At 41.1% G+C, this 72089-nt stretch overlaps 1 long non-coding RNA gene across 1 annotated transcript; it reads right to left on the bottom strand.

Annotated features, from left to right (window-relative positions):
• Positions 1-34726: 34726 nt before the first annotated feature.
• On the bottom strand, positions 34727-63142 carry LOC140702611 (uncharacterized). Its single transcript, XR_012081821.2, has 3 exons — positions 63063-63142; positions 60043-60260; positions 34727-52386 (listed from the first exon to the last, which is right to left on the bottom strand). It is a non-coding gene; the product is annotated as an uncharacterized LOC140702611 (long non-coding RNA).
• Positions 63143-72089: the final 8947 nt, after the last annotated feature.

Below are 72089 nucleotides of genomic sequence, written 5' to 3'. Positions count from 1 at the left end.
TTGTTTTAGGGCATGTTCAGCTACTGCAGATTTTTCTGGTTGCTTTAGTCTGCAGTGTCTCTCATGTTCTTTGATTCTAGTGTGGATGGGAAGAACAACCTTCAGAACCCGGCCAAAGAACCCGAAAAACCCACAACAACCATTAGATCCTGGCCGTGAAAGCCTTCGCAAATACATTGTTCTGGGTGGTTTTGCAGCGTGGTTTTGGGCTGGGGGTTATGTTTCTGTGCTGTGATGGGTCTTGGGGGGTTTGTTTTTTGGTATCCCCCCATTTCTGATAGGTCTTGGGGGTTTTGGTTGCTTTTTGGAGTGTTTTCCCCCCATTTCCGATGGGTCTTGAGGGTTTGTTTGTTGGTTGGTGCTTTGCTTTCCCCCCATTTCCGATCTGTCTTGCATGCTTCGCTTGCTTTTTGCATTGCTCTTTCCCCATTTCCAATCTGTCTTGCATGCTTCGTTTGCTTTTTGCATTGCTCTTTTCCCATTTCCAGTCTGTCTTGCAAGTTTTGTTTGCTTTTTTCATTGCTCTTACCCCATTTCTGATCTGTTTTGTATGCTTCACTTGCTTTTTGCATTGCTTTCCCCCCATTTCTATCTGTCTTGCATGCTCTGCTTGCTTTTCTTCCTCCCCCCCCTTCAGCTGGAAGGGATTAATCGCGTTTCCGATGGGTCTTCTTGTGGTTTTTAGAGGAATTTAGAGGATATTTTTGATATCTTTAATGCCAATGAAGTAAAATGGTACACTGGCCAGTGTCTTCCAGCTATCATTGTCATAAAAGCGTTTTGCAGTTATTACAGCTGGATTTTGCTTTATGTGCAATAAACTTATATATTTGTTGTTGTTTAGTCATTAAGTCATGCCCGACTCTTTGTGACCCCATGGACCACAGCACACCAGGCCTCCTGTCTTCCACTGCCTCCCAGATTTTGGCCAAATTCATGTTGGTAGCTTCGATGACACTGTCCAACCATCTCGTCCTCTGTTGTCCCCTTCTCTTGCCTTCACACTTTCCCAACATCAGGGACATTTCCACGGAGTCTTCTCTTCTCATGAGATGGCCAAAGTACTGGAGCCTCAGCTTCAGGATCTGTCCTTCCAGTGAGCACTCAGGGTTGATTTCCTCAGAATTGAAACATTTGATCTCCTTGCAGTTCAGGGGACTCTCAGGAGTCTCCTCCAGCCCCACAGTTCAAAAGCATAAATTCTTCAGTGATCAGCCTTCTTTATGGTGCAGCTCTCATTTCCATACATCGCGACTGGAAAAACCATAGCTTTGACTATGCGAACGTTTGTCGGCAAGGTTATGTCTCTGCTTTTTAAGATGCTGTCAAGGTTTGTCATAGCTTTCCTCCTAAGAAACAGGGGTCTTTTAATTTTGTGGCTGCTGTCCCCACCTGCAGTGATCATGGAGCCCAAGAAAGTAAAATCTGTCCCTGACTCCATATCTTCTCCTTTTATTGTCAAAAGGTGATGGGACTAGTGGCCGTGATCTTGGTTTTTTTGATGTTGAGCTTCAGACCATTTTTGGCACTCTCCTCTTTCACCCTCATTACAAGGTTCTTTAATTTCTCCTCACTTTCTGCCATCAGAGTGGTATCATCTGCATATTGGAGGTTGTTGATATTTCTTCCGGCAATCTTAATTCCGGCTTGGGATTCCTCCAGTCCAGCCTTCCGCATGATGTATTCTGCATATAAGTTAAATAAGCAGGGAGGCAATATACAGCCTTGTCGTACTCCTTTCCCAATTTTGAACCAATCAGTTGTTCCATATCCAGTTCTAACTGTTGCTTCCTTTCCCACATATAGGTTTCTCAGTAGATAGATAAGGTGGTCAGGCACTCCCATTTCTTTAAGAACTTGCCATAGTTTGCTGTTGTCAACACAGTGAAAGGCTTTTGCATAGTCAATGAAGCAGAAGTAGATGTTTTCTTGGAACTGTCTGGCTTTCTCCATAATCCAGTGCATGTTACCAATTTAGTCTCTAGTTCCTCTGCCCCTTCAAAATCCAGCTTGTACATATGGGAGTTCTCGGTCCACATACTGCTGAAGCCTACCTTGTAGGATTTGGAGCATAACCTTGCTAGTGTGTGAAATGAGTGCAACTGTACGGTAGTTGGAGCATTTTTTGGCGCTGCCCTTCTTTGGGTTTTGGGATGTAGACTGATCTTTTCCAATCCTCTGGCCACTGCTGAGTTTTCCAAACTTACTGGCATATTGAGTGTAGCACCTTAACAGCATCATATTTTAAGATTTTAATAGTTCAACTGGAATGCCATCACCTCCACTGGTCTTGTTGTTAGCCATGCTTTCTAAGGCCCACTTGACTTCACTCTCCAGGATGTCTGGCTCAAGGTCAGCAACCACACTATCTAGGTTGTCCGGAACATCCAGATCTTTCTGGTATAATTCCTGTGTATTCTTGCCACCTCTTCTTGATGTCTTCTGCTTCTGTTAAGTCCCTCCCATTTTTGTCCTTTATCATGTCCATCTTTGCAGAAAATGTTCCTTTAACATCTCCAATTTTCTTGAACTGATCTCTGGTTTTCCCTTTGTATTATTTTCCTCTATATCTTTGCACTGTTCATTTAAGAAGGCCCTATTGTTTCTCCTTGTTATTCTGTGGAAGACTACATTCAATTTTCTGTAACTTTCCCTATCTGCTTCCATTTTGTTTTCCTTCTTTTCTCTGCTATTTGTAAGGCTTCGTTGGACAGCCACTTTGCTTTCTTGCATTTCCTTTTCTTTCGGATGTTTTTTGTTGCTGCCTCCTGTACAACATTACGAGCCTCCATCCATAGTTCTTCAGGCACTCTGTCCACCAAATCTAGTTCCTTAAATCTGTTCTTCACTTCCACTTTGTATTCATAAGGGATTTGGTTTAGATTATACCTGTCTAGCCCCATGCTTTTTCCTACTTTCTTCAGTTTTAGCTTGATTTTTGCTATAAAAAGCTGATGATCAGAGCCATAATCAGCCCCATGTCTTATTTCTGCTGACTGTATAGAGCTTCTCCATCTTTGGTTGCAGAGAACATAATGAGTCTGATTTCGGTATTGCCCATCTGGTGATGTCCATGTGTAGAATCGCCTTTTGTGTTGCCGAAAAAGAGTGTTTGTGATGACCAGCTTGTTCTCTTGACAAAACTCTATTAGCCTTTGCCCTACTTCGTTTTGAACTCCAAGGCCACACTTACCTGTTGTTCTTTTTATCTCTTGACTCCCTACTTTAGCATTGCAGTCCCCTATAATGACAAGAACCTCTTTCTTTGGTGTCAGTTCTAGAAGGTGTTTTAAGTCTTCATAGAATTGGTCAATTTCAGCCTCTACAGCATCGGTGGTTGGTACATAAACCTGGATTACTGTGATGTTGATAGGTCTGCCTTGGATTCGTATTGACATCATTCTATCACTTTTGAGACTGCATTCCAGTACAGCTCTTCCCACTCTTCGTTGACTATTCTTCTACAGAATTCTTGCCCACAGTAGTAGATAATCATCTGAATTGAATTCACCCATTCCCGTCCATTGTAGTTCACTGACGCCCAGGATGTCAATGTTTATTCTTGCCATCTCCTGTTTGACCACCTCCAGCTTCCCAAGGTTCATAGATCTTACATTCCAGGTTCCTATGCAGTATTTTTCTTTGCAGCATGGGACTTTCCTTTCACTTCCAGGAGCATCCGCAGCTGAGCATCCTTTTGGCTTTGGCCCAACCACTTCATTAGCTCTGGAGCTACTTGTCCTTGTTCTCCTCTCTTCCTCAGTAGTATGTTGGACACCTTCCGACCTGAGGGGCTCATCTTCCACCATCATATCTTTTAGCCTTTTGTTTCTGTCCAGGGAGTTTTCTTGGCAAAGGTACTGAAGTGGCTTGCCAGTTCCTGCTCCAGGTGGATCGTGTTTAGTCATAACTCTCCACTATGACCTGTGTGTCTTGGGTGTCCCTGCACGGCATAGCCCATAGCTTCTCTGAATTACTCAAGCCCCTTTGCCACAACAAGGCAGCAATCCATGAACGGGAACTTTATATATAGACTGGGTCTATTCACAGAAGAAGACCATTTCCAGATGGGATACAGAACTCTGAAACTAGGTACTTCAGCTCAGTGAGCTATCCAGCCAGCTCCCACAGATATACAAGTAACTGATTTTTAATGCATTGTGCATGCTTCTTTTGTTTAATCTTATAATAACCTGGCAGTTTAAATTACACTCATTCAGACAATCTGAGTTTATGCTTTAAGCCCACCTGATTGCAGCAAATGCACAGATGAATCTACATGGACTAACCTACACGATCTTGTTTTGTCACAGCTTGTATACACACATGGAAAATGCTTCTTTACATTTCCCTGTAACTCAGCAGCATATCACGAACACAGAACATTGAGCAGTCTTCTTAAATATTATGACATGGATAAAATCACATTGTGGTTTAACCTATCAACAATGGAACAAAGCAATTACAGCGCTAAACACAGTCTGGGAAGACCCAATAAAGTGAAATCCAAGAAAATTTGGTGAAAATTCTTAAGGGGCCTTTCAATGTTTAATCATGCTTCGGGCCTAAATTAATATTCTGATTCCAATTCAAAAGACTGAACCACAAAGGTATATCTTTTGGGTGTTTTTAATAACCATAGTACAATACTCAAGGAATTGACAGCTGGTCTGACTGGTATTTTACTTCTTCTTTGCTTACTCAAGTAAAGCAGTTAATATCAAGATAATCATCAAACCAACATTAATCTGACAGAGGGCCAGGGTTGGTGGGGGGGGGTTTCCCCAGCATTATTGTGTAAAAAAATAGAGAAATAAACAGATTTCAAAAGACTTCTGTACATTTATGGAAATCCTTTTGTTCAGACAATTACAACACAAAGAGAAGCTTCTTTGCTGGATTAAATTATTTCATTAAACATACGATATATTTTATAAATTAAAACATATGATAAAGCATGTAAAAGAAACATACAACAGCCACAGTAGCAGCCTTAACTGTCCCTGTAAAAATTGTTAACAGTCTACCTAATTCAACATGGGACAGAAGAAAGACCTAACTCACATTCCCACCACATATAAAAATAAGTACCTATATATTTACGCTGGAATATATTTAAATTTTGGCATTGGTTTTTGAGGAAATAAAGGAAATAACTAAGTTAAATTTAGTGGTGGGCCCAAAAGCAGTGTTTTATTAAATTTGATAAGGAACAATGTAATTGGACCATGAAAGAATTTCAAATTTAGTAATAATGGCAGTCTTAATAGTAGCTAGGAACTGGGAAACAAAGTATGGTATTCAATTAAATCACTGGTATAAACAGGTTTTGAAATATAGCTATTAACAATAAGTTAACATCATATTTAAGTAGAGAAGAAATTATTAAATAAGAATAGTTTTTCAGATATTTGGGGATAATTTATTGATTTTATATTAATCAAAGAGAGGTGATATGTGCTTTTGGGAGTGACAATGCAATTTTGGGAGGGAAATGGGGCTCCACAGAGGGAGAAATAACAGTTGTGTCTCCAAATGGTCCCAGTGGGGTGGGGTGGGGAGCACATTTTGATTAATTGTTAAATATGGCTTTCGATTGAGTGTGTTCTCTTAAGTGCCTATGAAAACTTTCCTGGCTTTTAAAACAGATGTTTAAGAACATTCAACATACCCACATTTGCAGTGGAAGAAATCATCTGGAGCTACCACTGGATTCAGTAGGGCTTTCTTATGCATATAGGTTTGGCTGCTTAGCTCTGTGGTTTAGGTATCTGGCTGCAGAGCTAGAGTTTCGGAGTTCAATTCCCCACTATGCTTCCTCTCAGAAGAGCCAGCCTTGGGGAAGATGCACAGTCCTAGGGTGACCCTAGAAGAAGGAAATGGCAAAACAAAACACTCTACCTAGAAAACCTGAAAAGAGCTGCCGTAAGTCAGAATCAATGTGACAGCACATCATTACTGTATTATTCTTCAAAAATACCAGGCACAGTCAATCAAAATTATAAAAACATTAACTGGTATTATATAACGGACTCAAGTTTTAACCAAAAACCTAAGTAGCTGTTAAATATCAGTGCAGTATGTATGCTGTTCCTAATATTACCATTTTTGTAGCTGTGATTGTGCTATTTCTGACAACTGCAATTGCTTATAATACTGCATGAAATTTGTTGATACTGTTCCCAAAGCCCCAATGACTACGTGGACCACAGAAGTGTGTTTCATCCATAAGTGAGGTGTTTTGATTGCCAGGTCCCTATATTTTCAAAGGCTTTACTTTCAACTAGAAATGGAGACGAATAAAATAATGGATCACAATATTTGTCTGAAATCGCTGATTCATTAAATATTCATCCCTTCATATTCGTGGCTTCCAGAGACCCCAACGAATACGAAGGGATGAATACTGCCCCATTTTTATTCATCCCCCATACGTAGAGAGGGAAAGCTAGCCTTCCCTCTATTCCTATGGCTTTCCCAGTATGCCTACTGGCCTGCCAATCAACTGATCAGCAGGCTGACAGGCAGCCACCCACCCCCACAGGCTATCCTTTGCTCCCTTCCTCTCCCTACCTTAGTCGCGGTGGAATGGGGGCATGGGGTGGGGCAGTGGGGGGGTTGGCGGGGGTGGCATCGGCGTGGCAGGCACAGGGGTGGGGGGCAGCAGGGGGGTCAGGTTTTTTTTAGTAACCCTCCCACAAATCAACAAATACATTTGTGCTTTGTTGGTTCATGGGAGCAGCTTCGTGCTTTGTGAGTCATCAGCTTTTGAAAACAGCTTCTTTATTTTCAATTCTGGCATCCCCTGGAATTGCAATGTCAAAGATCCAGACATTTCTTCATTCTAATGCTACTGTGTCTGGTGTGTTATGTTCAAAGTGTCTATCGGCTTGGATCCAGAAATCCCACAAGATCTTGACTTCTTCATTTTCTGACACCTTCTCTACCTGATTTTCCCATGGGGTTTTGGAGGCCACCAAGTTATATTTTTTGCATAATGACTAGTGCACTAATTTTGCCACTCTATCATGTCTAATTTTGTAATCTGTTTGTGCAGTCTTTGGATATTCACAGATGAGGTGTGACACAGTTTCATCTTTTTCTTGGCAGAGTCGACATTTGGTGTTAACACTACTTCCTTGGATCTTAGTTTTCATCACGTTGATTTGGAGTGCTTATTCTTGTACAGCAAAGATCAACCTTTGGTTTCTTTCTTTTTGCATTTTGACTAATATGGGTTACTAATTTTTTCCTCCAGTGTTGTCTGCCATTTTGTTAACTCATAATTTCTAGGTTGTTCCATAAATTGTTCCTCTGTTGATACATTTTTTTTCACTATTGTGTCTACCTCTACTGTCTTTTTGTCTTCCATACAATTGTTATTGTTCTGTGTTGATTTTTCTTTTGCCACCTTTTCTAGTTCTTGAAATTGCAGTTCTGAAAACACTTTACTCCAGATGATAAACCTTCTCTGGTCCATTAATCATTGTTCAGTTATGTCATAAGAACCTAAGAAGAGCCCTGCTGGATCAGGCCAAGGGCCCATCTAGTACAGCTTCCTGTATCTCACAGTGGCCCCACCAGATGCCTCTGGGAGCACATGAGACAACTATTTGGGTGTCCAAGTTTCCATCATTCGTTTTTTAAAACCATGGTTTTGCCTCATAATAGAATTTCATAATTTCTCAGATTTCAATGGGAGTCCAAGTTTTGTGTTTTCATTGTTCTAGTAGCTTTGCAACAGCCTGTCCTCTCAAGAGTTCCTGAGCCCTGTAGCCCATTGGTCACCAGATATCCAGGGGCTATAGCATCTGACACAGTCCTTGCAGACCCGGGGACAACTGATCCGGTATGGATTTGTGTTTACAGTGGTGCCCTGCATAGCAACGTTAATCTGTTCCGGATTAATCGTCTCTATGCAGAAACATCACTAAACGGATCGAAAAACCCCATAGGAACGCATTAAACTTAGTTTAATGCGTTCCTATGGGGCCCTAAACTCACCATTCAGCGATGTTCCTCCATAGCGCCGCCATTTTCGCACCCTCGGTAAGCGAGGGCAGGGCGCGAAAACACTTGCGGTGGCCATTTTGGGTGTCCGGCGGCCATTTTGGAACCGCCGATCAGCTGTTCTGTAAACATCACAATGCAAAGATCGGTAAGCGAAACACTTACCGATCATCGCAATACGAGTTTTTCCCTATCTAAACATCGCAATGCGGTCGCTTTTGTGATAGCAATTGCGACATCGCTATGCAGATTCGTCGTTAAACTGTGCGCTCGTTAAGTGAGGCACCACTGTATTTCCTTTCACCATAATTAATGGTTGGTGGACGCAGTTGGTCTGGCTTCTCAGCCGAGACCTGTCTGGCTTGGGAGACCCTTCAGATAGAGACATTACCACCAGCACAGCTCTCAGCCTCATTGAAGCACACAAGCCACTCTGCCTCAACAAAGCCTTTGTCCATGGAGAGGTGGTAGTGGTGATGGTTGTGTGTATGCCCACAGATGATTGCAGTACCAGCAGATTGCTACTTATGTATGGTCAATCAAAGAAGAACTGTGTCTGCAAGTCATCCCTGCCAGGGCCTTTTCTCTTTCTATGAGTTCCTCCTCATTTTCTCTCTTCATTGCTACTCTCTCTCCATCTGTCTAAAATTACAGATTATTCATCTCTTTCCACAGAAATTTTCCCCCTGAATAAAAAAAAAGTGCTAGGAATAATTGGTTTTATCATTTAAGTGCTCAGGGCATGTTAAGTGCTCTAGAAATAATACATGATGGTGATGATCATGGCCACTTCAAATATTTTAGGCCACTACAAGCAGACATTCCTGCAAAACAGGGGCTGATCTTTTTCTCCAATGCAGAAAGCACTGTTCTCATTTATGTAAAGAGTTCCTGAAGGGCTGGTGGAAATCCTTAGGTTTGCACATTGAGCTTGTGTTGGCATAATTCTGAAGAACAGCTAGGCTGCAAACATCAAAACATAGGAATGTGTCCCTTCTTAGCCACACTGAGCTTAGACTGAGAAAAAAATGTAAGTATAATTCTGTCAACTGAAAATGGTGTGTCACATTTAAATTATTTCTGTATTAGAACAGAGTGTTGGTCCATGACTGGAAAAACTTCACCCTGCAGCTTTATGTCTCTTCTTAGTCATCTGTTTCCCAGGTGAAAGAGTCTCCATGCGACCAGTCTAATTGTTTTTACCACCCTCTACTAGACTCATTCAACTTTTTTTTTTCTTTTTGGTAAGTCTTATAAATTTTACTTCTAAAGTGGACACAGGATACTTGTTGATGGCACCTTTATTGCACTAACAATGGGGGTGATAACTGCTGGAACTAATAGCATCTGGGGTGCTACACAACTGGGGTGCCAGGATGTCTGGAAATTAGAAGGACAACAAGAGCGCGGGGGGGTCTCCATCATTCCCCATTCCCTGCCAGGAACCAAGAGGTCACTGGATTGTAGCCCAAACTCCAATTAGGGCAAGAATCCAAACTTGTTGCAGATCAGGCCCAATCGCGCTTTTGGGGCTCATGACTCTTTGTTTGTAAACAGTACATATGTATCTGACTTACAGTATGTATTTTCCGGGCCTTCTCTTTCTGTTGAGAGGAGCCCCAGCTGTCTGTATTGGCACATTTTTTCCTAATAAAATCATGTTGTATCACAGCTGGCTCGTCCGTGTCCAGTCCTCTGCTGGAGATTAGCTTAAATTCTTTAAACCTAAAAAAATGCAAGTTAATAAAACCACCCCCTCTACTTCTTAGAACTGCAAATGGATCATCGAGTCCAGTCCCTGTCAAGGAGGCATGGGGGGGGGGAATCAAACTCTCAACCTCAGTAGGATGCCTAAACCACACAGCTAACCAACTGTTCTCAACATCCCACCGCTTGTGACATTCCAAGGGATTGTCCCCTGGGACATCAAAACTCCCATTCCCTTAGGATATCCCCTTGATTTGTATTCCTGCACTGAGCCGGGGGTTGGACCTGATGGCCTTATAGGCCCCTTCCAAACTTCATGATTCTATGATCACAAGACCAACTTTCTGGTCCCAGGTTTTGGCTCTGAATCTCAGGAAACAGAAAGCTGCTGGCAAATCGAGCACTTAGCCATCTCCAGGACGTTAAGCAGGTGATATTTATTTGGATTCTGGCCTCCCCCGGGATCGGCCATTGCTCTAAGGCTGAGCCTTGCCACCCAAAGCATCCTGCAAAGCTTTGCTGACTGCACATATTGGGCTCCTTTCTGCCACCACCACCCTGTGAGCTGCTACAGCCACAAATAAGTATGGGAAAGAACCAGAGGTGAGAGATGGAACACATATTCTGGAAGCATGATTCTGGATTGATTGATTGATTGATTGATTTTATACCCCGCCTATCTGGTCAATATGACCACTCTAATTATCAATAGGGTCAATATGACCATTTCTAATTATCTTTAGCTTAAAAACACCCGCCTCAGTTAGATACTAATCAGAGCCCTGTGAGACAGACTATATAGGGCTCAGTGGAGTAATAGTTTGACATGGCATAAGCACAGATGGAGGAAATATACTTTTTGAGGGCTTCATGTCCAGATTACCCCGGCCAATATGGGCAGTAGCCAGGCTAGCTGGGGTGTTGTGGGAGCCGTCATGAAAAAAACATCAGTCTCATGGTATAAGGAATGTTCTTTTTGTAAGGGGCCAAATTCTCATGGCAGAGTTTAGAAGTTGTTTCATTTCATAAACCTAATCACTCAGGGCTGCAGAACGGTGATCAGCATAAGGAAGCCTGTTAGTGCAGGACTTGGATCAATGATTGTGCTGTGCGAGCCTTAGTTTTCTCACAATGTAGTTCTGCACTCTATTGCACGCTACATAATATAACTCTAGAATTTTCTTCTATGAGGTGTAGAAATGGCCACCAATTTGGCTTGATTCCACAGCAGATTAGACAAATTCACAAAAGGTATGCTTAGGAAGAGCTACTAGTCACCACGACGATATATTATCTCCAGCAATATACGTGCAGTATGTCACAGGAGTTACCCCAGAAGGTATGAGTGTGTTACTTGTACTGTTCGTTACTATTCATTACTTAAAAGGGGGAAAAACACCTTTGGATAAATAAGAGACGCTTGGTATAGGACCCGAAAAATCCACCTGATCATTCTTCTAAAAATGCTTTAAATTTTTTGAAGGTAACTTTTGAAAGTAATTGGAAAAAGTTGCTCATTAAGGACATAAATTAAGTTTGGTTTATCTATTATAATATTTTGCAACATAATTTTGCTGCACCATTGCTACCTCAGGTCCACCCCCCAACCCCCATCACTTCCAAGCTCTGATTTTCCCCAATTGATTTGATACAAATTCACTGGAATTCTAAAATCTCATGGGCAAATTCTATGTATCCACCATACAGGTAAGGCTCTTTTGTACCCACAGCTCTGACATCAAAAGTTGCTTTATGAAGCAGCGTTATGGCATTAGAAATAGCTGGAAAGGAGAAGGCTTAGTCTGCAGTATCAGTTCCTGGCTGCTGCTGGAGGCGGAACATGGGATTAGATGGCCCATTGGTCTAATCCAGTATGGCAAATCCTGTTCGTTTACATAATGTTGAACGACATTATCATTTAAGGTGTCTCTTCCATTATCCCAGTGCATAATCATTACAAAAGGAGAAAGCGCAGCACATGCGATCAAACACATATCCTCCCCTTGTAGTACTAATAGAGCTCATCGTGCGTATAGGAAACATAGAGTAGCACAGTGGTCTTGCAGAACAGAAAAAAAACCAAGTATCTTCCAGTATGCCTTTACAATTTTCGGGGTGTGTGTGTGTTAAGTGATAGATTACATTGTAAATTATTATTATTAAGGTTTGCTATATTTAATCACCGTTCTCTAGGGATGGTATCTCTATTTCCTAAAGGGTCAGAGCAGTAGTACAGAGATCCACCCCCTTTGGAAATGGGTCTGCTTTTTGACTGCTAACTGACAGAAATCATTAAGGTCACAGCCCTACTACCAACCGAAATCGTCTGGCATTGTATTCAGGCACAGTGCACTCACTATGCTCTGTCACCCAAACCTCTGCTCCCATGCCTTCCCTTAACTCAAAAGGAACTTTTCTACATAGTGTTACCAAGGAGCTGCAATTAGTTGAACCTACAGCTAAAAGGTGTTACTCACCAAAATCTGTAGCGATTAAATTGCCACTAATCAAATTAATGCACCACACAATATTCATACGGTAATGGATTTTATTCAAGAATTGTGGATTCCCTCCTGCCCCAAATATCCCTCCTGTTATTAACTATTGGCTTTTTGCTTATATAAAACAGGCTTGGTGCCAGACTGGTCCCTCCATGAAAAGACCATGATGGCTTTGGGACAGGGCTTGAAAGTTACGTTTAAGGGGAAAAAAAGAATAATAGTAAGCTGTGGAAGCCATTCCTAATGGAGCAATGGTAGGATGATGCTTTGGGGGCTGCAGGAGGAGGTTGATCAGAGAACACTGCAGCCCTGCTTCCTTCCCCAATAGAAACTCCACTGATCAAGTGTTTGGATCCAACCCAATGCACTAATAATGTTCAGGGTGTGTTAAAGCAAAACGTATTAAAATACAATAACAAAATACAGTAGCAATCAAAAATCATCATTATGTTGCTTATATAGGATAATTTGAATTTGATCATGACCCTGTGTGGGCTTTGAAGCAATGATTCTAATGTTTTTAACGATTGAATTTTTAAATATCGTATTGCTTGATCTTAAATTCTTTTAAAATCTTATGTTTTAACATTGTTTTATATGGCTTTGTAAACTGCCCTGAGATCTTCTGATAGAGGGGAGGCTACAAATGTTTAAATAAACAAACAATTAAATAATAGCATCAGTAAATAGAAGAGTATAAGCTATGGAGTTATCACAAAAACTACACAGTAGATGCAAAAGAAATGCAGAACTAAAAAAAAAAAAAGCCATGGGCAAATGGAAAAGCTCTTTGTGTGAAGAACACTAGAGAAAACTTGGAAGGCATTCCATAATCAGATTTCTACTTACGAGGAACATCTCTTTCGTATATATTCCACTTTCTGTGTTAAAACATTCCAAAAACTGCTTAGAGCAGAAATCTAAGGCAAATAAATAAATAAATAAATAAATAAATAAATAAATAAATAAATAAATAAATAAATAAAAACTTTAAAAATAATGACCAGAGTGACAAAACCCCTATAACTTGCTGCAGTTAATTAACAGCAGCTGATTGATGTAGGTGCTAACTCGCTCACACATCTGGGCACATGACTAAACACATGAGTAAGACGTATCCTGATACCTCATCAATTAGCCACACTTAGCTGTGGCAAGTTGCACAAACCTGATGTGAACACCAGTAGAATTCTGGCCAATAAAAATAATAAAGCAATAGAGCAACCCTTACTGAGAAATAGGTTGTATCGATTTCTATGGGATGCAAGTATTTCTAGGTCTTCAGCACTAAAACTATCATCAGCGTGAAGCAAGATGAAATAGCACCAACTAAAAATTATCATCTCCATCACAGATTAATGACAAAATTAAAGGATTTTGGCTCTAACGTGGTTTCAGTTGTTGCTTCAGATAATCTGCTGTTCAGAAGGCATTCCAGAGATGGAGCCCTATTACAAGGAAGGTCTTTTCCCTGGCTCATCATCCATCTGATGTGTGCTGCTAATAACAGCCCCAGAGCAGAAGGCCTCCAAAATTAACTGAAATATTCAGGCAGGCCCATTTCTGAGTAAGCAAACATTCATATAGCCACTTCTCAGTGGTGTAGGTGCTCTCAACTGTGCAAAGACATTGAACAGAGGTCAAGGTCTTTAGGCACTTCACAGAATTTCACATTCTGAAGAAACCACATTTGGAAGAAACTACTTCCCACAAACTGGTTCCTCTTGGCAATGTAAGCATACCTTCAGAGTAGAGATGGTCATAAATTGGAAAAATGGTAATTCATTTTGGTTCATAATTTGTCAAGACCAATGTATCACAAATAACGATTTTTTTCAATAAATAGATTTGTCAATTCATTTCTGCCATTAAAACTCTATAAAACAACCCCACAAACAGCTAGAGGCCCCAAAAGTGCAGAACAATGTCCCCTGGCACTCCTCTCCAAGACCTGCAAGTTTGGTGATGTTTGGGTTTTGGATGTCTGGGTTATACACCCACAAAGAGTGCCTCCCCAGGAAGGTTCCCTCCAGGTGCCTAAAGGCACTGAAATCTCAGATAAGCTTTCCTTGACTCTCTTCTACAATCCCTCCAAGTTTGATGAAGTTTGGATTTCAGACATCCAAGTTGTACACCCACAAAGTGTGTCCCCCAGGAAAGTGTCCTTTAATAGCTGGCTTGAGGAAGCCCAGTCTTCACCAAACTTGGACGGATTTCAGAGGAGAGTCAAGGAAAGCTTCTATGTGATTTTGGTGTTTCTAGGTGCCGGGGGGGGGATTTTCGGGGGGGGGGAGCTCTTTGTAGGTGTGTAACTCAGACATTTGAAACCCAATATCCACCAAACCTGGAGGGATTGTAGAGGAGAGTCTGGGAAAGCTTCTCTGCAATTTTGGTTTCTCTAGGTGCCTTGGGGGTCCATTTTACAGCCCAATGAATAAATGAATAAAAAATCACTAACAGTTCATTGATTTGTATTCATCAGGGGCATTGATTTGGATCAATACGAATCGACAACTTAGCTATTTTTTTGATGACTTTTGTAATTTGTTTTTTTTTTAATTTTTGCCCCTCTCTACTTCAGGGACATTTCAAACATTTCTCACAACCTTCCTCACCCATTTTGAAGTATAAAATCAAGATATTTTACTTTGAAAATCTGTAAAATAAAGGGTCATCTGCATACCAGATTACCTTACATCTAGGATAGCATGAACAATGTCCCTTGCAACAAACATACCTGTGCTTCCCACCACCTGCAGATCCTACGGGAGGTCATGGGGCTATTCGAACAAGAGCCTGTAAAGGTTAGATTTTGGACAGCACATGGGAGCTGTATTCTTGAAATGTAACTGCTTGGGCTTTGCCACAGACCAAAGGAACTGCTGCTTCAGTGTAGGTCAGCCACAGACCAGAAACTAATATGTCCTTTTGGAGGGGTATGTTTTTTCACATGCTTACTATAGAAGTTGCTCGACTGAAATAAACATCAGCAACTAATTAATAACTAGCAAGCTTCTAAGTAACATTAAACAGAGGCTTCTGTCACTTGTGAAATCAGGACTTTATCAGAATTTTATTCTATGGCTCAATGAAGTGAAAAATAGAAGAACTTTCACTCTTTAAATTACACGGGGCTCGAGGACTTAAACATATATAATTCCACTGAGTTTGAGATGCTTCCCTGTCTTCAGATAGAAGAGCTCTCATCGGCAGCAAAAATGGCTGTTCCATGGCTTCCATTGAAAACGACAACCTCTTCCCTCACTCCTTATGGCAGGTGGATGCCCTTCTAAGTTGAAATGTGTAAACAAATATCGTAGGGCATGCTTAATAAAAAGAGCATTTGTGTGTCCCTGATGGTTTGCGCACAGCAATATAGTCAGGGGACCAACTGACAAAAGAGGCAGCTGTTTAAGAAGACATAACCGTGTTCCATATTCGAGTGCAGGATTTAATGAGTTAAAGCAAACATACCTCTTTCCTTGGAACCGGGAGATGTTTTGGCAATGGGGAGGCACAGACTCAGTCCTGGGTGGAGACATTAAAGCATCTAGCAATAGTTGCCCAACACCCAGCATCCCCCCCACCTCCATGCACACTCCCCACGGTACTTCTCTTTCCATTTGATGTTTGCAGAGGTGGGGGTGGGTGGGAAGTGTGACACTGTTAAGTACAATATCTAAAGTGCTTAATCTAATTATGCCTATTTTGTAAGATTAATTATGATTAATAATTTAACATATTTTATCGTTTAAGTCAGTATCCGTTCTGATCTTTAACTTTAGAGAGTGCACTGTATACGTACCACATAATTAGGGCTTATGTATCACATAATTAGGGCTAAATACTAGGAAATCAGGCTAATTAGACCAAATCAAACTGAATTATTTAAGCTTTTTTTTTTTTTAATTTTAGAGGTAGACTATTTTGTAATTAAAGACTGATTCCATTTTCTTGTTCTCCTCACACGTCTCACTTGTCTTTGAGATGCCTATTATAATGAAGCATTATAAAAGTGTTTGTCACGGAAGTACAGGAATAGGCCAGCCTAACAAGCAGGCAGCGACAGCATTTTCAAAGGACTGGAGAGTGTAAGTAGAGCGTCCATGGCTTATTTTTAAGTATCTGAGCAATGTGGACTGAGGGGAACAAAAGGCCACGCTGCCTCCTAGGCTTCAGCCAAAAGCTTTGCACACCAAACTCCACGCTCTGGAACTATAAAGCAGCCACATGCTCTCAGCACACCAGAAATGGGAAGCGGTATCTTCATAAAGATTTATTTCAGTGGCAAATCCGCACTTTCCTTTAAATGTGGACACAGTTCCTAATGCCTCACAGGAGTCGGGAGGATGTCCTGTAAAAGAATGTATTTTCTTCTGCCACGATTGTAGCTATGTACCCTACGTTACAGAGGGTAGTCCTCTGTTTGAAAGGCTGCCAAAGGGAAGCCCTCTGTCTGTTTGAAGGGATTCCTCCTCTATTTGAAGGGACGTCCAATTTGGACAAAGAGAGAGCCTTATATTTACTTCTCAATTCTTAACTTCCAGATAGTAGACAAAGGAAGCACACAGGTCACCTGGTCACAGTCGTCCTCACTGAGGTGTAGTCATTCATAAATTCTAGCACTTATTTCTCAATTTGCATCTGTACATATAAACACCCACATTGATGCAAATCCATGTCCTTTTGTATGTGTGTGGTTATCTTCTTCTTTTATGGCAAGGTCCAACCTACTGCATTGTCTCCTTCCTTGTGTTTTTTTCATATTCAGACCATAGCCTGAAGACCCTGTCAGCTCCCTACTTGCCTGGCTCAGGTGGTTCAGAAAGCATCCTGCCTCAGCCCCTGCTCTGGAGTATTAGAGTTCTTCCTAGTAATCTAATAAATAAGTAATATTTATTTTCTTTAACATAACTTATTGACTGAGTCCTAGAATTGGAAAGCAGAATCTAAAATTAAACCCATCTCAGGTTAAGCCTTTAATAGCACTTTTTCCTTGGCAGTTATATGTTCTGTAGTCCTGACCTTAACCATTCCCACAACAAAGGAGGAAGCGGAATTTTGAGAGGACACTCAGAATTAGCTGGCAGTGGGAGGGGAGGGGCACAAATGGGAAAGGTGACCAAACCACCCGCCCCCACCCCCCCACACACACACTTTTCTCCGGGGCCATAATAAGCCAATGGGATTGGGATACTGTGGTAGACTGGTCATAATAATAATAATAATAATAATAATAATAATAATAATAATAATAATAATAATAATAATAATAATAATAATAATAATAATAATAATAATAAATTGTTATTGTTATTGTTATTTTAAAAAACCTTTATTGGCATATAAAATATAAAATAAACACAGTTCAGCTAGTTTGTTAGGTTCAGGGTTTCGCCTCCTAAAAATTGACTCAAGAAAAACAGCTACTTGTTCCATATTGTTGACCCCTCCACTGATAATGTGAAACGGACCTTGTCCAAATCAGATTTCCCCTGCAGCTTTACTAATATTGACGTACTTTTTGCAGCAGTCCCGATGAAGCAGACAATGCAAGAGCATGTGAGGGAGGGTTTCCAAAGCACCCTGCTCACATGGACAATATCTTTTGGAATAAGGGGTTCCGTTATACCTACCATACAATACAGCACAAGGCATGATGTTACATCTGGCCAGAGAAAAGCCCGTTTTGTGGATGTTTAAGGAGCTTGAGGAAAGCAGCTGATTGTCCCATTTTAAAGGGGATATGGAGAGACAACGAAGAACAAGTCTTATCAGCTGCGCCTCATAATTCCTGGGCCAGAGTATTGGACAGCCTATTAGGGTTGCTTTACCAAGCATATATGTGATTAGTAAAGGTAAAGGTGCCCTTTGACATTTAGTCCAGTCGTGTCCGACTCTAGGGGATGGTGCTCATCCCCGTTTCCAAGCCATAGAGCCAGAGTTTGTCCATAGACGGTTTCCGTGGTCATATGGCCAGCGCAACTAGACACGGAATGCCGTTACCTTCCCACCGAGGTGGTACCTATTTATCTACTCACATTTTTACTTGCTTTCGAACTGCTAGGTTGGCAGGAGCTGGGACAAGCGACGGGAGCTCACTCTGTGGCGTGGATTCGATCTTATGACTGCTAGTCTTCTGACCTTGCAGCACAGAGGCTTCTGTGGTTTAACCCGCAACACCACCATGTCCCACATAATGATGTGGGATAATGTGATTATTTCCCGCCAAAAACAGTGAGACTTAAGAGTCATGTGAGGAACCTAAATGAGTACAGCATGCTTTCTACTGCAGATCTTTGCTCACCAACGCATGCAGAATGAAAGAACCACAGCAGCATCACATCCTCAGTCATCTCTAATGGTGAACTGCCCTGCATCTCTTAAACCAGTCTGCTGCCCTTAAGCATGGCGGATGACTCTGTCTCCTCACTAGTGTGGCAGTAAGATTTAACTACCCATACAGTTTTCTTTGGTTTTTAGAGGCCATGTGTATGTCCTTGGCCTCTGGAAGAATAATGGTATGGAAGGTTCTTGGGATGGGCAATCCTGTCCCTGCTCTCTTTCGGGTATGAGGCATTTAGTGCCTCCTTTAGGCTAAGACTACAGAGGAACATACTGAGGAACTCGAGCTCAAAGTCTAGCAGTCTCCAAATAAATCCATCAGGTGGCATTTAAAATGCAGGTAGCTAGCCGTGCACACATTCAATGATTTAGAAATATAATTAGAAAAAATTAAAACAGACTTAATGTAGATTCTAATTCCAGCAACACGGACCTTATTATTATGCCATTTCAGTAGCAAATTATAAAGTAGGTCTAAATGGTGCCAGTTGGCAGCTGACTGATAGCTGAACCCAGATAATTAAGCCGTTAACCATGTACTTCAAGTGGTCAACATAGTTATATATCTTTGTCCCAGCTCTGCCCCTCCTTCTTGCTTCCAGAGATCTCAGGGGAACCAGATGAATGGCCCTTGACACCACCAGGCAACAGAGACGACTGATTAGACGTAGTCCTTTTACCACAGGTATTCTCAATTATTCCCCTTTCCAAAGATCCAGGCATTTTCAGATGCAGAAGGCGCTGGGGCTGTTGATTTCATGCCTTATTTGCTTTGAGGATAAATGCACAGGGGGTTGCTTGGTGAAAGTAGCAGCACCCACTTCAGGGACACCCTGACGGCAGAGGCAGTTTCATCTGAAATGAGCATAAAGGTTTCGTTCTTTTAGCTTATGAGTAGCAGTATTGAAGGGAGGCAGTATTTGAGGGGAGGGGATGTTTTCATTTAGCATTCTTAGATTGCTGCTACGACTGTTATTAGTCATTTTAAACATTTCATCTAAAGCAGCAATTTGCAAAAAAAAAAAAAATTAAAAAGGAAAAGCAATCAAATAATAGGCATCAGACATAGGAACTTCAGGGGAATCTCCGACACCCTTTCAAATAGGGTACCTCAGTCCTGCACCTTAAGGTGCATGTACAAATCTTTACTAAATTCTAATAGATTTCCTGGAATGAAAAAACAAAACAAATCACAAACATTAAAGCATTTTCTTTTTAAAAGTACCTAAAGGGCATATGAAGCTGTCCTGAGGCATGTGTTGCTCCCTGAGCTCTGTGGTAAAATGGACCGGGCTCCCTTTGCATTTTTCTGAACTGTAAATGAAGTTCTTTGTGTGGTCATCTCTGCAGCCACACATCAGAAGGAAACCCAAATCATTCATAATTCTGGTTGATCAGGAACATTTGCCGTGGTCAGTGCAAATAACATAGTTAGGTCCATTTTTGAGTAATATTCTTGTGTTTTCTTGCCTGCTTCTTATCCCTTTTACACCTGGCCAGACTTTGTTATTTTGCCAAACATCCCAAATTTGGATAATTTACTCTTTTTTTTAAACAACAGATTGTTGAAGCTGCCCTGGCTAAGCTAGCATGGGGATGCTGGGAGTTGTCCTCCAGGAAGAGGAGGAGGAAGAAAAGGAGGAGGAGGAGGAGCTTTCCAAACTCTGTCAACCACTAGAGAGTTCTGACAGTGAGGTTCACCCTCTCTGCTCTACTGTGCATGTGCACAGGTTTTGACATCACACACCTCCACACACCCACTTTCTTTCTCTGACAATAGATACTGGACAAAGGTTTAAAAAACAAAGATGAATGTACGTTCATTTTGCCAATCTCTGCAGTAAATTAAGACGATGATACTTGTTGAGATACATGGAACTTTGGACTAATTAGGAGAGAAAGTCAAAAACCAAAAGTTGTAGCTCTGCCATATGTATGCTGGAATAAGTATATTTCTCAAGATTCCCCTTTCTTAGATAAAACTCTACCTATAAAAACTGTTCTGAAATGAGAAGGTTAGGGAGGGTGGTTTCTGTCCTACAAGGATCTGGTTAGGCTGTCTTTACACCCAAGACAACTGCCTATCCTTTGGCTTATCACCAAACCATGGGGTAGAACTGCCTATCCTCACCCTTTTGTAACTCAGTAGGTACATTTGTCCCTGCAAAGACTCACAGGCAAGTTTCCTTCTCTCAGAGTTGCAGGAATGCCTTCATAGATAGATGTTTTGAGGGGTGAAATAGCCATATATGTTTGTGCCACTAACACCAGTGATGAGGCTTAGGATACCTGGCACCATAAAGACTAATAATTTGATCTTTGAGGTAAACTTCTATGGGCCGCATCCCATCTCATTTATCTCAAAGTTCATGCCAAAAAGTCTTGTTGATCTGTAAGACTTAATGAGAGAACAAAAAAGAAACAGAATGAAATGAAGTGATAGAAAGGTTGGCAGGAAAGGCCAAGGAGAGAGAGTCTCTCCTTTCTGTAGCTCCAGATTGGCTGGAGAAAATGAGATATATGTACAAAAGAAGTTACTGAGGAGTGGGGGATTTGGTCCTAATCCACACTCGGAAATTCATGAGTCGAGGGGAATGGGGTTTGAATTTCCCAGTCTGCTTTTCCAGTTTAGGACTCCTGGTTTTTCCATGAGCATGTCAGCATTGTGAATCTACTGGTTAAAAAAGTCTTCATGGATTTGCATGAGTTTTATTTGAGGGTGTAATCAGACAATGAGAAAATATTGCACCTGATTGCATGGGAAAGGATCGATTTGCTGGGAGTGTTCTCCCTTAAAGCAACCACTCCAACCTGCCCCCCTAAAAAAGAGTATCCCTGCTGATGGACCAAAAAGGTCTAGCTTGGGCATGGATCGAGGTTAGTTTAATTTACATCTCACATACGTTGTTTACGATTGCCAGGAAATAGCTTACACTGGACAGTGCCACAAGTGATCCAGAATGTGAGCAGTTTCCCAATCCAATCACACCCTGAGTTTCATTTTCAGTTGCCTTGCAGGAGATCTTATGGCCAACTGGAGTGCTTAGACATGCTTCAGTTTCATCACAGGTATAGAACAGAACAAGAATGGGTTCCATCTACTGTGAGTTCTGGCTGCGGTATCACACAAGTCCTCGTGGGTATTAGAAGTATCCACTACATCTAAAGCAGGCCCTGTTCTCATCTCTGATTACCTACCTCAAGCAAGTCATTTTTACACCAGAAGCATGGGAAATCTTACCAGTCAAGGCCTCATTCCTTTCGGTCAAAGGTAATATGGTGGTGGTGTATAGGTTGGAGGTGAACATTAAGTAATGGATAGGGTCATCTCATTTATCTTTTCTTAACATTCCTTTCTGCAGGATCACACCAAGCTATTTTGCTGCTTGATACAGAGAAGCAAACACCCTCCCGACCCCATTCACCTATCAAAAGGCAGACTATCCAAAGCTAGTCAAGTCATTTTAGCATATAAAGCAGGAAGTCCTACAATAAGCTCTCCACCATCGTAGCAGTGAAACAACAACACAATCTACAATAGATTGTTCTATCCTCATATCCAGGTTCTGGAGCCTGAAGTGGACACAACACCCTACCTAATGGAGGAATGGTCCAGATCACCCCTATTTTCTAATATATTTTTTCTGTGTTTCTCTTCTTTCTCACTCAGAGGCCTTGAAGTAAGGAAATACATTATTCTTGCCACTATTCTCAAATTAGGTTAAGGGCCACGTGACATTAGAGTAAGGGCTAAGTAGAATTTACCCCACCTTTCTCTTAAAACGCACCCAAGGTGACTTACATCACTTTAAGGAAAACATTAAAAGCTAAGAAAAGTAAGCTGAATATTTTAAATGAATTAAACAAATACCTTATTAAGAATAATTGATAAAAGTCATTTAAAAACAACCAAAGTGCAAACTAGAAGAATGAAGCTTCTAGACAGCACTGATTTTTTTTTATTGACGCGGCTTCCTGGCTTTTCTTTCTCATCATTAGGCTCCCCACCCACCCACATGCCCACCATTAGGTCATCTGGCATCCTATTCCCCAGCTATCAACCCAACGGACCTGTTGTCAACTCTGATTCAAGATCCTTTTACCAAAAGAAAAAAAAAGTTATCCTGCAAAACCTCTTGGTCTACAGCTGGTCTTCCCTAGAGTAAACCTGTGAAGACTTTGTTCTGGAATCTCTACCCCTCTCATGCAACCACAGACAGCAGTAGCACAAAGTGTCCCGTATGTTTTTTGTCTTGGTTTGTTTCATTTGATCCGCCTTCCTCCAAGCATTCATTTCAGCGTAAAATCTTTGGAATGTATTCTCTCTCTATCTCTCCTCTACAAACTCTAATTTTCTTTCCCTGTTTTCTTTTTTCCACATTAACTTTAAAAAACAGGAGACCTAATCTGAAATAAAATTCTCAGGTCACTTGAATTACCTCACGGCACTGATGAAAGGTGGCCTTCCCGCTTGCCAAAGTTCTATGGTGTTAAAAGGAGAGAAAAGAGGATCGGGGCAAAGAAGGCTGATTTTACACCCAGCTTTCATTTAAACATGCAACACCTTTTAGCTAGGAAATAAGCACATTTTCTACAGTCTTGCAGAAGAGAGATCTTGTGGTCTCTAAAATGTCACTACAGAGGGCAGCAACAGACAACAGAGGAAATATTCGGTATTCCTAGTTAGGAGTTAAATTGGACTGGGTGGGTGGGAACAGGTTTAGCCAGAACAGAAATTTATCTAGAATGCAACAAAAGGATGCTTATTATAAATTTATTTATTTATTTATTTTAGTCAACTTAGTACTATGCCCTATTCTGGGTGGTTTACAACACTACTGTAAATAAAACAGATACAACATATATTTATGTAATTGTGTGTGTTTTTTATATTATTTCACTGTTTTTATTATATTGGAAGCCGCCTAGAGTGGTCTTTTAGACCAGATGGGCGGGGTATAAATCAAATAAATAAATAAATAAATAAATAAATAAATAAATAAATAAATAAATAAATAAATAAATAAATAAATAAAATAGATATTCTACACAAGCATGAGGAAAAATACTAGCCCGCAATAAACAGCAACTTCCTCCAGAGCTTGAAAACAACTAGTTATAGGTAATAGAGTTATTTCTGTTACTTGTAGAGAATAAGTAATGTAACTAAAAGTTACAAAAAAGTATTTATCAGGTATAAATAAATAAATAAATGAATGAATGAATGAATGAATGAATGAATGAATGAACTACAAGTAAACTACAATAAAATTAAAACATTACAGATATAATATTTTTGTATATTAATAATCAAAAGGGTTAATAAGACCAGAATCTCTGAAACACCAGAGTCTCCTCTTTTAACATATAAGAAATAGTAATCACAAAATATATGAGTCATGTTCGAAGTAGCTGGCCATATGGCAGTGAAATAACATCTACTTCTCTCTTTATCACACTTATTTTTTTTAAAGAAATCTTTTCTCTCACTCTCTCTGTCTCTCTCACATACAGAAACACAGAACCTCAACAAATGTTTCTGCCCTGTGCAAGTTTCCATCATTCATTCTAAGTCTGAAGAAGGAGAAGTTATGATATATAAGTTGTGGGATTTTAAAGGTATATTAATAATTTTATTTTACCAATAAAAGTGGAAGTGGAGGGGGGGTTGCAATCATCTGTTCTTTCACTGGTTCCATATTCTTCAGGCCTTGCCTGAACCAGCAGAGGAGGGGGCAAAATGGAGTCTTACCATCAAAAAAGGAAGGGAATGACTGACAAAACTGGAGTAGTTCAAAGAAACTAATGGAATAATTAGTCCTAAAAAAGACTAAAAAGGTTGAAGAATTCATGATGTCATAAAAAGGCAGAGCCACTTAAATGGGATTAGAAAATAAAAATGACATGAACATTGTAAATATTCACAGATCACATCATTGACGTGTAATGTGCCGTTAAATGATGTCAAATTAAAGGGGAAATTACATGTGTAAGAACTAGGAAGAATAAAGGGAGACATTTTAAAGATGCACGATCCTTCAAGTGAAACCCCCCTCATGAATCAGAACTCATTGCTGCACGGACGAGGGATAAAATGTAAAATAAAATATGGGAAAGAAAACACGAGGTTAAAGCATTCCTGTTTAAAACTGGCAATGAATGGCAGTTCATTCCAACATAAGGAAGCACTTTGAGTAGGAAGGCTTCTTTATAAGCACGTCTCCAGACTATGATATTTGAAGGGTTGCCTACTTTAGTTCATTAAATCCTTTCCTTAATTAGTCAGAGTTTGTCATAAAACTGTACAGACACATATACTTTTCCAAAGAAAGGTGACACAGGAGGAAGAGGGATTTTGTCTCTTGGTCATTTAAATTTGATGAGGTTTATTTCAATTAATATGCTGGTACATGATTCAGCAGGAATTTTAAGGTGGCATTTAGAAATCCCACTGCTTCTACACTGGTAAAAGTCATAAGGGAAAGCTTAGTAATCTGACACATCAAGTTTGAAGTATCTTCTTTCTCTGGAATCACAGGTTGAAGTCCCAGCTGGGAAGACATCGTTTTTCATTCTTTGAAGATGGGAGGATCCATCTTCTGGGGTTGGAGAGAGAGAAAGGAAGAAGAGGATGGACAGACTCACTTTTCAAATGTTGGCATATTTCTATTCTGAACTCTTATCTTCTGTCCTCTATTCCATTTACATACAGAAAATTACTCAGAAGGGATTTTGTATATATCTAGGCAATGAATTACCAACAGGGCTGTTGTTAGGCTTCCAGTATGAATTCAGTGTGTTTGTCAGGATGTTGAAAGCCATAACAACCTAGGACATCAATATGCAAAAAAAGCACATCTACCTGCTCAGGCCTTAATGAGATCCTCCTCTTGTTCTGCTACTGGGAACAATTAATATTGAGACACAGCAGGGGTCCCTCATGCAGCACCCCAGTTGTAGATTACTCTTCCTGTCGAAGCCTGGTTTGGTGTTAAAATTTGACTCATGACTCACTTTCAGGGGAACAAGACATCATGGTCTGTCTCCTCTCCATAAGGCTCCTTTTTGTTTTACTCTATTTTGTGTATTTACGATTTTGTTTTAATTGTGTTGAATTGTTTTGAGCTGCTTATTTAAAAAAAAAACATAGAACACCCAGAAAAGGGTCACCATAAGTCAAAGTCAACTTTATTCCTCAGAGGTGTAGGCCCCTTAAGACAATGGTCCCCAGCCTTGAGCCTCCAGATGTTCTTGGACTACAACTCCCAGAAGCCTTCACCACCACCTCTGCTGGACAGGATTTCTGGGAATTGAAGTCCAAGAACATCTGGAAGCCCAAGGTTGGGGACCACTGCCTTAAGAGACCTCCAATTTGGCTGTTAAGAAGAAGAAGTGGCTGGAAGAGACCAAACTCAAGGGGACCTAAAAGGAATTATGGGACTAGTAGTCCTTCTGCTGATTAAGATCATACATGGTGCCTTTTAAGTGCCATAATCTTTTGAAGCTCCTGTGCAGCTTAGCCTCTCCCAGCCACTTCCTTCTTCTTCAGAATTAGTGTTAATTTTTTAAAAGTAGAATCCAAGGCCAGCATGTAACATTTAGAAACCAATATTTCCAAGTGCTAGTCCTTCTATCTTTCTTCCCTTTCTCCCTCCTTTCCTTCCTTCTTGGGCGTCATCTATCATGATGCTGTAGTATTGGGGGTCCTGCATAGTCAGAGGGTTGAACAAGATGACCATTTAGTTCTGTTTTAACTTTTTGGTCATCCTTCCCTTCTTCTATCTTTCCCTTCCTTTCTTCTTTTCATACAAAATCAACTTCTCAAGTTTTAACTGCTGAAGAAGCCACTAATGGATAAATAATGCACTAAAAAAATTGGCCGTCACGTTTTTGAATTTAGCCTTTTTAGCCTCATTGAACTGAATAGGCTTAATTCACAATGCTTCATTTTTATCAGTCATAATCAATATATTGTCACTATATTGATTACAATATGTTACGACCACTGTCTTGCAGACAGTAATACAAGATTAAATATCATTGATTTCAATGGAATGTATGTCCATGTAACTGTGCCCTGGAAAGCAGCTTCTAAATACAGCTGACTTTAACCAATAAGAAATTGTCTTTGGCCTAAATAGACTGAGAGTTGAAATTTAATGGAGGTTTGCAGTGACTTGAAAACATCCAATGAATTTATGAATTAGAAGTTGCAAATCTCAGGATCTTTTCTGCAACTCTAGTCTAAGAAAATCTCATCATATGTAGGCTTCCTCAAATTCCTTCATTTCCCAAGAGGTATAGAATACAGCCTTGGGGAAATGGCACCTACAACCATCAGGTATTATATGAATTGTGTCTCAGTTGCTCAGCTAGATAGAAGTAGCCATGTCAGACCGGCTTATGGAGGATCTTGGCTTCATATGTACATGTCTACTGACTGCTCACATACACGTGATGACATATGGTTGAAGTTATAAGCTGCCTTGATAGGTAATACTGACTTGGATTATAAATTGGTATGAGTGAAAATGGTACAACAGAGGCAGAACATGATTTTCATCTATGCCTTCTTTCCCTCTGTGCCTGCTTTGGATCAAGGTGGGGAGGACCCCTGAAAGAGACTGGAGGTGGTACTGAAGGTGGAGATTGGTGGAAATCGTCTCCCCTGCTTCTATTAGTGAGAGCCTCCAGTGTATAAGGGTCCTCTTCATTCATGGAGGGGCAACTCAGAATCAGCCCAAACCATATCTCTGCCCACATCAAAGCGCTAGCTAACCTCTCTTAGTACATGAGAAAGACAATCCCATAAACACTTCTCAAAAAATAATAAATTAAATCACTAACAATTTGCTGCCTCTCTAGTACCTGAAACTGCCTCCTCTCTATGGCTGATAAATTGAGCTCTGGCTAACACTGTGCTAGAATTACAATACCACTGCAAAGTGTAAACTTACAACATCAAATAGGTGAGAAAATGTTCTTTATGATTTAGAGTGCATAGAAATCTGGTGCATGTGTTCCCGCCTCTGTGCATGCATTCCCTTGAAATATATCATCATCTGGTACTCAACCAAATGGAACTTCAAAAACAAGAATTCTTTTAGGTTCTGAGGATCACGAACCACATACTGAATGACTCATAAGTTGATTGCTAGGGGTGTGCCATTTCCTTTTGTTTTTTAACTCCAACTCCCAGAATACTCCAAGAACTCCCCAGGCAGAATTCTGGGAGTTCTAGCCCACAAACAATTTACAGTAATTACGCAGGCTACACATACCCTCACCCAGCAAGCTGGGGACTCAATTTACCAACCTTGGAAGGCTAAGTATTGCAATTTAACCACTGTGTCATAGCATATATACAAACTCTTTCATTTCACTCACCTGGAGAAAGATTGAAGCCTCTTTCTTGGCCTTATTTCCTGTGGCAATACTTTCTGAGAGGAAGCTGCTACAACAAGAAAAATGAAGGCCTAGAAAGAGGCCTCAGCCTTGTCCAAGTGAGGGAAATGAAAATGTCTGCAGGTATGTGGTTGTGGGGGGGGGTGAAATTCCCAGAATTCTGCCTGAGAAATTCTGGTATTTGAAATAAAAACAAACACATGGCACCACCCTATTGCTTGGTCAAGTCTGGAGTTTCTAATCCTTTTTTTAAAAAAAAATAAGGGTTAGAAGTAAATAGCAGCCAGGATCCTATATGTGTTCATGTAGGAGTTCTGTAACTCGCTGTGGCTAATTGCAGCTAACAGATGAGGTGCTAAGGCTCATTACAGTCACATTCTAGTCCTGTGACCAAGCCAGTTGGACTTGGCACCTTGCCAGTTAGCCACAATTAGCTGTAGCAAGTTGCACGGACCTTATGCAAACACTGATAGGATTCTCTCCAGCTTTTCTGACTTAAAGAAGAAATAAATAAATAATGGCAACCTCTACTGCATGTTAGCTTTAAAGTGCTAGGCTTTGTTCAGCTTAATATATTGCAGTTTAATTGCTCATTGAAAATAAGATACAGCTTTTGAACAGAGTTGAAAGCAAACATTTCACATGTTACAGTGAAGTGGGAGTTATTAAGAAACAAATCATAATGAGGGTTAATTTAGTTAGGAAACAAGATACTGCATCCTTATTGTAGGTGGCAACGTTATATGCTGCCTTCCTGTGCTTACATCATTGCTCAAGCACCTTCACTAGGAAATAGCAGAAACGAAACAAATGTGGTCCTGTTGATTCCTAGTGTAGAGAAAAACAATTTGTAAAAAATCACTGTAATTCCAAATGTGCTCAGTTAATGATGGAAGCAACCATATTTACAAGACAGTGACTACAGTGGGGTCTTGACTTGAGAACTTAATCCGTATTGGAAGGCGGTTCTCAAGTAAAAAAGTTCTCAGGTCAAATCTGCATTTCCTATAGGAATGCATTGAAAACCATTTGATCCGTATGTGCTCTTTTCCGTCCATAGAAACTAATGGGAAGCTGCTATTCCGCCTTCGACCACTAGAGGGGAATATTTTGTTTCTTTTTTTCTTAGGTCAAGAAAGGTTCAGGGAAGGCAGGGAAAATACAGTTCAGGCAGTACCAGGCAGTCTGAAGACTGTCTCCCAATCCACTCTCTAAACGCTGGGAGGAGTGAGGAAGCAGACAGGCACCCTTTTCACTGGCCAACAGTTAACTGAAAGTTCACATTTTGCACTTTCCCTGCCTCCCACGTAGGTTTTTTTTCAGTTCTTAAATCTAAGTACGTAAGTCAAGTCAATATTTTCCTATGAGAGTGGTTCTTAAGTCAAAATGTTCTTAACTTGAGCCGTTCTTAAGTCAAGACCCCACTGTATATAGCTGCTTAGAGTGACAATAATGTGTATCAAGGTTGACATCTGGGTGAGTGGATTGCTCAGTGATTTAGGAATCTGGCTGATGAGCCAAAGATTGGATGTTCAATTCCACAATGTGCCTCCAGAGAGAAGAGCAGCCCTGTGTGGCCTTGGGCAAGCTGTACAATCCCAGGAACACCCCCAACAGAAGGGAATGGTAAACCACTTCTGTGTACTCTCTATCTGGAAAACCCTGAAAAGGGTCGCCATTCATCAAATTGACTTGACAGCACATGATTATTATTATTGAAGCTTGGGAGTAACTGTTTATTACTTGTATTTAATTTCTTTTATATTTGTTTAGTAACAAAGATCTGTAACTACCATTTTTTCTGTGTACAAGACACTCCATGTATAAGACACCCCCTTTTTCTAACCCAGAATTTCTTTCTTTGCAAGAAAGTGGTGCAGGAAGGCAGGGATCAAAGGACCTTGATTCTTGCTTTCCCCCTCCACCTTCCAGTGAGGAAAGTGCTTTCACCCTCCACCCTCTTCGGAAGAAAATGGAGGGGAAAAACAGGAATTGCTTTGATGAATCGCTTTGATGATTCCTGCTTTCCCCCTCCACCCCGTTCTGAAGAAAGTGGAGGGGGGAAACACTTTCCTGTGAGGAAAATGCTTTCCCTCTCCACCTTCCCTGCAACAGTGCACTTTCTTGCAAGGAAAATGGAGGGGGAACACACTTTCTGGCAAGGAAAGTGGAGGGGGAAAGCACCCCTCTCACAAGAAAGCACCCCACTGCGAGGAAAGTGCTTTCCCCCTCTACCTCCCTCAGAAGAAAGTTCTTTCCACCCTCCTCACAAGAAAACACCTTTCCCTTCCAATTTTCCCCGCAAAAAAGCACTTTCTTGTGAGGAAAGTGCTTTCCCACTTCACCTTCTTTGCAAGAAAGTGCTTTCTTACGAGGAAAGTGGAGGGAAAAGGTATTTTCCTCAGAAGAAAACAACCCACCATGAGAATAGTGCTCTTCCCCCCCTTTAGAAGAAAGTGGAGGGGGAAAGAATCCCCCAACAAGAAAGCATCCTCTTACGAGGAAACTGCTTTCCCCTCCACCCTCCTCACAAAAAGTGGAGGGGTAAAGCAGGAATCAAAGCACTCTGATTATTCACGCTTTCCCCCTCCACCTCCTTGGCAAGAAGGTGATCCCTCCCCCTCCTTACTTCCGTGTATAAGACAACCCAAAAATTTTAGAGAAAAGTATCATCTTATACATGGAATAATACGGTATATTACTTTATAACTTAATGATGTTAAGATTGTAACTCAACAAAGAAAAAAGGCTCCTTTGCTGGTGGAACTGTAACTTCTAAAATTATTTTTATACTTCCAGGAGTCTACTGCACGCTGAATGGAAATGCTGGATTATCACAAAGTGTAAATGACGACTCATGCTATGTCTCATGGTGCTGCTTTGTGTTCTATTGTGGATATTGAATAAGGATAAAAGTGAAAGGGGGAAAAGTGTGTTTTGTACCACAGACCAGTGGCTTGTCACATTCAGATGTTTTTAAGGAACCAAAAGGAACTATCTTTGTTATTTTGACAAACAGGAAAGTAAACAGTTATTTCTTTGAATGTAACTACAGGATAACAACTAGTTTCAGATGTTGAAAACACAATGGCAAGTAATTTATTATCAAAAGTTATTTTAAAATAACTTTCTGAATTCTGGACATAAGATTAATTTCCTAACAATTACTGTATTTTTCACTGTATAAGATGCCCCCATGTATAAAACGCCCCCCACTTTTCTAAATCCAAATTTCTTTCTTTGCAAGAAAGTGGAGGGGGAAAAAAGCTCCTGCTTCCCCCCTACATTTTCATTGCAAAAAGCACCTTCCCCACTACAGATTTTGCAAAGAAAATGTGGGGGTGGGTGGGACGATTTCTGCTTTTTCCCTACATTTTTGTTGCAAAAAGCAGCTTTCTGCCTCCAGGTTTTGCAAAGAAAATGCAGGGGGAAAGCAATTTCTCGTTACAAAACCTGGAGGGGGAAGCTGCTTTTTGCAACAAAAGGGGGTTAAAATTGCTTTGATACCAGAAATTTTCTAATTGAATATATTACCAGCTACACCCCCCCAAAAAAAACAAGACTTACTTGACCTTACACCTGATAACTGCAGCTAGAATTGTATACGCCAGTAAGTGGAAGACGACCAAGGTGCCGACAAAGGGCACCACTCTTCTAGTATATCAGATCCCTCTGGACCTTTTCTAACTCTATGCTTTCTAACTCTCTCCTTTTAGCTTGAATCTCTAATAATTTCTTATCATTTCTATCTATAAACTATTTACTTTCTAAATATTTTAATGATTCTTCTATTTTTTATATTTTCTTCTCTCCGTTTTTTAATGCTACATGATTCTCTTATGAAAATTCCTCTCATAAACACTTTCATAGTGTCCCATAACACTTCTATTTTACTCCCACCTGCTTCATTTATTGACCATATTTACATCCATTCTTTCTTAGCTCTATCCATCTGTATACTGAAAAATATTGGAATCTATTCTCCATCTTCTAGCTTCTCTGTAATCTTTCTTAACTTTCATCTTCATCATCATCAATGCATGATCCATTACTTTTATCACATTAATATTTTTATCTACTACTTTAGAAATTAGGCACAGTGTGGAATTGAAATTCCAATCTTTGGCTCATCAGCCAGATTCCTAAATCACTAATCACCCACAACAGTCTGGATCACAGCCAAATCCTCATTCCTATTTCACCCTACTCTGTTTTCCCGTTAATACCTTCCCTTCTTTCATTTGACTTGTTTATTTCCCTTAATGTCCTTATTCCTTAATCTTTCCTCTCTCTTCTCCATCCCCACAAAAAGAAACAAAATAAGCAAACGGAACAAAAATGAAAGGGGGGAGGAGGGACAGTGTAAAAAAACCTTTTTAAAAAAACAAAAAATGGAGGGGAAGGGACAGTATAAAAATTTAAAAAGGGAAAAAAGAGGGAGAGAGAAAAGAAAAAGAAAAAAGGGGGATCTCCCTTCGTTATTTCCAAGTATAAAATGATCCTCAAATTTTCCTCCAATTATTTTAGGGAAAAGTGTTGTTTTGTACATGGAAAAATATGGTAAGTATCATTTTAGTAGGTTTGGCTGGGCATGGCCATTAGCTGCTAAACTACAAGATACTACCCTTTGCAAATATCTTTCAAAGCCTTACAATTGTGTGTGCATTCACATGGTATAAGGTAGCAGAGATGTGTGCTTTAGCCACCAGACTTGCAAATTAAACCTATGTTTACCTTTCAATTGCCAATTACAAAACAGAGTACACTGGAATGCAAGATGCAGGGGTAAAGAAAATAATGCATGATGACATACATACATCTTTCACTACTAGAGTGATCATTTTTTTCTAAGAAACTTGTCTCATTTAACCACCACTTTTTCCTTCTCCTCACTTCCTCTGGAACCTGAACTTATACCACTTCTGGTCATCTGCCTCATTGTCTACTGAACTGGACTTTCACCCCAGTCTTTTTGGAGTACTTCATTTGCCATTGGGTCCAACTCTGTCAAATGCAGAATTATTACCCAGACAAGAGCTGTTTTGTCCTCAAGCTTATTTTTCACATTGTTGTCATTATGTGCTGTCAAATCAATATCGACTTACAATAACCCTAATAGGGCTTTCAAGATAAGTGAGATATTTAAGGAATGGTTTTACCAGTTCCAGATCCCCAGTGAGTTTCTATGGCCAAGTGGGGATTTAAACTCTTGAGACCAAGCCCATTATTGCCATATTTGCCGGCGTACAAGATGACTTATTGGCCCTGAAAAACATGCCTCCAAGTGGGGGGTCGTCTTGTACGGCAGGTACACTTCCAGCAAACCCTCCCTCTCTCCCAGTGAAGTCACTTACCTGGTAGTAAGACCCAGTAGACCGAGCCTGGTCCTCCTTGGTAGCCTGGGAACAGCCTGACTCTAGCGCCGAACAGCTGACTGTCGGGAACAGCAGAGAGGCGGCAGCCATTTTGAGATGCGACCACATGGCTGCTGCCTCTCAAAATGGCTGTCGCCTCTCCAAAATGGCTGCCGCCTCTCTGCTGTTCCTTCTTCCAGCAAACCCTGGCTCTCTCCGAAAAGGAACCAAAAGCGGCAAAAGGAACTCTCCCCATGATGCAGCCAAAGCAGAATCACACATGTGGAAGAGGGGGTAGTCTTATACAGCAAGTATATAACAAACTCTGCATTCTGAGTGGGAATGTTGAGGGGTCGTCTTATATGCCCAGTCACCTTATACACCGGCAAATACAGTATATCCACTACACTCCATTGTTTTACATAGCCTACATTGAAGTCAGAAGTATTCATGTTGTAAAACACCTCTGCTTATTTTCCTATAGAAGTGGGAGACTCACTGAAAAGGGGAGGGGAGTACCTTTCTCCTGAGTTGCATATATTGTCTTGTGAAGCTGACATGATGCATGATGTATGATATTATGTAATCATGTGGTGTCTTCCCACGCTGTACTCATCATTGTCTGATGTCATTGGCTGAACTTCACAATCATGTGTTGTGTTAACACAAGGAAAAGAAGGGCCATGCTTAAAATGGGGCCCTCAGGTTGGAAGGCATCCAACATGCTACTGAGGAAGAGTGGAAGACAAGTACGAGTAACTCCAGAGCTAATGAAGTGGTTGGGCCAAAGCTGAAAGGACGCTCAGCTGTGGATGTGCCTGGAAGTGAAAGGAAAGTCCGATGCTGCAAAGAAAAATACTGCATAGGAACCTGGAATGTAAGATCTATGAAACTTGGTGAGCTGGATGTGGTCAAACAAGAGATGACAAGAATAAACATTGATGTCCTGGGCGTCAGTGAACTACAATGGACAGAAAAGGGAAAATTCAATTCAGACCATTATCATATCTACTACTGTGGGCAAGAAGGAATGGAGTAGCCCTCATAGTCAACAAAAGAGTGGGAAAAGCTGTACTGCGATACACTCTCAAAAATGATAGAGTGATTTCAATACAAATCCAAAGCAGACCTTTCAACATCACAGTAATCCAAGTTTATGCACCAACCACCAATGCTGAAGACGCTGAAATTGATTTACAACACCTTCTAGAACTGACACCAAAGAAAGAGATTCTTCTCATTATAGGGGACCAGAATGCTAAAGTAGGGAGTCAAGATATAAAAGGAACAACAGGGAAGTTTGGCCTTGGCATTCAAAACGAAGCAGGGCAACAGCTAATAGAGTTTTGTCAAGAGAACAAGCTGGTCATCACAAACACCCTTTTCCAACAACACAAGAGGTGAGGCTACACATGGACATCACCAGATGGGCAATACCGAAATCAGATTGATTATATTCTCTGCAGCCAAAGATGGATAAGCTCTATACAGTCTGCAAAAACAAGACCTGGGACTGATTATGGCTCTGATCATCAGCTTCTCATAGCAAAATTCAAGTTTAAACTGAAGAAAATAGGAAAAAAGCACTGGGCTAGTCAAGTATAATCTAAACCAAATCCCTTATGAATACACAGTGATAGTGAAGAACAGATTTAAGGAACTAGATTTGGTGGACCAAGTGCCAGAAGAACTATGGATGGAGGCTCGTAACATTGTACAGGAGGCAGCAACAACAACAAAAAAACCCATCTCAAATAAAAGGAAATGCAAGAAAGCAAAGTTGCTGTCCAACGAGGCCTTACAAATAGCAGAGAAGAGAAGGGAAACAAAATACAAGGCAGATAGGGAAAGTTATAGAAAACTGAATACAGACTTCCAAAGAATAGCAAGGAGAGACAAGAGGGTCTTCTTAAATGAACAGTGCAAAGAAATAGAGGAAAATAATAGAAAGGGAAAAACCAGAGAACCAGAGAAAATAGGAGATATGAAAGGAACCGCAAGGCCGCGAGTTCTGGTTCAGACATAGGGTAGATCCGCACTACAGGAAGGGGTGCCCCAGGCACCAAATTGATAGCACAATCATAGGGTCAGTGTGGAGGTAGCTAGTCACCCCCTTCTCCTCAAAGACATCAGCAGTCCTTATATTCCAAGGGTATCATGGGACTATCTGTTCACCCTGCTGCAGCCAAGGTAACTGGTGGACCCAGATGTGGGCACGGGTCCCAGAAATGCAACTCCCCTTGTGCCCAGTCCATTAGGGGGTTATGTGTTTGGAGCCAGGAAAGTCCCAGAATGAGCGGGAAACTGGGCATGCGTGCAACGTTGAATTGTAGTTGCTCCTGATGGTGTTGGACCTGGAGAATGACCGGATGGGTTTCCTGGGTCACTGGGCCAGAGTGGGGAGGAGACGCCCATCTATGGACTCAACTAGGGTTGGGGTCTCTTTACCCTGTGCAGGGATCTGGTGCTGTTTCACAAAGGCCATGTCAATGAAACAGCGGTCGGCTCCAGAATCAACCATGGCGTAAACAAACAGCCAGCATCCACCTGGCAGGCAAAGTTTCACTGGTAAGAGGAATGGACCTGGGATGTTAACATAGGATTCAGGGGACACGGCTAAGTGCCCCACATCTGGGGGTCCACTCGGACATGGGCAAATCTTTTACTGATGGTGGTAGCGCAGAGCTGGGGTTATGCCACTTAACCAAGCAGCCGGAAGCAAAGTGTCTTGCTCCCCCACAGTACAGACAGAGATTCTGGGAGCGTCGTCGTGTTATTTCCTCAGGGGTGAGGCATGGCCAAGCAGCTCCTAACTGCATGGGCTCAGAATCCTCTTGTCTAGTGTTGGTGGGCGTCAGGGGTGGCTGCAAGGGACAGGAACTGCCCTGTGCTAGGCGTCAGCTCTCCAGGCAGCCATCAATGCGAAGGCATAGAGTGATTAGTTCTTGCAGCGTATTGGGTCGATCTACATGTGCCAGCTCATCTAGGATCCCATCAGCCAACCCCTCCATATATTGGTCCTTGAGAGCTGCCTCATTCCAGAGCAAGTCTTGAGCCAAGAGTCTGAACTCAGTGGAATACTGGGAGACCGAACCCTTACTCTGTTTCAAGGCCCGAATCTTCCTATTGGCAGTAGCAGCTTGCAAGGGATTAGCAAAAGCTGCTGAGATGTAGTCCAGAAATCCCTGGTAATTGGTTAACAGGGGTGAAGGAGCAAGGAGTAGAGGTGTAGCCCATTTAGCTGCCTGTCTCTTGAGAAGGCTGATTATGAAGCATACATTGGTTTTGTCCGTGGGAAAGTCTTTGGCATGCAGCTCAATATACAGTTTACACTGTGCCAGGAATGCTGTTTCATCTTTCCTCCAAACTTTTTGGGAGGAAGCACAGGGCACTTGGCCTGGGTGGCAGCGTTGGCTTGAGATTGCCTCCTCCTCCTCCATCTTATGGGGAGAGTGTGGGGTGGAAGCAATCTGTCACGTTCCCAGAGGTTTTAACAGGCAAAGGTCCAATAAACCAGTCCAATGTCAGAAGTCCACTAGATGCAAAACAGATACCAAAATGCCAGAGCCAAAACACAAACCGTAGTCAGAAGTCAGAATCCAAAGCTGAGGGTCTAGAAGACAAGGTCCAAGATGAGCAGGAGCATGGATGCGAGCCAGAGAAATTGACTTGTTGCTTCCACAAGTTTCCCAGCAATCTGGGAGCTGATTATATAGCAAAACAGTCATTGAACTGCTGGAAGGGCCTTAGAAAGCATGGCTAACAACAGTGGAGGTGATGGCATTCCACTCGAACTATTTAAAATCTTAAAAGATGACGCTGTTAAGGCACTACACTCAGTATACCAGCAAGTTTGGAAAACTCAGCAGTGGCCAGAGGATTGGAAAAGATCAGTCTACCTCCCAATACCAAAGAAGGGCAGTGCCAAAGAATGCTCCAACTACCGTACAATTGCACTCATTTCACACGCTAGCAAGGTTATGCTCAATATCCTACAAGGTAGGCTTCAGCAGTATGTGGACCGAGAACTCCCAGATGTACAAGCTGGATTTTGAAGGGGCAGAAGAACTAGAGAACAAATTGCTAACATGCACTGGATTAGGAGAAAGCCAGAGAGTTCCAGAAAAACATCTACTTATGCTTCATTTACTGCACAAAAACTTTGACTGTGTGGACCACAACAAACTATGGCACATTCTTAAAGAAATGGGAGTGCCTGACCACCTTATCTATCTCCTGAGAAATCAATGTGCAGGACAGGAAGCAATGGTTAGAACTGGATATGGAACAACTGATTGGTTCAAAATTGGGAAAGGATGACACCACTTTGATGGCAGAAAGTGAGGAAGAATTAAAGAACCTTGTAATGAGGGAGAAAGAGGAGAGCGCCAAAAATGGTCTGAAGCTCAACATCAAAAAAACTAAGATCATGGTCACTCGTCCCATCACCTCCTGGGAAATAGAAGGGGAAGATATGGAGGCAGTGACAGATTTTACTTTCTTGGGCTCCATGATCACTGCAGGCGGGGACAGCAGCCACAAAATTAAAAGACTCCTGTTTCTTAGGAGGAAAGCTATGACAAACCTTGACAGCATCTTAAAAAGCAGAGACATCACCTTGCCGACAAACGTTCACATAGTCAAAGCTATGGTTTTTCCAGTCGCGATGTATGGAAGTGAGAGCTGGACCATAAAGAAGGCTGATCACTGAAGAATTTATGCTTTTGAACTGTGGGGCTGGAGGAGACTCTTGAGAGTCCCCTGAACTGCAAGGAGATCAAACGTATCCATTCTGAGGAAATCAACCCTGAGTGTTCACTGGAAGGACAGATCCTGAAGCTGAGGCTCCAGTACTTTGGCGATCTCATGAGTAGAGTAGACTCCCTGGAAAAGACCCTGATGCTGGGAAAGTGTGAAGGCAAGAGGAGAAGGGGATGACAGAGGATGAGATGGTTGGACAATGTCATCGAAGCAACCAACATGAATTTTACACAACTCTGGGAGGCAGTGGAAGACAGGAGGGCCTGGCGTGCTCTGGTCCACGAAGAGTCAGACACGACTTAACAACTAAACAACAACAATGCTTAAAATGCTAAGTCTTTTAGGATGTCCACTCCTGTCCTTTTATTGTCAAGCAGATCTACTTTCTACCATTCCATTCCTAGGATAAATAGAGAAATGAATGGGCGGGCGGGCGGGCGGGCGGGCGGGCGGGCGGGCGGAGAGATAGATAGATAGATAGATAGATAGATAGATAGATAGATAGATAGATAGATAGATAGATAGATAGATAGATAGATAGATAGATAGATAGATAGATAGATAGATAGATAGATAGATAGATAGATAGATAATAAAAATAAATAAAAATGGTAAATAAATAAAAATAGCCCATACCAATGGACTAGTTGCAATGTAAGAGAACCCAGCTCCAAAGCAATTTATTATTAATGCCTGAATATTCTTGCTAAACATTTCTGATTATTTCACAAGAAAGAGGTCAAGGTAGTGGAGAAATGGATTTAATCAAATAAATTCTCAATCTCTCTCCAAATAGCATTTTCATCCAGCAGCATGTAAATTCATCAGATGACTAGCTTCCAAAAGCACAGGCAAGGTTAATCTGCTATGACTGTTAAAACTTCTAGGATGTGCTCACTGAATGATGAATTAAAAACCGGCATGGAACAGTTAAGGCACTCCTTGATTCTCCCTTTTGCCTTCATTCATTGAAAAGAGACTCAACACATCACAAGATCAAATGGGGATATTCTCTGGTTTAGTTAAAACACTGTTTTGTCAACTTCACAAAGGGTCATTTGCTTTCTGATCAGCTTGTCATTTAACTGTCAGAACTGTCACTGGAAGATATCCCATGGCAAATTGTGTGCCTTAAAATTGAAAGCATTATAGAACCTTAGGAACGTGAAACAGTCATTTCAAGCAGGGATATATCAAAGTACATCTAAACCACTAGAATGCTCATATATTTAACTTGTGAAGCAAGACATTATGAATACATCCTTGTCTTATGTCGTCATTACAATTCCTGACTTATGGCAAGCCTATGAATGAGAGATCTTCACAATGTCCTCTGCTTAACAGCCTTGCTCAGCTCTTGTAAACTTAAGGCTCTGGCTTTCTTTATTGAGTCAGTCCATCACATATTTGGGCTTCCTCTTTTCCTGCTGCCTTCAACCTTTCTCAGCATTGTTTTTTTCCAGAGACTCCTGCCTTCTCATGATGTGCCCAAGGTAGGACTGCCTCAGTTTCAACATTTTCGCTCCCTCCAGGCCTGATTTGATCTAGGACCCACTTGTTAGTTTTTCTAGCAGTTCAGGGTATCTGCAAAGCTCTCCTCCAGCACCATATTTCAAATAAAAACATTTTTTTCTGCCAACTTTCTTTATTGTCCAGCTTTCACACCCATACATGGTAATTGTGAATACAGGAGTGTGGATGATCTTGGTCTTGGTCTCTGGTGACACATCCTTGCAGTAGATGATATTTTCTAAGTGTAAGTGTAAGATCAAAAGCAAGGATGCAATACTGGAGACCAAGACCAAGATAGTTTTATTTATTTATTTATTTGATTTATACCCCACCCATTTGGTCTAAAAGACATACTCTTGTATTCCCAGTCACCATATATGGGTACTAATTCCTTCACTGCAGTCTTTCTGAATCTCAGTCTTCTGATTTCTTGGCTGTAATCTCCCTTTGGATGGATGATTGAACTGAGGTATACAAAATCTCTAACTAGAGTATTTTAATGTGTTCATAAGATTCATACATTGGTGCTTATGGGTTCCATTTTTATTGGGAATGTATAAAATTATTGTTATTGGTAATATATTCCACTTTCAGATTATTTTGATAATGAGCACTAGATGATAAATTTTATAAATGAACGAATAATACTGTGAAAGCTGGGCAAAGAGTTGGTCCTTCTTGAAGAAACCCTTATGTCAGTCTGTCTTCTAAGATTAATCAATCAAGATTGTTTAGTGTACTTATAATTTGTCTCCATGTAGCCTCGCAACATCACTGCAAAGCTACTTTACTTATAAGAAGCCTTTAAAAAGCCAGGACATCTGCTGCATATTAGACCATAAGTAAATGCATGAATGAGAAAATTAGACCATTTAAAGCTCTTTCCCTCCAAACACTTGCAGATATGAAAAAAGTATGTATATATATTAGGCAGAGTTTGTTTCCGGATGGACAGCTCTTAGGACTACTGATGAAAGCAATATTGTGAGCTATTCTGTTTTCCCTTCCTTAAGGTATGGTAATGTAACAAAAGGGCCAGAAGCAGTGATAGGAAAACATGGGATAGTTGCAGCTGGTGGATGATGGCATCCAGCGCCTCAGAAAAGTCCCTGTCAGAGGCAGGGCAACAGTAGGATAAATGCATCAGTTGGAAGCAGCAACTGAAATGAAGTAAACGCAAACCATTTTACCCCAAAGCAAACTTGTTTCGCACACAGCAATACCTGCTGAAATATAGTCACCAGATAGCTAATGTATACTGAAGTTGCAACTTCAAGAATATAAATGAAACAAACAAACAAACAAACACAGGCTAGAAAGGGAAATGACAAAATTTCCTTCCCAGTTGACATGTTGAGGACTGAGATGCCAGATATATGATCATGTTTATGGATAGCACTGTTTCTCTGAAATGCAGAGAGAAAGCAAGAACCAGTAACAATTTGGTTGTTACTGACAAACTCCTGCTTCCTTCAGTCTGAGGATTTTGCTCCCAATAATATAGGATGGATTATCGGACTCAAGCAAAGCATTAAAAAGTCCTCTAGAATTCTCTACCTTCTCTATACACAAAATACCTTTCTGGAATCTTAAGACACCATCTTACATGGGAATGTTATCTTTAAAAAAAAGGAGCTGTCTAATTAGGAGCAAAATGATTGGCTAGTTCATGGACTCTGTGACAGTTATGACAAATACATATATTGGCATCGCCCTAACCTCACTTCACAATTTGCAACACAAAGATGGTATTTTCAGAAATGTGCAGAACACTCGGCTACAAAGCTTCACCTTGTCTTGTGCTATTCCATTTAATTTTTTATTAACTGCCTGAACATATGCCATTCTACACGAGGGTAATAGTTACAAAATGTCAGCAGAAACATTTAAACTGCTAAAATGTAAATGATTTTATAAATTTGTAATGAAATGTAATTGTCGCGTGGGGGGGGAGAGTAACAGAGAAACAGATATGTTTAACTGCACGAACTGGTTAAAAATGCATCTTATTGGTCAAAAGTAGCAAAACTGTAAGCATCTTTTAACGAGCACTACAGGCTGTGCTGAAATAAAATTAGATTCATATGCTGAAAATGTGAATTCTATAATATTTTATTTTCTAACATTAGGAAAGTTCACTGTGCACTGAAAAGACCTCATGCAACTTTTTATGTATTTTAATTCATTGCAACAGTAAGACAGTAAAATCCATCGCCCGCTTAAAAGACACACGCACATACTCTCGCACACTCATATCAAAGAAGATAATATAAATAGAAAGGCATCTGTGCACATCAGGGCAGCTAAGCTTTAAAAAGAACAATATTAGAATGTGGTTAGTTAGTTGCTTTACTTTCCACTAAAATGAAAAACAATTTAGTGATTAATCCCTTCAGCAATAAATTGCTGGGTCAGTGATCCCAGATATGTCAAGAAGGGGAAGACGACAGGAGAAGGATCCAGCTTCTTCTGCTTCTCTCAATCTCTCTCTCTCTCTCTCTCTCTCTCTCTCTCTTCACCATCACCCCCTCCCTCCCATTGCTGCCCCTTTCCCTCAGCCACCACACAGAGCAACCACCTTCCAGTTAGGTTTGCGGGCAACCATCTTTAAATGCTTGAGCTGTTCTGCGTGGCCATGACAAGATTTGCAATTCTCTACGTTTATTTACACACCATCACCCCAACTAGACATCACATCGGAGTGGCATGGTCGCAGCTGACCCCAGGGTAGTCCCTGTCTCTGCCGATCCAATTTTCTCGTGCTCTGCCATTGAACTGCCGCCGTGCAGCCCACGATGCAGGCACACTACTCTGCGCCACAATCAAATTAGCAGAAGCTTGTCAGGGTGTATTTTCTAGTTTTACTGTGACAGACACTGGGCAAATACGTCGGCTTTTTGGAAAGCTCCTGAAAGGCTTACAATGCAACAGTGTTGGCTGGTTCTGTATACTAAAAATTTGCTATACTGTATATCTAGGTTTCTGTAACAAGATGAAGCCTGCGCTGTGTTTTTAATAATTCTTCCCTTCCTCCCAGGCTTCCTTTTATGTGTTTTAATTGACTAACTCTATGGCTACCCCCCATTTGAGTGTGAACAAGCAGGGCAATCCTTGCTTTTTAATTCTGTCCGTCTGTCTTTCTCTTTTTGGACAGTGGAGATGAATGTAATTTAAATGCATTACATTCAGATAACAAAACTGAAGGAGGGGGATTCTTATCTGTTGTTTTCAAAAATAAAATGGGGAAGGGACTGACAAATTCTGCTTCCTGAGCTTTTAGTGAACACGCGCTTCTTGTTTGTGAGGACTGAAATATTTTTGGAAGTCATTTTTGCGAGTAAACTTCAAAGAAAAAGATGGCCACACGACCTAATAGGATTCCTTCACAGACCACCACAAATAAATAGATGTTCCCATTTGTGAGTGGGGCTATTTGCATAGACCATATAATATGTTTTGTAAGCTGCCCCAGTGTAATTTTCTTCAATATTCTGTGCAGTCTTTGCATCAAACAGCCTCAGAAGCCTTGAGATCATTTTATATTCACTGGAAGAGAGAACGAAATCCAAAACCTAGTTAAATAAATTGTTCATTTATTCCTTTCCTTTTATGCACCAAGATCTACATGTGGTCATTAATTATAAAGAGACTATTATAGCACCATATTTTCATTCAATACGATGTCCTGGTATATATCAAAGAAGTCCCATAATTAAAACAGAAGGGCCACAATGACAATTAAAATTACAATCTATATGAGGAAAGAAAGTACAGTTCTGCAATTTTTCACCCTGTCACTGTCAGCGCGAGAAGAAATTCTAGTCACGTCTCCGGCAAAGCAGTCTAAATGCTTCCTCACCAATGCAACCTCAAAGTATTATTAGCACCTAAGCAAAAGCCTATGCAAGTATAATTTAATACCAAGCCACAGTTTGCAAGTAATCGCGTATAAAGTGATATTTAAGTGGTGTTTTAAGCACACTTCTGATGGCTACAGCCGCTTTTTACTGGTAAATGCATTTTCCTTTGAGTAGTGATTATGAGTCCTGGGTGAAGAGGTCCTGTGTGCAGGTCTGCCTGTAAGCCTTACTTCCAGCTGCCAATCTTTACTTCACAGTGAAGAAAAAGCCACCTAGCACCTTGTTCTTACTCTTGTACGCTGTCATCCCCTGAGCCTGATAACTGCAAAATCATTTCCACATAACACTTTCCTGCTTCTGCCTCTTAAACCCGGAGACCTTCCCATTGTGCATCCACTTGCACCCTTAGCAACCAGCCTCCCTCCTAGAGACTTCTTTTTGAACCCCCTCCCAGTCTTAACCATCCCTTAGCCTATTTTAACACTTATCTCCGTAAACATCTGCCTTAATGACATGCAAAGCCGTTGGGGTTTGGGGGGGTGGGGAGGAGAGGCTGTGAGGAGAGGGGGGGTAGCAATATGTATTTGCTACAATTTATTGTCTATAAAAGTCATGAAGAGTGAAGTATTACAGTTAAAACTATGTGTTTTCCCCCCCTTTATAATAACTTTAAAACCAAGCACTCACCATATGAAGCATGCAATAGAAACAGAGAAGGGGGTTGTATATTTTTTTCTTTCTTTTTTCGTATAATAAAAAATGGTGACATGGTCATTTTTCCCAGTTTTGCATTACACAGACACACTCATGCATGGTGCTTTTTAAATTCTTATTATGTGTGAGGTCAGGGGGTCGAATGTCAGAAAGTACTGTTAATTTCACGGGGTTAGGGGAAAGTAAATTCAGAGGGAATACAGATCACTTAGCACAGAGAAGCAGCTCCTCTGAAGTTTGGTTTTTACATTTGTTAGCTGTATCCTTCAGCTGGCGAACCATTGAGACCATGGTGACATTCTGGTCCCTCCTATAATGGTTTGACATGCTGCAGCGGGAAAGCACGATTCAGGCGCCCTCCCGGAGGTGCCCGCTATAGGCTCCCTTGGAATCAATGAAGCACTAAAACTTCACACAACTGGAACTGAACAAAGCATGTTGCCATTTGGGATGTGATGTTTAAATTATAGAGAAAGCAGTCAAGATGTCTTAAAGTTCAATCTGACAAGAAATGTAAAATATATTTCTGTCTTCATTCTCTGGGAAGGTAGCATCTTCCAGCGTACAAGGTGGTTAGGCTGAGCTTTTCTTTTCTTTTTTTAAAGGGATACATAATGGAAAACCACGACTCAAATACAGCATAAGAGAGCTCTCTCAGACGGGTTGTATATTTCCCTGCCAATGAAGAGTCTTAATATTATGAACACCAGGTTCAGGAAACACGGGAGGGGGAAGAGCTGGGAAAAGCCACAAGCTTTTCAAGATATTTTTTCCGACTGCAACGTTGTTAATGAGGGGACAAGGCATAAACACTAATGTATTTCTATATTGAAAGAGCAATCCTTCCAAAGATAGAAATCACTCAATCTCTCTCTCTCTCTCTCTCTCTCTCTCTCTCTCTCTCTCTCTCTCTCTCACACACACACACACACACACACACACACACACATATCCAGAGTCCACACTGAGCATTTGCATTTTCAATGGCTTTCATTGCAGTTTTAGACTGAGGCTCCTGTGCGTGCCTTTTTTTCTTAGTGTACATGACAGAAACACATTTGCTTTACAGAAGAATGTAGAAGTGATGGGTGATTCTTGGTTGTTGTTGTTGTTGGTGGTGGTGGTGGTTGAATATTATCCTCTCTGTGCTGCTGACTGAATTGTCATGGGTAGCTGGGCCCAGGTTTGGATGGGCGATTTTCCGTGTGATGTGTTTGTCCTCTCTCCTGCGTGGTTCCTGAGTCAAAACCTCATATTGGGCTCAGCTGCCCCTTTGTAATTAAATTTTAATGACTTAGGCTGAATGTTTGGGTTCTGGCACATATTTAATAGTTTTAGCATTTAAATGGTCTCAAGTAGCCTTTGGAATTAAGGAGAGGGAGGGGAAGACCTTGCCTTAGTGTACGAAGGGGTGGGCATTTCTCCGCTGTTGGTGTTTTTGTTTGTCACATGATTTCAGCCACAAGAAGGATGTCCGCATTCCTCTGGGAAGGGTTGCTGAAGACAATTAACCCTTGCAGTGAATTTATATGATGGCAGAACAATGAGTGGCTTGTCCATGGAAATGTATCTGGACAAACATACCCCCAACTTTCCAATTCTCAAATTCTATGCCTCTTGTCTTCATCATAATGAAAACAGCAATCTTGAAATCCTTTTAGGGTGCGCAGTGTAAAGATAGCTCCAGGCAAGATAAAAAATCTGGGATTCTTGTAGCAATATGAGCATCACTAAAATTTTTAGAATAGCAGAGAGAACTGAAAAGTGTGAGTTGCATAATCTCAACACTTCCTGGATGGCTGGACACAGGATATGATGGTAAGTCAGCCTTCATTTATCGAAAGAAAGTTCTCCATAGGAAGTAGGAACCAGGCTGCAGGCCCTATCGTTACACAGGGTGAGTCAACCACCTCAGTCAGCAGATGTTACGGGATGATGGCACCATCTCCTCAGCTGTTCCTCTCTGCTGGATGACAGAGCTGCATATACTAATCTTAGAACTGCAGCGCTGGAAGGGTACCATATGGATCATCAAGTCCAACCCCTGTCACAGCCAGATACTTAAACCACTGAGCTACCCAGCAATTCTATGCCATACAACTTATCCTGGGGTCTCTAAACTAGTCTGTTGCCTCAAATGTTAATCTATAACCAGGGTCAGAGTAAGATTCAGGTGCAATTCCACTCAATGTTAGTTCATAGAATGGGGAGGAAAGCTATCCATTGCCTTAGCCCCCAAAATATTATGAGCTAGCCTCTGGTGGGAAGCGCTGATCTTCCAACCAGAGGCGTGACAGCAGCTTATTTGCTATAGTCCTCTCTTTCTAGATTGGACCATATGGAACATTCTTAGCTGATTTCAAAGGTAATTTCAATCAAGGTCAATCTACACCTATAGCTAGCACCTCTGTGTAGAAGCTTTGTCTATTCGAAATTAAGCATGTGGCCTCTGTCTGCATTACGACCATGGTGTGTGGCATGGGAAAGGTCATTTTTCACTCCCCACGTGTGTCCCCCATAAAAATGTCCCCAACAGCAGTTAGAAACTGTGCCCTTTCACCTCCCACTGGCAGAACTGAGAAGTGTAGGGTTGTTGTTTTTTAATCTTACAAGAGTTGATCCAAGATATTTTGCTGCCCCAAGTGAGAGCAAGGTAGAATTCGCACCTCATCCTGCATACAGAAGCCAACCAGGCTGAACATGTATGCATTTATTTGACTTATAACTTGCCTTTCTCCTAAGTAGGGGCCCAACATGAGATCCAGAACTGTGTTGTGGTTCAACACATGGCACTGGGATAGCATTTCTACCACCACCGCTGAGAACAGGAGGCCACTTGACACATGCAGCCACGTTCTCCATTAATTGACTACTAGTCTCCTTCCCCCACCATTAGCTACATGAGGCAGTCACCTCATTCTGCCTAATGGCAAGGCCAGCCCTGGCTCTCACTAATGGCTTCAGGGGACAATTTGGAGTGATTGTTGCTGGGGGGGGAATTCCACCTCCCCCCTCTCATGCTGCAGCTTCAAATTGTTTCAGGGTGTGTCACATTTGTTTCTGAGTTAGGGTTCCCAGATGGGTGATTCCATGGTCCTGGGCAAAGTCTCAGGCAAGTGTTATGCCTCTCTGGGCCTCCAGATGGTGAAATAAATCTCAGGCTGAGGGGTTCTGGAGGAGGAGAAAGTATGTTTTTTGTGTGAGAGCTGTCTTCAAATCTTGGTCATCCATCTTCACTCATTCCCAGCTGGTGACAGGGATCACTGGCACAAGAGGGTGTTTGTATGTGTCCTGTGCTTACTTCCTTCACAATCTTTACCACACCTATGACATCACAAAAGTTTACCCCATGACTTCACAAGGTCCAGTCTCCCTGTCTTTTTTTTTTTTTTTTTTGCCCTAAAATATAAGGGTGCTTAAAATGCTCTGGCATCAGCTGGGGAGCCTATTTTGAATATGGAAATCACCTAAAACTATGTCCTAAATATAATGTGTGGTTTTACCCTCAGATAAATAAGCATGTTAACAAACCATTACATCAGATGTCTAGAAGAACCTGAACTATTCCACTTCTTACTAGTTTTATTTATTTCCTTAGTTACTCTTTATCTCTGCCATGGCTGGTCATGTGTAATAATACAGAAGGCACCATGATGCATCTGGATCCTTGCTAAATGTCAGATTCCATAAGCAATGGGATTTGTTACAGACAAGTGTCCTCCTACCTTACATGCTATTTTTTTCTACTCATGGAAGGGCCATTTTAGATATTTGTGCTAGAGAACGGCATAGGCAAAATGAACCTCTTCCTTCTGCTTGGCAGCTTCCTTCACATTAAAAAAAGTTATGTAGGAATTCCTCCTCCCACAGAAAGTTCTCCAGTCAGAGATGGTATTTCCAAGCCCTTCTTAGAGCACCTTTACCTTCTAGATAGTCAGGCAAGTGGCTGCAAGCCCTGGGACCTTTTTGAAATCATGGTGTCTCATGACCAGTGTGATATAATGGATAGAGTGACAGACTTGGACTAAGGACACCTGGGCTTGATTCTCTGCTTGGCCATAGAAATTCATTGGGATGGTGGTGGTACTGATAAATCACTCCTGAAATATCTCATTTACCATGAAAGCCCTAGTACTATTGCTATAAGTCACTTCCAACTTAACAGCACAGAAAATACACAACTTAACTCTAGAATCATTCCTCAACGTCCCTTATACAGCAATCAGAAATATTGTTCTTCTCCTCAGCTTTTAATGTGACTGAGGGCTAAACTACACATGATGTGTGCTGCCACATGAGAGGAGATGACACAATATAAGTGTTTTGATTTGGCAATCAGGTGAATGAAGAGAAACATGGAAGAAAGACTTCAAACCTTCCTGCTGCTGTGGTCCACAGGAAAATCCCTCCTCAGAAGTTGAAATATGCTTTGGAAGCATATTGAAATTTGAAATCCTTCTTCAAGTGCCATCACAAGATTATCTTCCCAAGGCATCCTCAGAGAAACAATGTTCTTCATGCCACAACAGGTTCGTTCGTTCGTTCGTTCGTTCGTTCGTTCGTTCGTTCGTTCCTTCCTTCCTTCCTTCCTTCCTTCCTTCCTTCCTTCCTTCCTTCCTTCCTTCCTTCCTTTTCAACTATTGATAATGTTTGGACCCCAAAAGCTGCACACCTTTTGTGGAAGTAATTCACAGGTAAAATAATGGTCTCAACTGCTATCGTTTTATTATGACTTTATGTCATTAAGCCACTTTACGGATCAGCATCTTGATGCAAGCTCTGGGTGCATTGTAATTTGTTTGTTTGTTTGTCTGTTGGCATTTCTGTATCACTTTGCATGTAAAATCCCTTAAGTGGTATATAGGTAACATATACAATAAAATCAGTACTGAAAATACTAGAATAGCAAAACAATCAAAATAATTAAATTCAAGAAAACAACTCTCCCTCCCTCCCTCCCTCTCTCTTTCTCTCATTCCAGTGAATTAGAATTAACAATTAAATAATCAGAAAATGGCCTGGCAAACAGGTCTCCTGTTGGTGGTTGAAACATTCAAGACCAAGGTCCTACACAATTTCAGTGGAGAGACTGAATTTTTCTGACCTCAACAGAAAAGATATTGGTTGTTCTGGGTTTTTCGGGCTCTTTGGCCGTGTTCTGAAGGTTGTTCTTCCTAACGTTTCGCCAGTCTCTGTGGCCAGCATCTTCAGAGGACAGCAACTTGTGCTCTGGTGTAGTTGGCTTGGGAGTGCAGTATTTATGGCTGTGAGATAGGCTTTTGTCTTTTTCTGTAGATGGGTGATTAGTGTGTCTTGTTGTGGGTGTATTGTTATGCTAAGGAGAAGAGATTAGCTATTCCTGTGGTTGATGGGTGTCATTAGCTGGTCTTTTGTGTGTAGTGATCCCCTGTCCTTGTGGCTGGGTAGAGTTCGCTGACCTTTTGCACGTTGTATTTTTGAAAGCTGGGAGCCAAGTTTTGTTGAGCTTCACACTTTCCTCTTTTTTGTTGACGTTCTGCTGGTGCTTGTGGATTTCAATGGCTTCCCTGTGCAGTCTGACATAATGATTGCTGGTGTTGTCCAGTATTTCAGTGTTTTGAAATAGAATTTCATGTCCAGTTTGTTTCAGGGCATGTTCAGCTACTGCAGATTTTTCTGGTTGTTTTAGTCTGCAGTGTCTCTCATGTTCTTTGATTCTGGTGTGGATGCTGAGCTTTGTGGTTCTAATATATATCTGGCCACAACTGCAAGGTATCCGGTATACTCCTGCAGTGGTGAGGGGGGTCCCTTCTGTCCTTTGCTGACCGTAACATTTGTTGTATTTTTGTGGTGGGCTTGAATACTGTTTGCAGGTTGTGTTTTTTCAAAAGTTTCCCAATGCGGTCAGGGACCGAATGGGGAAAAGATATTATTCCATACAATCAAATGTTCCTCACTTTGCTATCCTACGTTAAGCAGAGCACACCACTGCAAGTGTGATCACCAGAAGGGTCTATATGGGAGAAAGCAGTCTATCAGGCATCCTCATGCTGAACTATACATGGCTTTATAAACCTTGGAGCTGACTCGGTATGAAGCTGGCAGTCATTTGTGGAATAATTCTAGTGGCTGTTTCTCTTTCAGCTCACATGTTTGGGGATTTACCTGATTCTCATCCACATGTGTTGTACAAGGACCATTCATCTAGTTATATACCATTTCCTCATTACTAGGAAGTCTATGCACAGAAATAGCCTTTGGTTTTTTAAAAATGGTATAGTAGCAGGTAGTCGTGTTATTCTGTTGAGTAACAATTTATACCGGAAACATTAACATAACGTTTTTGTTTTATATGTCCCCATGGAGTGTACAAAACAATACAATTTCTACATTCCACTTAAACTGAAAACCTGTTCCCACTTTACTCTTCCTTCCAGGACAGACTCTGTCACCAGCCAGATTTCTAGCTATTAGTGCAAATTCTTTTATTTGTCCTTTAACATTTCAGATGCTAAACCAAGGCTTAATCTGGGTTTTCCTCCTAAGGTGAATTCTGAAAGTAATTTTTTTTTTGAAACTTGAAAACACCACTATCCATACTAAAATAAGGTTCTCCTTTTTCATCTCTTTGAACCCACGTATCTCAGTGTGTGTATGTACAGTATATGTATGCAGAAGGGTTTATTTTTAGTGCTCTTAGCTGTGTCTTTGACTAGCTGCCTTTTATAATTAAAAACTTTCTCCTCAGATCCCTTTTCCTGTAACTATCCTGTTGCCTGAAGTTTTAATCCTTCATTACCAGTTAAAACAAAATCACCAATTAGGCACATGAACACGTCTGTATTAATCTCATTAAGGTGATGGCACCAAATAAATTGGAACTATTTTTGTGCTTTTACTGTGTTCCTATGGCTTTATCAGGCCCTGTGGTCATATACAAAGACCTTACAGCTTAGTCATTTAGAGTCATTCGGTTGTGGCATTACCATCTATGGCTGAAAATTGCTTTCAGCTTTTAAACTGCACTGACTAGTCTGTAGTTAATCTTAGATCATTCACTCGCAAAATTAAATGAGCCAGAACGATGGTCTCTCTCTCCTTTCTTTCTCCCCCCCACCTTTTTTTGTAAAATAATACATCACAAAACACTTATTTGCCCTGCCCAAAAGAGAGATCAAATTCATTTAAAATCCCATAAACCAGAGTTGTGAATTTTTAATTTTATTTAGTAGCACAGAAAGAGAGGGTAAGCTATCTTTCCTGAGCACATCATTGCTATAAATTTACATATGGAATATAATGTGATGCGTAACCAATCTTTAATCCACCTTTGATGATGTATACTTTTTCTTCAGTGGGAATCACATGACACTCATTATTGCAAATCAGAGCAAGATTGTTTGGGTTCACTTATGTAATTAATCACAGACAATATATTTTAAATATACAGACATTTATCATTGGAGTTGCCAGCACAGCCTTTCTGTATGCTCATCATAGATGTACTATCTTAAAAAACTGGAAGGAAATCATAAATTCCTGTGTCATCTAAGCAAGGACTTTCTAATGTATATTAACATGCAGGTAGCAATAACCTAGGTCACAATGTTAAGTATATTTCAAAGGAAATTTCGTAACAGTAATCCATTTTCCATGCGAATTTTTAGCTAGGTGAACCTGTATTGTGCTAAATGAAAGGAGAACAAGAAGTGCTGGATAGATTCCGATATGTATCCACAACTTTAGCGTGACAAAACCGCAAATAAAAACTTTCATTAAACAATGAAGAAATGCTCTTTGTCTGATTAGAGCTTTAATCAAGGCAAGTTTGGCTGTGACCTCAGAGATACATTCTCCATAGAAAATGCCTTCCATGAATCTCCATTTCATCAATCCATGTCACACGTCTTTCTCTTGCATTTCTGTTTGGTTGGCCTTTGATTAAACCAACTTTGTTTCTTCATGGAAATACAGAAAACCACAAGAGCACAAGAGATAACTTTGTCTCCAGATGTCACAAGGGTATTCAACACAGTGAGGACATTTTTCGCGGACTGGTTCAGCAGTTCCTATGGAAGCTCACTGAGCATTAGGGTCACGGATTGGAAATGAGATGCCTGGTCAGAGGGCCTTGCATCATCAGCACGATTGATGGGAGAAGAGCTTTGTGGCCGTGTTTTCCAGAAGAAAGGAAAAGAGTGAAGGAGGGGGAGAGGGAGAGGAAGTCAAGGAAAAGTACTGTCAAAAAAGGTAAAGTTGACATTTATCGAAGGAAGCATTCTCTTAAACAACATTTAAAAGCTCACTCAATCACTTGTTTTAGTGACCTCTCCTTTTAAATGCTACACAGGACTAAAACATTGACAACAACATGCAACATTCTGATGGCATGTTAAACTTATAAGGGACTGGTTCTACTCCTTATGAACCGTAATGTAGCTTATTCCAGTTTTGTTATGATAGGCAAAGCTTGAAAAAGAAAATACTTTTTGATGGTAACTCCCAGAATCCCTCAGCCAACATGAGAGCAGTTGTTCAGACAGGGATTTTCCCAGGCTTTGGGCAGGGGTACAATATTGCTTTAGAGTGCCAAAGCTGGTACATACGCCAGAGGCAGAGAAGGGGCCAGGGAGGGAAATTAAGTCAATTGTACTTTTATAACATTTTTCATTTAAGCCATCTTATCAAACAGCATATTACACAGTCACTAAATGTACCTTGTTTCCATATAATACACAACTTTGTGAGGCATCAAAAGGTTTTTGTCTATCTTTATTCCTCAGCTCCGTAACACCAGAGGTATGTTGGAGGGGCAGGGAAGAGCATAGGAGAGGGGGGGGAGAGATTCTTCAGTTGCTTTTCTAAAACAAACGTGAATCTTCAAACATTTCATGAAAATACTGATTTGTTCCTTGCTCTTCCTATCAGAGTGGTGGGCGGGTGGGGAATTTCTGTATTTTGTTTATTCTGTAAAATATTCTCTCTCTTTTTTTTTTTTAATAGCCCTGAACCAAATAATTTCTCATATTTACAGGCTTCACTTCCCTTTTCTCACAGTGAATAAATTGCAACTTATTTCCATGAAATTCACAGATGACACAGATCTTTATTTTGCATAAAGGCATAAAGAAGTGTCTAATATCTTCAATATTCATCTGCTAAGTGGACATTTGCATTGGGTTAGAACAAGGAGGGGGGAGGAGGAGGAGGAGGAGGAAAGAGCCACAACCCTCCCGCAGTGACAGCTGTACAAAGGGATGACATCTGACAGCTGTGACAGTGCTGAAGGGAGACTCAGATGACTCGCCCGCATCCATGATCCAATTACAGCACACATCCCTCTGACAGACCCAGCAGCTTGACTCCCGCATTTGGAAGGACAGTATTGATCTCTCGTCAGAGACCAGTTGCCTGCCTGCAATTGTGCCTTGCTGAACTTTGAAGAGCTACCGTCCCCTCTTAAATGATAGGGGCAGGCAGGTTATAGGATTCAGGTACAAAGAGAGGTGTGAAGGGGTTATCTGCTAAATGCTCTCAAGTTGAACAAATCATAACAATATGACAGCCCAATCATGCCCAAGTAGCCTAGCTGATCGAGCTAGCTTACCGCCCGTACTAATGGAGAGACAGCTCGTGGAGGTTAACAGGATGATCTTACTTTTGATGAAAAGGCCACTGCAATTAGTGTATGGGGTTGGTTGTGCCGTGTGACAGCATACAGGATGCCGTAATGGCAGCTGCCAATAACTCAGATTTCAAGGAAGCAGACAATTAAGCCTTTGATCCGGACACAGCGACGCCTTCCGCTCTGGACCTCTCTGCTCTCTCCTGGCTGCACAGACCACGAGGTCAGCGTGCTACAAATCTCACTAAGCAAACGCAGTCTGGGCAAGAGGCCAATTATTATTACCACTATTATTGTTACCAAGATTATTGCCACTATCCCCCTCTTGCTCAAGATGGTATCTTTTCGGGTGACCAAGACTGGGTTTCAAGTTTAGGGCCCAGCATACAAGGGAGTGGAGCCCAAGTTGCTGCTAGGGATGTAAGTCCTAATTCATTTCCTTCTCACCTGGCAAATAAAACAACACAAAAGATTTACTATAAGAGAACATCTTAATCTTAATTAGTCAATTGGTCAGTCTTGGAGATATTTTAATATATTTTTGAGACACGGGCTTTTGTTCTCTGTAAATGCTCAAAATTTAAAACTGCTTCTTTGTTGCATGAGGAAGTCAAAATGGATGGCTTGTTTGCATCCTTCTGGTCAATCAGCCTCTCTTTTTGTATTTGCTGTGTATCGGTGTGCTTAGCTTCACGGAGGGAAAATAAGCCAGTTTTGCTCACAGGTTTGTGTGGGTGTGTGCAAATCATAATAACACACACACACCAAAAAGTGCACTTGATGTCCTGAGGCAGACATGATCTCATGCAGGGTTTGGAGAATTTGTGACTGTTGCTATCTCGCTGGGTCAAGACAAGCACTCCCAACTGAAAGTGAGACAATGCTAAAACTTCTTCGCAACCTTAGCTTGTTAAGGAGTAGAAAACTAAAAGGTCAAAGGCAAAATGATTAATTATAAAGCAATAGATCCTGCCTATGGAGAAATTAATGACAAAAATGTTATTCAATAAAATACATACCCCCTTACACACACACACACACACACACACACACACACACACACACACACACACACACACATCATTGACATTAAAATCTGCCTCCAAAGAATGATGTGTATTTTATTATATTTTTATTATATCCTGGGGAAATAACTGCATTAAAACAGAGCTTGGTGAAGTTCCCTTTTTTTGGTACTATGACTCCCCCAGCCAACATGGCTATTGCTAACTTTTCCAAGCTCTATATAAAGGCCATTTGGCTGGAAAAGCAGAATAGCATTGATTAGCATTACATTGATTTGGTATTCTAATGGGCCTATCTGTCTCTTTCTTGTACATATAAAACTCCCATTGAAGTCAAGTACCCTTGACATGTATCTGAAGGATAACATGACTGCACACCAAAATATAAAGGACTGAAAAGCTCCAGGGAGGATTCTCATAAAAAGAAAACACTTCTGCTAACATAACACCCAGGTTGCTTTTGACAACTCAAATATTTTTGCATTTGCCTTTTTGGATATTCAAAGTGAATACCATTTGAAGGATGAAATGCTCTGTGCCTTTGTAAAATTACATCTGCTGTTCCCAGAAGAGGCCTGCCACCCACCCATTTGTGTACCCACTCATCTGTACCTTGGCTCACAAGGCTATATTTTGTCTGAGACATTGGGATAGTAAGGATTTGACAAGCAGGATAAAGTGCCTTTGAATGGTGCCTTCTGAAACCCACTATGTAAGTGAAAAAGGAAATATCCAGACAGTTTGTCTTTGAAGTGTACAGTCCATCCTTGGCCTGAGGGCTCCAGATCATCCCAGAGTGTAGGACAGGCAACAATGGGCTCATGTTCGGTTGAATATCAGGAAAAAACTCCTTACTGTTAGAGCAGTACAGCAATGGAATCAATTATCTCGAGAGGTGGTGGGTGCTCCAACACTGGAGGTATTCAAGAGAAACCTAAATAACCACCTGGCAGATACCCTTTCATTTGGATTCCTGCATCGAGCAGGGGGTTCGACTTGATGGCCATATATATAACCCCATTCCAACTTCATTATTCTACGATTCTAAGTCAATGGAAGCTGCACTCTTGTGAGACTGCCACCATCACAGCCTTACCTCTGCAACCATTTCCACATCTACTCAACCTCACCAATTCTACTGGTGAACATGATGTGCGATGGGTGATGAGGATGATGCTAATGCTCGTGGCAGCATATGTTTTTTTTTTTTGAGACTGCAGCTGGGAAGGGTTAAATCTTCCATCTCTGTGTACCTTGGCCCTGATGAAAATGAAGCCCTGCCCCCATGTCCAAAGGATGTGAAGGAGGTAATTTGTACATTACCAAAGCAGACACAGGGCAGTTCAAGAAGCCCCATTTGCCCTCGTCAGTTAGGGCACCCCACAAATCACCTAGATTTGCTTTGGGGGAGAGGGAGGAGCGTTAAGTGTTGACACCTGAATTAGAAAAAAAAACTTGATGACAGCTGCCATAGCAAAGAAAGAGAGCACCAAAATGAAAGGAGATTGACAGCTGAAGCTCCAATCAAATCCAAACCCTCTCCTGGAAACTACAATCACTGAGCCCTCAGGAGGGCTCAAATTGACCTCACTGGACTCGTTTATTTCTCATCCACACACAACCCTGTAGCCATTCTACATTGAGGCACAACCAAGAGAAAATGCTAATTAGTTGTTAGACTAGCCCCATTCTAGAATTTCCTTGCTTTCTTGCTACAGTGTAAGTAGCTGTACTGAGTCCCCATTACATTTATATATATATTCCCCGTAACTCAATTCAGAAATATAAACGACTTGCAGAAACCAAAGAACAAATTGTCTCAGGCCACCCCCAAATGCTCCTGTGGTGGGCCAGTCCTGATTGCTTCACCATATACTTGGATACAAATTGTATTGGACTGTGTTTGCACATTTCTACTTCAGATAAACGACCAGTGAAAAATGAAGGAAGAAACATCATTGCAGGTGATACCATGCTACTGGCAGAAAGTAGCAGTGACTTGGAAAGATTACTGAGGAAAGCTAGAGAAGAAAGTGCATAGGCAGATTACAGTTGGATATTATGAAGACAGAAATCATAACTGCAGAAGAATTATATAACTTGACCATGAAGAAATTGAAATAATGAAAGATGTTCTATACAGTACCTTGGTTTGATCATCATAGCCAAGAAACCAGAAGAAGACTAAGACTTGAAAATGCAGCTTTGAAGGAAGTAGAAAAAAATCATTGTGAGTAAGAATGTGTCACTAGAGAGCAACAACATCCATACTATGGTATTCCTGAGTACTGTGCATAGATGTGAAAGCAGGACACTGAAGAAAGTTGAGAGGAGAAAAAAATTATTAATTTGGAATGTGGTGTTGGAGAGAATTATGGGTACCATGGACTATGAGCAAAGCAGTTGACTGGATACTAGATCAAAACAAGCCTGAAAACTATTTAGAAGGAAAAATTACAAAATTGAGGCTGTCATACTTTGAGCACACAAGTTGCTAGAAAAGATAATATTGGCAGGAAAAGTTAAAGGCAAAGAGAAAGACCAAGTATGAGTTGGACTGACTCATAAAGGAAGCCATGGCTATGAGTTGGCAGATTCCATCCAGCACATCTGGACAACCTTCATAAACCATCTTTAAATTTCCATCCTGTTACACCATTTAAATAAACATCAGTTTCTCAAAACCTGCTCTTTCCTTACAACTGCAGTCTGCTGGCTTGACTAAGTAGACTTATGTTGTGTACTCTGTGTTCCTGTTTATTTTGCTTCTCAGCCAGTTCTCCTAGGTAGGCAGTAACGTTCCTTCTAGCAAAGGAAGAGTGGAAAGTGTTGGCCTGTATATCTAATGTACATTTCCCTCTTAGTCATTCTTGATCTTGAAGGGCTCCTGCATCGAACATGGAACAGAGTTTGCAGGTATGAATAAAGGGTTGTGTCCCACACAGGCATGGTGAGAGTCTCAGGGCTGGAGTCCTCATATACAAAATAGTGTAAATTATTTTGAAATGTGGATCTTACCATATGGTCATTTACTGACAATGCTTCAGTAGAGAGAAAAAAATATAGAAGGGGCTTCACATCCAAAATAGGTGAGAAATTTTGGACTGCTACATGATGACACATTTTCAGAATCTTGTACATCTGTGAACTGAAGAATCTGCATATGGAAATACCCAAGCTTTGATAGTGAATGAATAGCAGAATGCTATCAAGATCATGATTATGCTGGGATCATATAAACTCTTTTACTTATATCTGAAATATACATTGCTGTTGTGGAACATCTCTACCTGATAGATCAGAACCATATGGAAAGAACATGTATGCATGCAGAAATACGTACTAATAGAAGGTAATGCTTTAGTAGATGTCCACTGACTAAGTTACCGACCTACTTACCAACTACATGAGAAATGGCATCACCTACAAGCTAGCTTATTTAATGCTTACGTACATATGACTGAGGGGAGATATGATAGCATTTTTCAAATACTTGAAATAGCCCTGCAGAGGAGGGGCAGGATCTGTTCTCGATCATCCCAGAGCGCAGGACACATAACAATGGGCTAAAGCTAAAGGAAGCCAGATTTAGGCTGTCAGGAAAAGTGTCTTAACTTCTTAACAATTACCTCAGGAGGTGGTGAGTATTTCAGCACTGGAGGCATTCAAGAGAAAACTGGACAACTCTCTGTCAGATCCCCTTTGAGTTGGATTCCTGCACTGAGCAGGAGGTTGGACTTGATGGCCTTATAGGCCCCTTCCAACTCAATTATGCTATGATTCTACAACATGCCATTAATATCTGGATAATTTCATTTAAGGTCATCATTGGCAGGTGTTTTTTTTTACTAAATATGAAAAAGTTCTTTTCTAAGAAATAAGAAATATGTGGAGCCAATTTTTAGCAGGCTTCATTAACGCCTCATTAATTTGTTCAGACGTGAAGACTTCTTTTGATTGTGGCACTTCTTGCTGGCAATTCTTAATTGTTGACATTAAAAAAAATATGCTGAGCAGAGCAAAGAGGAATGTTGGCTGCAGAGCACACTTTACTTCTGAGTCTCAAAAATTAAGCATAACTGGCACAGTAGCTTAATAACCTCTCTCAAGAACCATAGTTCAATCCCTCGTGCCATCAGAAAGGTTAGGCATTTAAATCTTGGCAAATAGGCAGTTTATGAATCTCTCTGCACACAGGCAAGGAGTCAATACAGAAAATCTAGAAGAAGACAGGAACTATTCTTCTTGTGAACGTATGGCCTATATGAAATATGCATGCACTGTCTTTATCAACCAGAAAAGGATTCTTTATGTATACATAGACTCTGGAAAACAAATGGAATGAGAGGAATTGCACTGGAAACATCATTGTAATCCAGCATATTCTATGTGGAAGCTAGTGATGGCTGAGCCTGTGAAGACGGAAACAATTCATACTATTTATCAAGTTCTAATGTATTTCAGATGTGGTGCACTGATGCCACCTGGAACTAGCACTAGCTCACAAGACAACATGTAACAACACAAATTTTAGTTCTGTCAGCTTTGAAATGTAGTATTTCCTGTGGTTCACATTTGGTACTGATGCTGCTGAAAAAATAATTATAGTGAAACTGAGTTTACAGGCGGAAAGTATCATTTCAACCCTCCACCCCCTTTTTGTGTTTATTCATACTGTCTTTAAACTGGAGATAACAAGCACTATGAGACATTTATTTTTTTCTGTTCATTTACACATTTGCTGGCTGGATAACTCAGTGTGTCAAAGCATATGGACCAGCAGTTTGATTCCCTGCTGTCCTTCCTGGGAGGAAAGCCAGCCTGTGCAGCTTGGGTCAAGCTGCACAGTCCCAGGGCACCCCCCTAGAAGAAGGGAATGGGAAGCCACTTCTAAGTACTTTGTCCCTAGAAACACCTGGAAAAAGGTTGTCATAAATCAGATTCAACTTGAAAGCACATAAGTATTTCTCCATGCATCCTGCTCTGCACGATTTATTAGTTCTCACTTCCACCCCCTTTTAAATTTTATAGCAATAGGTGTCCTTGCCTTCTGAGCTGTACCAGTCACCATCAATGCAAAATTGGACCAGGTCCCTTCCCTTGCGATATCGTCCTGGAGGTTGGCATTCCAACTGATGCACAAGTTCTGATCCTCGTACATCCCTAGAAATTCCATTCCTTTTTACTTATAGGTTTAGTTCTAGTGTGTTGGTGACATAGCACAGCCATACTGAATCAACATACCTTATTTTGTGTCCTAGTTTCCTACTTTATCTGACATAGGTAGATAATTATCATTCACTATGTCCTCCTCTTCATGATTCAAACTGTGAGCAGCAGCCTTGATGTTTCCAATAGACAAGACTATATAAAGTACCAGGCCATAGTCTTCCAGATGTGCTAGAGTAGAATCCTCATTGCTCAAGCCAGCTGGTGATGATGGATGTTGTAGTACAACACATCTGGAGGGCCAACGATTGGAGACAGATAACTGATTTTTTTCCCCCTCTGACATTTGATTAGGAAAAGAAAGCATAGACCTGAAATCTTTTCACATGTGATCGATGGGGCTTGACCAAATATCATATAATTTCATTTTTTCCAATAAAAACTTGCTATTTTATGAAGCACAAATATTTCCTGTGAATTTTGATCATCACAACCACTTTTTTTTTGTTGGTCATAGTTTCCTTTTTTTAAAAAAAAATGTACAAACTCTGTTGGACATCCTTGCATTCCCTGGGGCTGCCAATGCTTCCTGTTTCTGTGTATGACCCTACCGTATCGGCCCCTATCCTAATGCAATGCCTGTCACTGGCGGTCTGAAAAATAATCAGATCAGCGTGACCAGTCATAAATGACTCAATACCACTGAGGACAAAGGAGGGAGATTTTCCCAGAGGGAGACTGAGGGTGCAATCTGATGGCAGGAAAAACACATCTGATCACACTAGAAAGGGTCACTTTACAGGGACTGATCTCCCTTTAAAGCAACCCTCCCCTCTGTTAGGGAATCACTCCAGCCCAGCCCTCAAAAGTGGAAACCCTACAGATGGACCAAAAAAGGTCCAGCTTGGATAGAGATCCGAGTCTGGCAGGAGTGCCATGCTCCTATATGTCATGTGATTGCTCAGAAATAGATCACATGAGACCGTTCCACGAGAAGTCTATAATGCGATCTATTTCCCCACGTCATTGCACCTACTGTAAAGGCTGAAATGCTGTTGCCTAGAAGAAAATGTGTACTTTCCAGTCTGTTCCTAGCTAGCAAGCAAAGAAGCCTCGCCATGATTCTTGTCAGGGGGAGGGACATGCGCGCTAGCTTGGTGAGTGTATGTGTGCCCCTGAGAATAGTCTTGCGGAAGTTTTACTTGCCAGTTTGGAAATAGACTGTAAAGTTTCAAATTTTCTTATGCTAAGCAACAAGATGGCAGTATATAAATACATCAGATACGAAAACAGTTGATGGCAGCATTTCTACCTTAGATTTCTAAAAAGTACAGTTTTGGGATCATCCTGAGCCATTTTGCATTTTGGACTCAGGTCACTGTTATGTGTCGTATTTTACTTTTTCCCTGCATAAGCACCATTTAAAAAAAAAACAACTCCTCTTATTATCATATTGGGAAACAAGCACACACTTTAGCATATACATTTTTGCATTGATTTTCTTCCTCATGCCTTCTCTTTTTTCCCCCTCTTAGTCCTGTTATAGACTCCTTGACATCAATACACTAGAACGAGCATTAATGTTATCTGCCAGAACCATTGTATCTGGGAATTGCTCTGGCTGGTTAAGCTGAAGTCTTTTCAACCTCTTCCTAATGCCATGTGAAATTAGAAGTTATTTAGACTGCAGAATGTTACAGAGGAAATGTTGCACAAATAATAAACTGTTTTAGATCATACCTCATGAACTGGAGCCTATGGGAGGATGAATGTCAACTCCAAACCGTTATATTACAACTCTGGCACAATTGTTTAGAAGGCACGCTGATGGAGAAAACATGCTTTCTTCTGAAATGATTCATGTGCAGCATATCAGCCTCTGTGTTCCTCACAGTAGGCTGAATGTATTTCCCCAGCACAAACTAAGAGTAAGGATGTACAGAAATGTCACCAGTATCTCAGTTGCAGTTGAGACAGGTTGCCAAAAATTCTGAAGCCCCTGTGAAAGCTGTTGTTTGCAATGCAGGGCCCAAACAACAGGTGTTTTTCTTTTCATTGTAGCTTCTACAATTAGCACCAAAAAGGGCCAGCTTCTATTACATTGCTCTGCAAATGCCATAACTGATGGAGGTAAATGCCCCAAAGTTATGCAGTCACTGTAGATGTTATCAGTTGCATGCTGAAGTGACACAGCTCAGTACGCAACAATGTCTACGGTGACCGAATGCTCAGAAAGACATAGTTTACCCATCCAGTGCTTCTGCTCTTAATAGTCCATGAAACAAGGCAGCACTTAGTTTTAAATTGTTTTAAATGTGCACATCTATAAATGTGCACCAAAACGTTCTTGCAAATGTGCAAATTTTGTTTAGGGTCGAACCAAAAAAAATCTCACTTTCTCATGGTGAGCTAACATCCGGCATGCCCTCATTTGTTGTACAAGATCAAAATATTTGGGTGACGAGTAAAAAGGCCATAGGGTTTACTGTTAGATGAAAATGTTTATTATAGCAAACAAAAAAATATGGCACTTTAAAGACTGTTATATTTTAATGTGAACTTTAGTGGACAAGTCCACTTCTTCAGACATATGAGGCAAAATACATACACACTAAAACATTCATGTCCAGTTTTAAGATACTGTGGTACATGGTTTCAATTATGTCTTCCAGGGTATTAGCTATTCCACCCAGTTTTGTGTTATCCACAAATTTGATAAGAATTCCCTGCATCCCCTCATCAAAGTCATTAATAAAAATGTTGAAGAGCCCTGGGCCCAGGGCCGAGCCTTATGGTACCCCACTTGTTACTTCCTCCCACTGTGAAAAAGAACAACTGATAAGACTCTCTGAGTTCAATTCTGTAACTAATTGTGTGTCCACCTGACAGTTGCTCATTCCTTTTTCTTCAAAACCGCTGACTGCATCTCTTTTTCTCTCTCCCAGGGTACTTTACAAGGGCACTCCACCACTGAACCACAGTTCCTAATGTTATTCAAACTGTGACCCTGTTGATTTGAAAATGTCTTCGTCCCTGGACAAGCTCTCGTGGCTTAAAAGTAACATCTTGTTCAACAGAAACAGAGCCAAGCCTACCTTCTAACATCCATGTTAATCTCTTCAGTCATTTGGGTCCGAGAAACACTTAATTCCCTGAACATACAAAAGTATGCTTCAGAAGTATATAAAAACATGTGAAGTTCATTTGAGAAATCATCTCAATGCCAGAGTGCTTACTTCAGGTGAAAAGCATTATAGGAAAACACGTTTCTCTATTTAAAGTCGTAACCCGCAATGTTTGAAAGCCTCGGGTAAAGTAAATGTTGAAATGAAACGTATAATCCTTCTGAACAAACTAAAATATGGTATTTTGGTGACATTTAGTCAAACAGATTTCTAAATGGAGACAACTTCTGTTTTAAAGAGCCATTAATGTGAATTTGAGGGGTTTTTTTTTTTCACAGATCCTGAACTTGGGCTGAACCATTTGCCATGGGCTTACCAGATTCCTCTCTCTGTAACGCAGCTAAGCTGGAAAAAGATATGCAGTGCCCAGAACGAATCTCTGCAAATGCCACACACAGAAGTGATAACACATAAACATTTGTTTTCTTCCTTCATTCCTATAGCCCCAGGTATTTGGTTTCAGATTTTATATAAAAAAATAAAAACACAGGTTTATAGGAGCTCAATTAGAGTTTGTGAGTTTGTATGTATAGAGGCAGGTGTCTAGCTTTCTACTAACCACTGAGCTTCTGCTAACTGCTGACTGGCACAATCTTACTAAATGCTGCAGCATAAATAGGAACTACATGGACAATTACTGTATAGCAGGGGAAACTGTCATTCTCTTTTCTCATGTACTCAAAGTACACAGAATTTAAACCACAGTAAAATCAAAAAAGGCCTAGAGGGACCCAAACCTTAATTTTATCCCTAGGCTAGATACACAGTGGCTAGGCGCTGCCATATTCCCATTCTTCTTTGCTAATACACCTCAGCACTGACCTTCCAGAGAACCACATCCTCCTGGGCCATATGGTAATGTAACACAGGCCCTCACTTGTATGCTGAATTCTGTGTTGAGGCGAGGGCTGGCTTTGTGAAATATGATGCAGTTTACTTTTAACTAGAACTCAGCTGAGACCCAGAGTGGGGCCGGAAACAGGCGTCCAGTGGAGAGAGATAAATGCCTAATTTACTGTCCCACTTAATCCAGCACATACACACCCTTTAAGTCATTATCTCCTAGTTCTCATTATTCTGGCAGGGTAAGGATGAAAGACAAGTGCAGTGAAACTGCGATTCCAACACTTCTGTTTACAATAGACACAGTCCATACAATTTATCAATGGTGGGGGGAGAGGGGATCTGAGTAGCTGACCTGTTCCATGGAAAATTAAAGACAAATAGAATAAAGGCTCGTAATCCCTTGCCAGGCAAAAGTCAGGGTTTTTTTGGAGGAAAATATCAGGAACAATTAAAGCCAAAATCATCATCACCACCACCATAATCACCAATCTGGGGAAAGGCAATTATTTACACATTCCTATTGACTAGTAAGGAAAAATGCTCACAATGTTGTCTGTCTGAGGGAGGGAGCTCGGGAGACACTGTCTGTATATTATTTCCACAGACGTTTTTGCTGAATGTTGACCTTTCTAGTGGACACTGCAATATCTGTGAAAACTGGTAAAGCCTTGTAGCAACATGGACCAAGTGCTCTGCTCTAAGTGTGGTTCAGTGAACTGGTTATTGCCAGTGGGGGCTTCCCATCCATGGCAAATAACAGCACATGGCGGGACCGCTATGAAAACTGTAGGAAGTTGCTCTTGATCTGCACCCACCCATCAGTACACTATGTTCCCAGTCAGATCAGGCCATCCAGTGGCATGTGCCCACACTGCAAATATAAGGAACCTGCAGCCACCCACTCCTGTCTCCTCTTCCCTTCCCTTGAGGAGAGAGGTGTGCACAAGCAGCATTGATACACAGCATTGTTCTGTGGCAGTGCACATGCGTTGCACACAGAAGGTTTCAGTCTCCATGTCTAGTTACTGCAGGTAGGGATAAGAAAAATTCCTACTCAAAAATTTCGGATTGACCTAGGAGGACCCAGGGTTGATTCAGTACAAAACAATGCTCCATTCCAGGGCTGCGGATTCAGTCCTGAGTTCCTAAGAGAGCCAGTCTTTCTGATGAGAGGAGTGGCGAGACACACAAATAAACAGAGACAGCACTTAGAATATTATTTTTAAACATTGGGGTGTGGTAATGGACTGGATGAGCACCAGCGAGCTGAAACTCATTCTGTGTAAGATGACTGTGCTGTCACTACTACTTACCAAATCAACTGAATGATATTAAACCTGGATCCTTGAACCCTCAAATGTCATTCTTACAGCACTACCACTTGGTCAGAAAGCATGTTTCCTCTCCAGCATCTTTGCATTCATCTTCCTCCTTTCTAAAGACTCTGAGCGGAAACACACTGCTTAAGCATGCTCAGAATGGTACCTCCCCAGTTGAACTGTGCATTGAGTGTGAATTTGGTAAGCAAGTTGGCAGCAATGAGAGCAGCTGCAAGCTTAGCCTGCATTGCTATCAAACATGGTCTTATTGTCCTTCCCTCCTCTAGTAAGGGCTGAGCATAATAAAGTAAACTAGACACTGAGTGGTAAGGCACTGGAACCCCCTGCAATTACTGGCCAGAGTCCTATAAGCTTGCTGTAGTATAAACCCTAAATTGCATGTCTGGTGTGTGCAATTATTCTGGCTATCCATTGCTCAATCAGACATATTATATCCTACACTTGTTTGGGCACCTGGGTATGCAGCAGATGACCAGAAAATTACTAAAACCAAACAAAAACAAAAAGAAGCCAATACCTGTTTGTGCAAATTTTCTCATGCGTGCAGTCTCTCACAATTGGATCTCCTTGCTATCACTTAAAGTTCTACCTTTAACATTCTAATGCTCACATGAACTGCTACATCATTCTGCTGACTATCCAGTTGTGGGAAATCAGCAGCAGACATCTAATGCATACCTTGCCTCCCATATTCCAGATGAAAAAGAAGGCCAGCTTTCCTTAGAGACAACGGGCCTTCAGAGTAGAGTGTGCGCCTGTGTTAGTGTGTGTCTGAGAGAGAGAGACAGAGAGAAGAATAGAGAAGAATGTAAGAATGTATTTTTAAAAATGTACCTAATAAATGTGCATGCAAATGTGAGTAGATAAATAGGTACCGTCATGATGGGAAGGTAAATAGCATTCCGTGTATAGTCGCGCTGGCCACGTGACCATGGAAACTGTCTTCGGACAAATGCCGGCTCTATGGCCTGGAAACAGGGATGAGCACCATCCCCTAGAGTCGAACACGGCTGACTAAAATGTCAAGGGGAATCTTTATCTTTACCTTACAGTTGGGTACTGTGGTGGCTCTCCCTTCTTCCCCACTACACTGCTGAATCTTATATTTAAGAGCTCTTTGGTCATCAGAGTGTTGACCAGGACTCAAGAAGAGTCCTGGATTCAGATCCCTTCTCAGTCATGAAACTCACTGTGTGACCTTAGGCCAACTGCCTAAGTCTCAGAACATTTTGTTGCAGAATATGTGTCTCATTGCGTCCATTTCCACTGATCATTCTATGGTATAGAGACAGGCACCCACACTATGGTATTATGGTCTGGTTCCCCACCACCACCTCCATCAAATCATGGTTCTTGGATCATACAGTTCCTAAGCACTCTGGACATTTATGGCAATGGTCAAGGTTGTTGGATTAGTACTCAAGAGATCAAGATTCAAATCCTGACACCACCACAAAACTCACTGGGTGATCAGTGCTTGCTTAGCCTGGCCTACCTCACTGGACAGTTCTGAGAATGATGCAGAGAGGAGCAGGGCCTTGCAGGCTGCCTTGAACTCATCAGAGAAAACATAGGACATCAATGTTGCAAATCAATATATTTCTCTTTGTACAGGTCAATTACAGATGCTTCTTTTAACTCCAAAGCCCTTGGTTCTGTGTGTGCTCACATTGTCCATGCCTACACTGGTTATGGTTTCTGGTCACCTTTAATTAAGATTTGCACTGACCTTGGTTGCTACGGATCACTAAAATATGTTTGACATTTTACTCCACAGCCATTTTGTCCCTGTGTTGTTATGTTCAGGCTCATGGATCTTTAACTTTTAGAGGATTTTGGTCAAATATGGTGCTGGCCCCATTTGCCGCAGCTCAGTTCTATATACTGTACTTCATTTTACTTGCCAACTATTTTGACTATGTGTGTGTGTTTAGTCGTTTAGTCGTGTCCGACTCTTCGTGACCCCATGGACCAGAGCACGCCAGGCCCTCCTGTCTTCTACTGCCTCCCGGAGTTGTGTCAGGTTCATGTTGGTTGCTTCGCAGACACTGTCCAGCCATCTCATCCTCGGTCATCCCCTTCTCCTCTTGCCATCACACCTTCCTAACATCAAGGTTTTTTCCAAGGACTCTTTTCTTCTCATGAGATGGCCAAAGTACTGGAACCTCAGCTTCAGGATCTGTCCTTCCAGTGAGCACTCAGGGTTGATTTCCTTTAGAACTGATAGGTTTGTTCTCCTTGCAGTCCAGGGGATTCTCAAGAGCCTCCTCCAGCACCACAATTCAAAGGCATCAATTCTTCGGCGGTCTGCTTTCTTTATGGTCCAGCTCTCACTTCCATACATCACGACAGGAAAAACCATAGCTTTGACTATTCGGACTTTTGTTGGCAAGGTGATGTCTCTGCTTTTCAAGATGCTGTCAAGATTTGTCATCGCTTTCCTCCCAAGAAGAAGGCGTCTTTTAATTTCAGGGCTGCTGTCTCCATCTGCAGTGATCATGGAGCCCAGGAAGATAAAATTTGACACTGCCTCCATATCTTCCCCTTCTATTTCCCAGGAGGTGATGGGACCAGTGGCCATGATCTTAGTTTTTTTGATGTTGAGTTTCAGACCGTTTTTTGCACTCTCCTCTTTCACTCTCATTACAAGGTTCTTTAATTCCTCCTCACTTTCTGCCATCAGAGTGGTATCATCTGCATATCGGAGGTTGTTGATATTTCTTCCGGCAATCTTAATTCCGGCTTGGGTTTCTTCCAGTCCAGCCTTCCGCATGATGTATTCTGCATATAAGTTAAATAAGCTGGGGGACAATATACAGCCTTGCCGTACTCCTTTCCCAATTTTGAACCACTCAGTTGTTCCATGACCAGTTCTAACTGTTGCTTCCTGTCCCACATATAGGTTTCTCAGGAGACAGATAAAGTGGTCAGGCACTCCCATTTCTTTAAGAACTTGCCATAGTTTGCTGTGGTCCACACAGTCAAAGGCTTTCGCATAGTCAATGAAGCAGAAGTAGATATTTTTCTGGAACTCTCTGGCTTTCTCCATAATCCAGCGCAAGTTAGCAATTTGGTCTCGAGTTCCTCTGCCTCTTCGGAATCCAGCTTGTACTTCTGGGAGTTCTCGGTCCACATACTGCTGAAGCCTACCTTGCAGGATTTTGAGCATAACCTTGCTAGCGTGCGAAATGAGTGCAATTGTACGGTAGTTGGAGCATTCTTTGGCACTGCCTTTCTTTGGGATTGGGATGTAGACTGATCTTTTCCAATCCTCTGGCCACTGTTGAGTTTTCCAAACTTGCTGGCATATTGAATGTAGCACCTTAACAGCATCATCTTTCAAGATTTTAAATAGTTCAACTGGAATGCCATCACCTCCACTGGCCTTGTTGTTAGCCAGGCTTTCTAAGGCCCACTTGACTTCGCTCTCCAGGATGTCTGGCTCAAGGTCAGCAACTACATTGTCTGGGTTGTCCGGGATATCCAAATCTTTCTGATATAATTCCTCTGTGTATTCTTGCCACCTCTTCTTGACGTCTTCTGCTTCTGTTAGGTCCCTCCAATTTTTGTCTATTATCATGTTCATCTTTGCGCAAAATGTTCCTCTAATATGTCCAATTTTCCTGAACAGATCTCTGGTCTTTCCTTTTCTGTTATCTTCCTCTATTTCTTTGCATTGTTCATTTAAGAAGGCCCTCTTGTCTCTCCTTGCTATTCTTTGGAAGTCTGAATTCAAGTTTCTGTAACTTTCCCTATCTCCCTTGCATTTTGCTTCCCTTCTCCTCTCTGCTATTTCTAAGGCCTCGTTGGACAGCCACTTTGCTTTCTTGCATTTCCTTTTCTTTGGGATGGTTTTCGTTGCTGCCTCCTGGACAATGTTACGAGCCTCTATCCAAAGTTCTTCAGGCACTCTGTCCACCAAATCTAGTTCCTTAAATCTGTTCTTTACTTCCACTGTGTATTCATAAGGGATTTGGTTTAGATTATACCTGAGTGGCCCAGTGGTTTTTCCTAATCTCTTCAGTCTAAGCTTGAATTTTGCTATGAGAAGCTGATGATCAGAACCGCAGTCAGCTCCAGGTCTTGTTTTTGCTGACTGTATAGAGCTTCTCCATCTTTGGCTGCAGAGAATATAATCAATCTGATTTCGATATTGCCCATCCGGTGATTTCCATGTATAGAGTTGCCTCTTGTGTTGTTGGAAAAGAGTGTTTGTGATGACCAGCTTATTCTCTTGACAAAACTCTATTAGCCTTTGTCCTGCTTCGTTCTGAACTCCAAGGCCAAACTTCCCTGTTGTTCCTTTTATCTATTGGCTCCCTACTTTAGCATTCCAGTCCCCTAGAATGAGAAGAACATCTTTCTTTGGTGTCAGTTCTAGAAGGTGTTGTAAATCTTCATAGAATTGTTCAATTTCAGTCTCCTCAGCAATGCTGGTTGGTGCATAAACTTGGATTATTGTGATGTTGAATGGTCTGCCTTGGATTCGTATTGACATCATTCTATCATTTTTGAGATTGTATCCCATTACAGCTTTTCCCACTCTTTTGTTGACTATGAGGGCTACTCCATTCCTTCTACGGGATTCTTGCCCACAATAGTAGACATGATAATCATCTGAGCTGAATTCGCCCATTCCTGTCCATTTGAGTTCACTGATGCCCAGGATGTCGATGTTTATTCTTGCCATCTCCTGTTTGACCACCTCCAGCTTCCCAAGGTTCATAGATCTTACATTCCAGGTTCCTATGCAGTATTTTTCTTTGCAGCATTGGATTTTCCTTTCACTTCCAGGCACGTCCACAGCTGAGCGTCCTTTCGGCTTTGGCCCAACCACTTCATTAGCTCTGGAGCTACTTGTACTTGTCCTCCGCTCTTCCTCAGTAGCATGTTGGACGCCTTCCGACCTGAGGGGCCCATCTTCCAGCGTCATATCTTTTAGCCTTTTGTTTCTGATCATGGGGCGTTCTTGGCAAAGATACTGGAGTGGCTTGCCATTTCCTACTCCAGGTGGATTGCGTTTAGTCGGAACTCTCCACTATGTCCTGTCCGTCTTGGGTGTCCCTGCACGGCATAGCCCATAGTTTCTCTGAGTTACTCAAGCCCCTTCGCCACGACAAGGCAGCAATCCATGAAGAGGATTTTGACTATGAGCCATTGTGATAAGTTGACTTTCCCCTTACTCGGCAGAGAATTCGGGTGACAAAGATTGTATTTACCTCGATTACTGTGTGGTGTAGTGGATAGAGTGACAGACTAGGATCAGGATATGTGAGATCAAATCCTCACTTTGTCATGGAATTTATAGGAGTGGGATTGGAAAAAAGTAAAATCACTCTTGAAATATCTCACCTTGAAAATCCTTTTAGGGTGACTATAGGTTGGTTCTGGCTTGACAACACATAACACACAAAACTGCAGATTGCTTGATTCCACTCGCAAGTCCTTATTTCTGTAGGGTATAATATATTAATATGGCTGCATATTAATTCTATGCCTTTGTCCTTGTTTAGAAAACCTTACATCTGTGAAAGGTTTTATAAACTTGTGGGACGTCTGGGCCTTAAAGTTCCTGTGCAGTTTGTTCAAGTATGATACCGGCCTCATGTGCTGTAGTTCAATTCAATACCCATATTCTCATTGGCAAAGCATTGGTTTGTTTGTTCTACTCATTTCCCTACCTTTCTTTGAAATAACTCCTGAACCATAAAGTCAAATATTGTACTGGCTTCATTTTGGAAATGGTTGCTCCGCCAGGCATGAAGCTGCTATGGTGGGAGTGCTTTGTCCTCCCGTCCAGAGAATGGATCAGGGTGGATGATGCCACCCCCAAAGAGGGCAGCGGGACTGAACTTTTAAAAATAAGAGTCCCTCTTTGCCCGGCCTCCTTTGCATTGGCCGAGAAAAGAGGGAAGCCGCGCTGCTCCGAAGAAGTGGCTTCGCTTTCTCCGTACACAGCAAAGTGGGAAGCCTCGGATTTTTAGGGTTGCGCATTGGCGAGGTTCCTGGTTCTCCCCTTTTTTATTTTTATTATTTGTTATAGTTTGGATTTACTGTTTGCTCTCTGGTGATTTTCTTTTTAAAAAAAGGAAAAGGAAAAAGGAAAGAGGAAGAGGAAATATTTAATGATTAGTCACTTCAGGAAGGGAAGCCTGAGGGTATGACCTGTGAATTGTTATACTTATTGAGGCATTCATTTTTGGTTAAAAAACAAAACAAAACACCAATCATTGTGTTTTTTTCCCTCTCTCTCTCTTTATATTTTTATGAAAAGAGAGAGAGGAAAAAAACATTGGTTTTTTATTTGTTAAATAACTGGTTTGATGAAAGAAAGAAAGAAAGAAAGAAAGAAAGAAAGAAAGAAAGAAAGAAAGAAAGAAAGAAAGAAAGAAAGAAAGAAAGAAAGAAAGAAAGAAAGAAAGAAAGAAAGAAAGAGAGAGAAAGAAAGAAAGAAAGAAAGAAAGAAAGAAAGAAAGAAAGAAAGAAAGAAAGAAAGAAAGAAAGAAAGAAAGAAAGAAAGAAAGAAAGAAAGAAAGAAAGAAAGAAAGAAAGAAAGAAAGAGATGGAGGTAAAGTATAGTGTGCTTTATTAATTCTATGGACCTGGCTGGGCTCTTCCTTGGGTTTTTATTGCTATATAATTTTTAAAAAAATTAAAATTAAAAAAAAAGAGGAAAATCATAATGGTAAGAGTTTGGTCAGCTGCTTTGCCCCTGCTGGGTTTTACCTTGTTTAAAACAAAGGGGGAGGGG

This window comes from Pogona vitticeps, chromosome 1, assembly GCF_051106095.1.
Source record: "Pogona vitticeps strain Pit_001003342236 chromosome 1, PviZW2.1, whole genome shotgun sequence".
NCBI classification, from domain to species: Eukaryota; Metazoa; Chordata; class Lepidosauria; order Squamata; family Agamidae; genus Pogona; species Pogona vitticeps.
Note: the sequence above shows the minus strand (reverse complement) of the source record. Positions and strands in the feature narration are given on the sequence as shown.